Here is a 55,962-nt window from a genome sequence, read left to right on the forward strand (position 1 = left end):
ATTGTACATTGTATTTTTCAAAATGTGTATGAATATATTTTTGAAAAACATTTGATCAACAATAAAAAAGGACTTGGTCAGGATCTAGACTCAGTGTGTAGTTAATTAATTAATCAATGCTCTCTACATTAGGAAAACACATACCAGTGTACCAGAGGGAGTCACACACAGCTGTGCCTATATAACCAAACAAATTGACAAGATAACCAAAACCCTTGAATCTACACACAGCAAATAAACTCAAATGACACAACGAGATGTAAAAGGAGATCACACATACAGTATAGTCAATATAAAACTGGCCGCTTCAATCTGAAGAGCAACTAAAACAAAACACGGGAGTGTACCTTGTTCTTGTGAACACTAATGTTATCCACAGCATACACAGAGACCACGAAGTTCTTAAGGAGAAAACTAATTACTAAAACAAAACACGTTAGTGTACCTTGTTCTTGTGAACACTAATGTAATCCACAGCATACACAGAGACCATGAAGTTCTTAAGGAGAAAACTAGTTCCTGAAACAAAACACGTTAGTGTACCTTGTTAGCTAATGTTAGCTAGCCTAGCTGACATTAACGTTACACATTGCACTCATATTACTCACCGAAACCTTGTAAAGCCGGTCCCGCTGCTCTTACAGAACCGACTAACTCCCCTTTTGTGTATGTACAGCTCTCAACGTGTCCAGACTTGTAGTGATGTTCACCTCGTTTTATACTTTTATTCTCATTCTGAAAGAAACAGGTGAAATTTGCTCACGTGACGGCCGTCTTTGTGATGGTGACGCGTATTGTGCGAGACTAGAGACCTGTAGTTCACTGAGCGGTTTCACACAAAAAAATGTGTAACTTCACAGTTTTACGACACATTTTTATTTTTTTGACTTGCAAAATATTCTTTTAAATTGACAAACATCATATGTGTCATTCGTGGCACAATTCAAACGGGATCAAAAGATAACCTTTCTCTCTCCATTGACTTCAATGTATAATACGCTTCCGGGGTCCCATGGAGGCTCCCGGAAAGGGAGGGACTTCGCCTCTCTATGCTTTGTCCCACTTTTGTTACTATGCAAAAAGCAGACGGCGCTTCGCTCAACACACACACAGATTCAAAACCATGGACACACTGGCACATAAATTACATAAACAATGTATAGGCCTAAATTGCATAAACAACAGTATTGCAACTAAGCAGACCTCTCTCTCTCAATCTATTTAAAAGAAACTCATAACAAACAAACTAAATTCCCAAAGTTGTCCTGAAATTAATTTATTAAATAAAATATAGCCTATTTATACACACAACTGAATCTGGATTTGAAATTAATCTGATTAGGCCTAGCCTACATTGCAAATAAGCAGACAGCGTGTTGTGTCTCGTCAGATCTGTTAGTATTATTTCTCTGTGAGTCTATATTGTCAAGTCCGTGTCTGCCATTTCCTGTTTTACTTTGTCATTTCCCTTCTCATTTCAGGTAGTTCGATTCCTACCTTGCCTGTTTGTCCACGGACCTGATTACCTGCCCCGCCCTTATTGTTTGCACCTGTGGAGTCCCTTGCTTTTGTATATATTCTGTGTGTTCCCTGTGCCAAGTGCCAGATCGTTTTGAACCTTGTGAATGGATTACCTTGTTTCGTCATCACAGTAAAACCTTTTTTTGAATCATCTTTTGTCTAGAGTCGTGCATTTGGGTCCTATCAGTTTTTGTGTGCTCCAGTCGTAACATTACGATCTGGCCAACAAATGGACTCAGCCAACTCTCAAACCCTGAGGGCAGCGCTCTGCTCTCAGGCTCAACGTCTTCGGCAGCAGGAGGAAGAAATGAAGGACATAAACCAGGGAGTAATGACCCTGACTAGCAGCCAGAGTGAGTTTCGTGGCGTAGTTACAACACAAATTAATCACCTGGCTGAACAGCTCCATAATGTACTCACACGGTTGGATAGTGTGCCTGCCGCTCCTTCCAACGTGGCTGCCCCAGCCCCAGAGCCTACAGCTGTTTTTTCCATGCCAGCTTCCATGATTCGTCTTGCTCCTCCAGCGAAGTTTTCGGGCGAGTCCGGTAACTGCAGTCCATTCCTAACGCAGTGTGACCTACCTACCTGCCAGCCTGCTGCTTTCCCCAGTGATCTAGCCAAGGTGGCATTTGTTGTGTCCCACCTCACGGGAAGAGCGGAAGCCTGGGCTACGGAGGAGTGGGCACGGGAGTCTCCGGTGTGTAAATCTGACTACGCCATTGATTTTCGTACGTTAGCCACGGACAGTGGTTGGAATGAAGACGCACTGTACGATATGTTTCTCAGCGGACTCAGTGACTCTGTGCGGGATCTTCTTGTTCCTCTTGATCTTCCGCCGGATTTGGACAGTATGATCGCCTTGGCTATACGCACAGACACTCGGCTGCAAGAGCGACGGAGGGAGAAAGCCAGGAAAGCGCCACCTCCTGCACGATCTCCACTACGACCCGGATTTCGGACCCACAATTCCTCTACTACCGTGAAACCTGCTTCGGGGAACACAGAAGAGGAACCCATGCAGCTCGGAAGGGCCAGGCTGTCTCCAGAGGAAAAGCAGCGGCGTCTCCGGGAGCGTTTATGTTTATACTGTGGGAAGCAGGGACACTTCCTGGGAGCCTGCCCGTTAAAAGACGGGGCTTACCAGTAAGACGGAGGGTGCTGGTGAGCCGATTGACAACCGCAGATTTCCCTTCACGATCCATGACCCAGGTTGAGGTTAGTAATAATGAGCACAGCATAGCTTTGAAAGTACTTGTTGATTCAGGGGCTGACGCTAATCTTATGGACTGGGGGTTAGCTAAACGTTTGAAAATTGCCTCCGTGCCATTGACTCAGACACTTGAAGCTAGCGCTCTGGACGGTACTCTCATGTGCAAAGTGACTCATAGAACCATGCCTCTTAAAATAACCATTGATCATGAACACTCAGAGTATATGACTTTTCATCTGTTTAATTCTGCACAGCATGCAGTAATTCTGGGCTATCCCTGGTTGTGCAAACATAACCCTCACATTGATTGGCGGACTGGTAAGGTTTTGGGGTGGGGAAGCGAATGCTCTCATTCGTGTTTCAGGGACAAGACTGCTGAAATTGTCAGAGAGCCCATTATACACAATGATAGGGAACATGAAGATAATCAAGACTCAGACTTCCCTGACCTTTCGAACGTACCCAGCTGCTACCGAGATCTCAAGGAGGTGTTCAATAAAACTAAAGCGACATCCCTTCCTCCTCATCGCACCTATGACTGCGCCATCGATCTCCTGCCTGGGTCCCCCTTGCCCAAGGGAAGACTGTACTCTCTCTCTCAGCTCCAGAGAGAGAGTCTATGAGAGAGTACATAGACGGCTCTCTCAAAACGGGTCTTATCCGTCCCTCGTCATCTCCCGCCGGAGCTGGTTTTTTCTTCGTTGAGAAGAAAGATGGATCCCTAAGACCTTGCATCGACTACAGCCCCCTAAACGACATAACCATCAAGAACAGGTACCCCCTCCCGCTTATGACCTCAGCGTTTGAACTGTTGAAAGGAGCTAGAGTGTTTTCAAAACTTGACCTGCGTAACGCTTACCACTTGGTGAGGATACGGGAGGGGGACGAGTGGAAGACTGGTTTCAACACTCCAAGCGGACATTATGAGTGTCTGGTAATGCCTTTTGGTCTAACAAATGCACCTGCCGTTTTTCAGGCTCTCATAAATGATGTGTTGAGGGAATTTTTGAATCATTTTGTTTTTGTCTATCTTGATGATATCCTGATTTTTTTTCCCGTGATGAAGGTTCACATGTTTCGCATGTTCGTCAGGTATTAAGAAAGTTGTTGGACAATCAACTTTATGTTAAGGCTGAAAAATGTGAGTTCCACGTCAGTTCCACTTCATTTCTGGGTTTCATCCTCGGTCCTGACCAGATAATGATGGATCCTGCTAAAGTGAGCGCTGTGGCTGAATGGCCCACACCCTCTTCCAGGAAAAAAGTCCAACAATTCCTTGGATTTGCTAACTTCTACAGGAAGTTTGTTAGGAATTTTAGTTCTATTGCCGCTCCTATGCATGTACTCACCTCTCCTTCTGTTCAGTTTGTGTGGACCCCACAGGCAGACCAGGCCTTCCAGAAGTTAAAAAAAGTTTTCACTACAGCTCCAATACTTACCATCCCGGATTCCCAACGGCAGTTCACGGTGGAGGTGGATGCCTCCAACGAGGGCATCGGGGCGGTCCTCTCACAGAGGGCAGAGAAAGACAGTAAGCTCCATCCATGTGCCTACCTTTCCCGTAAGTTGACTGCGGCTGAACGGAACTACGATGTAGGCAATAGAGAGTTATTAGCCGTGAAGGTAGCACTGGATGAGTGGAGGCACTGGCTAGAAGGGGCAAAACAGCCATTTATTGTGTGGACAGACCACAACAATGTGGAGTACATACGCAAGGCTAAGAGGTTAAACTCCAGACAGGCACGATGGACCTTGTTTTTCAATAGGTTTAACTTCACTCTCTCCTACCGTCCTGGCTCACAGAACGCCAAACCAGACGCATTATCCAGGCTTTTTGACCCAGAGGCTCTTTCCAAGGAGACAGAGTCCATTTTACCACCCACTCAGGTGATAGGAGGGGTGACATGGCCAATTGAGGCTAAGGTAAATCAAGCTTTAGAGGGAAAAACCGTACCCAGTGGTGGCCCCCCTAACCGTCTCTTTGTTCCCCCATTTGTCCGCTCTGATGTGATTCACTGGGCTCACACATCTGTGTTAACATGTCATCCAGGTATCAGACGAACTATGTACATGATAAAGCAAAGGTTTTGGTGGCCTAAAATGGAGAAGGAGGTTACTGAGTATGTGGCAGCCTGCACTACCTGTGCTTGGAATAAGACCTCTACCCAGTCTCCTATGGGTCTACTGCAACCTTTGTCCATTCCAAGCCGCCCATGGTCTGACATCTCGCTGGATTTTGTCACTGGACTGCCGCCCTCTGCAGGTAACACCACCATTTGCACTGTTGTTGACAGATTCACCAAAATGACTCACTTCATCCCCATGCCCAAATCTCCCTCTGCTAAAGAGACAGCAGAAGCGCTCTTATCTCATGTTTTCAGGCTGCATGGATTTCCTCGAGATGTGGTGTCAGACCGTGGGCCGCAGTTCGTTTCCCAGTTTTGGAAGGAATTCTGCAGCCTGATAGGAGCCACTCCCAGCCTCACATCTGGTTACCACCCACAGGCTAATGGTCAATCAGAGAGGATCAACCAGGAACTGGAGACGTGTTTACGGTGTCTGGTGTCCCAGAATCCCACAACTTGGAGCAAGCAGCTGATATGGGTGGAGTATGCCCACAACACCCAACCTACATCTGCCACGATACTCTCCCCTTTTCACTGCGCCTATGGTTACCAACCTCCTCTGTTTCCAGAAGTAGAGAAGGAAGTGACTGTACCGTCAGCACATGCCCTGGTGAGGCGGTGTCACAGAGTCTGGGCAGGAGCTCGCCAGGTTCTCCTGAAGAGTGCTGCTCGCATGAAAAAGACAGCAGATCGACATCGTCGTCCGGCACCTGCCTACAAACCCGGGCAGAAGGTTTGGCTATCTACAAGAGATCTGCCCCTGTGTGTGGCCTCCAGGAAGCTGGCTCCGAGGTTTGTGGGTCCGTTTCCCATAACGAAAGTTGTTAACCCGGTGGCTGTTCGCCTGCGCCTGCCCAGGTCCTTGAGAGTCCATCCGACCTTTCATGTTGCCAAAGTCAAACCGGTTCGGGAGAGTCGTTTGGTTCCTCCATCCAAGCCTCCTCCTCCCCCCCGGATGTTAGACGGCGGTCTGATATATGACGTCAAGAAACTGCTAGTAGTCAGGAAGAGAGGACGCGGCCGACAGTTCCTTGTAGACTGGAAAGGATACGGTCCAGAACATCGGTCGTGGGTACCAGCAAGTTTTGTTGTGGATCAGAAACTGATAAAGGACTTTTTCAGACTTAATCCACAGGACTCTGGGCCGTCCGGAGTCGGCCGTAGAGGAGGGGGTACTGTTGTGTCTCGTCAGATCTGTTAGTATTATTTCTCTGTGAGTCTATATTGTCAAGTCCGTGTCTGCCATTTCCTGTTTTACTTTGTCATTTCCCTTCTCATTTCAGGTAGTTCGATTCCTACCTTGCCTGTTTGTCCACGGACCTGATTACCTGCCCGCCCTTATTGTTTGCACCTGTGGAGTCCCTTGCTTTTGTATATATTCTGTGTGTTCCCTGTGCCAAGTGCCAGATCGTTTTGAACCTTGTGAATGGATTACCTTGTTTCGTCATCACAGTAAAACCTTTTTTTGAATCATCTTTTGTCTAGAGTCGTGCATTTGGGTCCTATCAATCAATCAATCAATGTTTATTTATATAGCCCAATATCACAAATGTTACATTTGTCTCAGTGGTCTTCACAGTGTGTACAGAATATCAGTATGACAATACGATCCTATCAGTTTTTGTGTGCTCCAGTCGTAACACAGCGCTGCTTCACACACACACACACACACACACACACACACACACACACACACACACACACACACACACACACACACACACACACACACCTTGTGTTTTGAAGACTGATAAATCCGAAATGGATGAACAATCTTTGCAGCCCAGTTTCCCAGCTTTGCAGATATATCCACGGGTAGGCCTATGCCTCTTGTTTTCTCCGCCACATCTCCTCCGTCCATGCATCTGGGAAAGGTGAGTTTGAGCTAGCTAGGGGAACGTTGCTATAGCTAACGTTAGTGCTAGCATTATCCACGTCTTTAGGCAGCTCTTCTGATGATGTAGTACTAGTAGCAGCTTCACTTGTAGCTTCGGTGCTGCTAGCCTCTTTCTTCTTGTGAATTATATTCTTTTTAGAAAAGAAGTCAAGTAAAAAATGTTTGCCTGCCATTATAGAGCTTTTTCTTTAGCGTTCTTGAGGGAAAGAGCTGCCGCAAAATCGGCGGGCGGCGAGCTGGCTCTCCCCAGTGGGTGTGTCACTGACACACCCCCAGCTCTCGGTAGGGTCACGAGCGTGATGACAAATAATAATTATTTAAGGAAATCGTTTTTTTTGGTATTATAATTACTGTGAAATGTTATGTTATTATGTTGTCATTATTACAACAAATACACACTTGCAACTGATAACACTGGCAATGATTTTATATTTATTAGACTATTAAAAAAAAGATCATGCTCCAAATAAGTGGGGGTACGGGGTACACCCGCGTCCAATGCCCACTACACCACTGGTCATCAGGGAGGGACTCGGAGTTGAGCCGCTCCTCCTTCGCGTCGAAAGGAGCCAGTTGAGGTGGTTCGGGCACCTAGTTAGGATGCCACCTGGGCGCCTCCCTAGGGAGGTGTTCCAGGCACGTCCAGCTGGGAAGAGACCAAGGGGTAGACCCAGAGCCGTATAATATAAGAGTTACGACAACGGAAGTCCAAAAACGGTTATCGTCACGTGGTTCATGTAGACGAGGATCGTTCCCCGGAAGTTCATGGCGGGCAATGTGAATGCATTGATAACAGGAGATAGAACTACGATTTTTGGTAATTATTAGTGAATAAAGGTTTTGATTTGCAATATGTATACAACAAATCGATATGTGTATGTATTTACATCAATATGTTTCAAAAAATAAAATAGAATTTGCTAATATTAAGTGATAATATTAGGATTAGTGTGAACAACTAGTTTACATGTTACTAACAGTGCCTTGGTTAAAGAGCCTGTTTTTAGCTTTGAATTCTTTAGAACCAATATTATCTTCTTAAACTTGTATGGTAGTCAGGAGCATCACTTTATAATGTTTATTGATATATTTAGCGGGAGGGGATCTAAAGTAATGCTTTAAAATTCAGATTAGATTAATTTCTACCATTTTCTTAAATTCATGGTAGTTTCAGTAATCCCCTGGTAATTGAGGACACAAGTTATCTAAATGACTAATGTCATCTTTATGGCTTTCAGAAAGGACAGGAGACCGACAGGTGACTATCATGGAGCGTCCACACTACAGCTTCAAAAAAAGCTTGGAGCTGGGCGTGTCTGTAGCTTGGGGATTTTATTCAAGCAATGCGACCAACAACCAATCACATGAATCTCCCGCCCCCGACATACAAAGCAAAAACCCCCGGGAATTTTATGGGAGCAATATATATATAAACTCCCCAAACAGGCGAAAACCTAACAGTTTCACCCACTGTCTCTGCCACCTCCCTCCATGCCTGGTTCCTCCGGTTTGTATCCCGGTAGGTGAAGAGGGTCTGGTCATACAAAACCGGGTGATTTGCTACGGCGATAATTAGTTTCTCCTCCAACTTTTTTTGAAATATAGAAATGAACGGCGGGATATCTCTCCCAGCTTAGACGCGGTTTGATTGGCTACGGCTTGAGCTGTCAGATTTTCCGAAACGGGATTTGATTGGCTGGCGCTGGCTCAACTTCTGACGCCGGAGACGGCGGAGACGGACCGCTCTGCTACCCACAATTCAGTTCGGCGAAAAAGCGAGGCAACGTGACGTCACCCCATTCAAAGTGAATGGGTAAATTGGAGTTGTCGACGCTTCCGACGCTGTAGTGTGGATGGGCCATCAAAGGCTAGCAGCAGCAGCAGCAGCATGATGATGATGTTAAATGTATGTGTTTTAGGAACATCCATTGCAAATACATGGAATTCAATAAACATTGAATAGCATATCATGCAGTTTGTCTGTGCCTTTTCCTCCGTGTTGTCCTGGTTTGCTGTGCTGCCTCCTCGTCGCCACCATGGTTTGCTGTGCTGCCTGGGGATGCTCCAATCGCTCAGAGAAAGGAGTACGAATGTACGGCTTCCCCACTGACACAGAGCGGAGGAAGCAGGAGCAATTTCACGACCAACACCAAAAAAATATGTAATTTATATACAAACACTGCATTTGCACTTTTTCACAAAACGAAAACCACACCATTGGGAAAGCTTAAAGGTCACATGTCATAGCAATTTCCACTGATCATAATTCCATTGTTGAGGTCTACTAGAATAGATGTATACTGTGCAATTTTCCAAACTCACATTGGTTTCGCATACAGCATCTCTGTAAAGTATGTGTATTCACTCTCTCCACTAAACGGCTCGCTGCAGCTCTTGCCCCCCCCCCCCCCTCCCTGTGAGCCCAGTTTGCTCCGATTGGTCGGGACCAGTCAGGACGTTGTGAATCGCGCTAAGCTCCGTGGAGGTGTGATTTCCTTGTTTAGCGATACACAGCCAAACACAGCCAAACTCACCCTGAGCACACACAAAGTCACAGCCGAAGTAAAAACAATAAGTGTGGCTTGATATTGAGTAAGAAAAAGGTTGATAAACGCTGTGAGAATGGGTCTGCAGAGAGAATTTCGCCGCGATCCCAACTGTCTGTTATCAGCCTGCAGCCAGGGAGGAGAAATCAGCTGAGCTGCATGCACCGAGTGTGTGAGGAAGTCCGTGGATTGGTCAATTTGGACCAATCAGCGGGGGCTTAACGTAACGGCTGCGCAGACGTAACGTAACGGCTCCACGGATTGGTCCATTTCGTTCCGGGGACGACATGACTGTTATGATTCTGTTTAGTTGTATTTTTGTTGTGTGCTTTTGTGTGCTATTTCCTGTCTCACCCCTCTCTTCTCTGTTTTCCTCTGCAGGGCTGGTGTGTGACAGGGAGTTGGCTGGCTCCTCCCAGTAGCAGACGAGGCACACCTGTTTCCACTCACCTCTTCACCTGTAGAGATAAAAGCCCGGTCCTCATGCCACTTCCCTGCCAGATAATTCCTCTGTGTTTCGACCCTCCGGTGTGTCTCGCTGCTCTCCTCGTTGTTTGGATTATTGTTTGGATTTTTGCCAGCCAACTTCCTGACTCCACTGCCGTATTTTTTTGTTCTCTGCTTGAATAAAGCTTTTTGTTTATCGACCATCTCTCTCCAGTCTTTTGCTTTGGGGTCCAAAATCCTATAGGCCGTAACAATGACATCATGATGTACCCGGAAGAATCAAATGGACAATGACGTATCTCCAACGAGGCGTTTTGGGGAGATATTTTCTGTTTTAGAGTTTTACTCCCGACATGGTGTACTTTGAGGGTTTTGACTCTGCACACCGTTTACATGCATAAAAACCTTCATAACACACAAGGGGACAGGTAATAACCGGAAAAGCATGACATGTCACCTTTAATGTTTTGTTTAATACAAAGAAAAACAGGGAAAGGCTTGAAAAACACAGAGTTGAGACTCAGGGTGCAGGGTGAGGGTCTCAGTGCAGGTATTCAGGCTCCATTGAATCCCCCTCTGGTGCTTGTGCTGAAAGAGGGATAAACAGACCGGAGAAAGGGTTATACACACCTATATAGCACACCTATTGGATGGGAAATTGCCTTGGGGAGATAAGGTGTGGTCTCTGTTCCCAACTGAAGTTATGGAACTTTATTATTTGTGAGTTTAACAAAGTATGATAAATGGCATCAGTAACAGATGTGATATGAATTTCTATAAAGTTGTCTCACATTCTTGGTCATATTTTATATACAGTATGTAATGAGTATAACATGTCCAGTAAGTATAAAGTGTTTCATAATACTGTGTATTCAACCACTATGGAATATGTATGTGGGCAGACAAAACGGAGTTGTTCTGTGTGTGAAGTAACCTCAAGTCACTCGTTTGTCGAGACAAAAAAGGGAAAGACTAGGCTGAGAGCAGAGGCTATACCCACCATCTTCGTGCATCGCCCTGTGGTCAAAAAGAGAAGGGCCCCTGTATCTACAAAGCCCATAGCTCATGATCACAGCGATAGTGTGAAAGGTGACACAGGTATAATAAGTATGAACTCTTAGTAACAAAAGTAATATTTCTATAGTGGTATAATATTTTAAATGTTCGAAAATTTACAGTGCCATGTCTTCTACTTACATTGGTCTCAAAGATTGAGGGAAGAAGGGAAGGGATCACTGCCCTCCACCTGCCAGCACCCAGCCAGAGGAGCGCAAACAACAAAAACAAGCAAGGTGTACCGTCATGTACCTGGAAGTTTGGGTTGACAAAATGGAGTAAGAGAGGGACTTGAAAAACCTTGGTGGCTCTCTCTACTCATGTTGTTACAGTTGTCTTGGTTACAGCTCTCAAGTTTTTTTTTTTTGCCATTTCCACATCTTTAGAAAATATGAAATAAAAAATTGAAGTGAAATCAACCTCTTCTCTGGAGAACAAACTTTGATTTCTCTGTTTTGTGAGTTTGCAGTCTTGCAGTTTTGCTCCTCCACCTGTAACGGAGCGTCCACACAACAGCTTCAAAAAAAGCTTGGAGCTGGGCGTGTCTGTAGCTTGGGGATTTTATTCAAGCAACGCGACAAACAACCAATCTCATGAATCTCCCGCCCCCGACATACAAAGCAAAAACCCCCGGGGATTTTATGGGAGCAATATATATATAAACTCCCCAAACAGGCGAAAACCTACCAGTTTCACCCACTGTCTCCAACTTTTTTTGAAATATAGAAATGAACGGCGGGATATCTCTCCCAGCTTAGACGCGGTTTGATTGGCTACGGCTTGAGCTGTCAGATTTTCCGAAACGGGATTTGATTGGCTGGCGCTGGCTACCCACAATTCAGTTCGGCGAAAAAGCGAGGCAACGTGACGTCACCCCATTCAAAGTGAATGGTCAGATTGAAGCTGTCGACGCTGTCGACGCTGTCGACGCTGTAGTGTGGACGGGCCGTAACATCACTGCCCTTCCACCTGCCATACAGTAGGTTACTAACAAGATTACTTCTATAATACAGTGATAGAATACATGTTTAGTATGCTTACTTATATAAAACAGTAGTATTAAACTTACCTTGTGTTGTCACTCTCACTTAAAGAGCATGTGACACCATCCCAACAACTGTTGTGCAATGAAATATTGGTCTACTAGTAATCTCGAACCGTCAGTTTAAAAAAGAAAAAGCGATACCGTTCCGTTAAATATCAATAATTTCGAACATCGCGGGGAAATTCCTTCACTCATTTTGAAGTTTTGGGGGAAGCCGGAAGTGACGTCAATGCGGGAACGCTTCGAGAGCCAAACACGGACAAAGTGTGTTGTCATGCGTAGAAATGGTGAATTACTGAGATTAGGCACGTTAATAACGTTTTAATGAAGTTGACTACAGTATATTCATATTTGTCAGTGCTTTCATGTCAATTCGGCGACATTCGGCGACATTTCCTCCCGTCGGATGTGATATAAAAACAAATCGATTATTTTTGTGGTTGTAAACTCAAGTGGATGAAACTACATTTATTAGTGCTTTCATGTCAATTCGGCGAACATATGATACATTAAATGATCGTGAGGATGATGATTAAAAATCGTTTGTTTGAGCCGGTCTGCATTTCCTGATGAGAAAACAAACCGATGCTTTTTGTAGTTGTAGTACACCAACAACATGGATTAAACGTGTGTTTTTTTTACCACAATGTTGGGGAAATTAATGGATAAAATGCACGGATTATTATTATTATTCCCACTCCGATCGGGACACTAGGTCCACCGTTTCCCCGCAGCGAGGCTCCCCCCGTTGACAGTTTACATGGGCTGGGTGCAGTGGCGGCCTGGCCATCGGGACGAATCCCGATGGGCCGGTACCGAAGTGGGCCGGTCGGATAAGTCACCAGCACATCCCCCATAGGCGGCGCGTGAGGCTCAGGTTTGATAAGGCTAAATAACTTCTTTTACCTGACGCTGCCCGCCTCCGGCGTCTATAGAAAAGAGATTAACTCAGTGTGCGGAGTTTAAATCTCTCAAGTCATATTACAGGATAAAGGAAATACAGTTTAAACTGCCGTATGCAGAGAAGACGCCGACGTGTCGCACTTATCATTCATATTACATCATCAATCAGATCATCGATCATATAATATCATATATTTCCTTATCTGAGTCAGCTTCTCCAGCCTCATCTGGCCGTGCAACACTCACAGTGTCACAGACTGTATGCAGAAGTATTATTTAACACATTATGTTGACGAAACACTCGAGACAAATGTAATTAAAGTCAGATCCACGCGTGTCTTAGACGTGAACGCGCTCTCAGCTGGAGAGAGAAACCTTGGCTTGATTTACCGAGTTGATAACCAGCGTCGTAGGACCGCTTAGCGAGATCTCATTTGTTAGTTTGTTGTTGTTAGTTTGTTTGTTACTCAAACATATCCAGGGTCTGTTGAACTGGCTTCGTAGCACAGGGCACAGGTGGCTCGCAGCGCTGAGGTCAAAGACACAGACATTATACATTATATTTGTATTTTACCAGGATGCAGTGACACAAATATTTACATATTTACATTTACTATATACAGCACCTGCCGCCCCTGACATCCCCACTCCCCCCGTTGACAATTTACTAGCGGTACCGAAGTGGGCCGGTCGAGAGTCCCGGGATGATTTGTAGTCCCATTCCACCACTGGCTACATGACCATATGATCGCCCATATTGACGCACCTCATTCCTAAACTTCTAACAGATACAACATAAACCGATCCTTCAGCCTCATATGAGCTCTCAGACACGTTCAACATTAACCTGTCATCGCTGTCTGAGCTTGCTGCTGTGTGCGCCATCGTGCGTTTACATGCAGATGCTGGGATCCTGGACGGTGCAGCTGGAGCGCTGTGCCCGCAATGACGTCACCCATCATTTGGCGGGACTTGAAGAATCCGCGAGAAGATCCAGAAAATTGTCAACATTGAAGGCAGATTAATGGTTATCAAAGTACAAATATCCAAAATCAGTTCAGTAACGGTTTTCAAGGGGACAATATTTACTCAAATTGATGGGTTTGGATGATGGGGGAAAACCGTGTCACAGGCTCTTTAAGTCCCTCTCCCTTTGCCATCAATCCAAAATCAGCTGAGCTGCAACATTATACAGACAGGTAATAATCAACATAATCACAAGGACACAATATGGCTCTGCTAAAAACACTCACTCTTACACGCACCAAAGTTATATTTATCTAATATTTAACTCCCTCCACCCCCGCATACAATCCCGTTTCGAAACCCCTCTTCTCTAATTCAACAACGTTGAACGAAATGATATTAAGAGAACGGAATTTACAATTAAAAGGCTGTTCAACGTGTGTTGCTATCTTGATCCGGTATCCTAGCTTAATCTGTTATCTGTAAACGTTCCCTAAATCTACTAATTTAGGGATAATCCACTGACATCCTTTAATACACATGTTAATTTGAATCAGATGTACTGATAATATCCGCAATATAAATCTTTAAACTTCTTCTTACCTTTAAAAGTCCGTCACGAACGGTCTATTATGCTACAACTCTACAGCTCTGCTAGCCTTGGCGCTAACTTCCGGGAAACGATTGAGAGGCTCCACGATCTGCCATTGCTGTAAAAAAGTGGTCCATTGGAGTGAACGGAGATGACGTAACTCTCAGTCTATATGGCGCTGGTACGCAGGTTATGTGCGTAATATGAAATGCTATACAAACGTTCATACTGGGTAGTTTATTTACTTGAAAAGAAATTATCCAACGATTTACAGACCACTCTTTCCCAATGTAAGTCAATGGGAAAAAGTGTTTCCCGGCCCAGCAACCTAACGGAAGTGTAGTAACGCCGTTTGGCCACAACGAATATTCTCATCAGAGTCCGGCACACTTCATGGGGGCTTGAGTCCAGCGGGCTGCTTGTGTTTCTGTTCCTCAGGACATCATATGACCAGCAGATCCTGTGTGAACGTTCTACGTTAGTCAGTGGACGTCCGACAACATGCACACTAACTTATATTGCAGCTATAGGCTATACTTTGGTTTAAATTGCGTGAATAAATTAGCTAGAGAGCTAAAGCTAATTACATTCATCCAATGTCAGAAGGATTACCTTTTAACAAACGTTGTAATATTTTTCTTTCATTTCAATTTGAGTAAAACATTGAAGATATAACATTGTATTGTTTTCTTTTTACACTGACTCAGCTATAATGAAAAGACCACGTCGGTCGAAGCTCAGCTTTGGTAAAGAAGAGACAGGACATGGCAGAGAGAGAGAGAGAGAGAGAGAGAGAGAGGTCAGGGAGGAACTGCAGGTACAGTCACTCACAAAATAATGTAGGCTTAATAACCCCATCTATCTATCCATCTATAACTTAGTCTTCATTTACAATATAGACCAGGGGTGGGGAACCTTTTTCCTCTCAAGGGCCATTTCAATGTTTTCAACATCCTCCGAGGGCCGTACAAATGATTGACCTCTGCTTAAAAATACTAAAATCACAGCCCATTCATTCGGCCTTACTTTCATGCTGTGCAAAGAAAAAGCAACCTCTTAAAGGTGGGGTAGGTACGTTTCAGAAACCGGCTCGAGATACACTTTTTGTTATATTCCATGGAATGCTCTTAACATCCCGATAGCAATGAATATCTTAAGTGCTTTGACAAAAAACCCATACAAAAATGTCATCTGTAGAAGCCGTAATACTGTAAAAAGTACAACGGCCTACCTGCCTGTCAGCCTGGCCTACCTGCCTGTCAGCCTTCCATCGGGGCACAAACTTATCTCGTGCCCTCATTGGTCATGTGCGCGTTTGTGTGTGTTGGAGAAGGGGCTCTATAAGGAAGTGGCAGATTTTCTCCGGTTGTTTATTTTCCAATTCTAGCGATCTCGAGCCGGTTTCTCAAATTTACCAACCCCACCTTTAATCCAGATATTTTACCATGACTCATGCATGCACGTGCACGGTTGTGGCATGACCACCCAAACAGAAATATATGGACACAAGATGTGTGCAAATGTATTTAGTTTCCTATCCATGTGAACATGATTTAAGTGGGGGGGCCTAACCTCCTCTAGGGGGGTGTTCTCCCCCGGGAAGATTTTTTTTTAAATGTTGAAGTTAAAAGCATCAATCTGGTGCACTTTGAGAGCAACATTAAGAGATCTATGGATACATCTCTCAACACCCATGAAACAGAACTGTAAGCAGATTTTCATTTTCTTTATGGATATTTTACAAATCACTCCCCTTTCAAACTGTATTCTTGTTTATTAATAACAACTTTTTTTACTGTTATATAGTATTTTATACCCGTTTACTTTATTCTCTTATTTTTTTATAACTATAATGATCATATAAAGATGTGCCTTTACCTCACTGGTTGTAGAAAAAGCTTCTTATATTCGGCAGCATAGCTAGCTAACCAGATGCTAATGACTGTATGATCAGTATGATAGATGAACAGATCGCCACTGGGCTTTCAACTAAAGACACAGCCATGCAAAAACTGCGGCATGTGTACGGCTCCTTATGGGTACTGCAATTTGTGGAAGTGGCGGAGCGGCGTTCTGGTGCTCTCCGTCAGAACTGCATCCCTGTCAGACGAGACATATACCACGTGATGACACGTTAGGCTCGTGATGTGTTCAAGGGCCCTGACCTTGGACAGGGAAAACAGGCACTCGCTTGTTTAATTTTTTTGCGGTCTAGATTTCTTTAATTTTGTTTATAAATTACCTCGAGGGCCGTAGCTAAAGGTCTCGCGGGCCTATATAGGCAATAGGCATCATTTTTAAACAACATACATCTATTGCAGTTATGATGTCATAATAACATTGTATAACACACAATTTGCTTACATCTTTGTTCTCTTTTGAGAATCAAACAAAACAGATTTAAAACATTTTTAAATGCAAACAAGTGAAATTAACTAAATTGCTGAATTGCTTTTAATTCACTGGCAGGAGCGACAAGTGAGGAGGAGCAAAAAGTGAACAACGAGGGAGAGATTGAACAAAGAGAAAGAGTAGAGGATAGAGAGAGTAATGAGCAGGAAGAAGACAGAGAGACTAAAGAAGATGGAAGAGAGGGTGCCGGTTATGGAAAGGAGAGAGACATGGAAAATGAATGTTGACAATGTTTTGTGATCATTTTTGCCTCTTCTGCATGTCCAGATCATAACAATCAACTGATTCCATGCATTACACTTTCAAAAATAATTGATGCTGCAGCCCACTGACATGGTTTGAAATCAATATATTATCCCATTTGTGACCCCCCACAGGACTTAAAAAGCACCTAACTAGATCATGAAAATCCCCCAAATCTCAGGGGGGTATACCCCTGAACACCCCTGGCATGTTTGGGCCTCGGTATTTAGGAAATCTTGTATACGGCCCTGCATGGGTTTACTTGGTTTGCAACATTTCTTTCTTTTAAAAGAAATGTGATTTAGTTACAAAAATATGATTAATGCAGTTAGCCTTAATCATCCTGTGGTTGGCTGTTTAATGTAGGCTACTTATTTTTGACGGGTGCTGTAGAGCTGCAAGGAGTACTAATTTGTGTTGCTCTAATTCTGTTAAAAATACACAACGGTTTAATATAACAATTAAACAATAACGTTTACCTTTACCCAACCATTCAGGTCAACTCCTCTCAATGATTACACATCTTTGTGGCCTCTTTGTTTTGCTCAGTGTTAATCACTTTAGAAGTGACGTTTTGGGAAATGCAGAACAGGAGAATTCCACAGTTCTGTGAGGTCTAATGTTTGTTTCCACATGGCGGCATTGTTCTGCATGTTACCTGCAGCCTCTGGAGCCAGTCGACAACATCTTGTTTTATAAAATCTCTTTCTGCGTGAACAATTTAAAACAAACTATATGAAAATATAACACAAGTCAGGGGCATTGCAAACTGTACGTAGGTCAACGATTATATTTACATTTCTAAATGAAATTGTAAATAATAATAAAAGAAGTGCTAAACTCCCATCATGCCTTGCGTCACGTTACCATCTAACAGACCACATAAAGCACACACAGTGAAAACACGAGATATTTTCCAGCAGACCCAATCGCAGTAAATCATCATCAACTCTGCTATGTGTCTATTGTATGACGACTACATAAATGTATCCATTAACTCTGTTGTTAATTAGAATAGGTTTTCCTAGTGTCCCTTAAACACATCAGTAACCGTCAGTTAGCGTAACTGTGCGGAGAATCACTCTATTATCGCGGAACGTATTCAAGTATCGCTTCTCGGCCTTTTGGCTAAGATCAAGTGTAGTATCTGTTCTTATCAGTTTAATATCTGATACGTCCCCTACCCGGGGACCATATATTAAATTGATTTTTGGAATAGGGAGATGGAATAGGGGCTTGCTCCGTCCACTCCACGCATCGACCTGGTATTGCAGTACCTCCAGGAACGGTGCACCCCCTCTGAATGTAAAAAAGAAAGAACCCATCACACTAAGTAACGAATATTTCTTAGTATACAATTAATTTGCATATTCGAAATAACTCTGTAAGACGAAGTAGATAGTAATACAAAAGCTCAGAGTAACTATATGTAACCGACCATACCTAACAATGTTTGCGCAGTGTGGTTATCTTTTGAAACACTAACACTATTTTCTGTCAATCCTGTTAAACCCATCATTATATCACAGATACGTGTGTGTGTGTGTGTGTGTGTGTGTGTGTGTGTGTGTGTGTGTGTGTGTGTGTGTGTGTGTGTGTGTGTGTGTGTGTGTGTGTGTGTGTGTGTGTGTGTGTGTGTGTGTGTGTGTGTGTGTGTGTGTGTGTGTGTGTGTGTGCGTGTGTGTGGCCTGAAATCCCATCATGCATTGCGATATAACATAAAGGTCTAACTAATGCAATAATGGGGGTTCTTTAACATTGAAAGTCTACAATGCATAAGGTCTATACTATATGTCCAACACACGTGCGTGCGTGCGTGTGTGTGTGCGTGTGTGCGTGTGTGTGTGTGTGTGTGTGTGTGTGTGTGTGTGTGTGTGTGTGTGTGTGTGTGTGTGTGTGTGTGTGTGTGTGTGCGCGTGTGTAGTGTGAATCGGCGGCTGTTTCCAAACTTAACCCGAAATCCCATCATGCATTGCGACATGGCATAAGAGTCTAACTAATGCCAAATACATGTGGGTTTCTTTTAAATTGAAAACCCAAGGTAATTGTGTTTCTCAGATGTTCTTTATTCATTCATTATGTGGATTATATTTCTACAAAAGCTGACTTCACAATACGACACCAGCACTTAAAGTAGTTTCCTCGTGAATATAGTCACTGTCAAACTGTTCACCCGGTAGATCGCTCTTGGTTCTCTTCAGATCGCATAAATCTTTCGCCTTTTACTAAAGATTTCCGTGGAGAGGACCAATAAGAGTTATAACTAATTTTTTGATGCTCTGCTTTATGCGGGGCTTTCCAACATTGTCAAAAGAAAAATATCAGTCAACTTCATCTTAGAGATGACTGCTTCTTCCATAGCTATTACCTATCATTTATTTGAAATTGCTATATCGTGAAATGGTTCTAGTTAGTCTATGCCTATGGTATGTGAACATATTTATGTCATTTGAATCCTATTTGCAACCAAACATGCTCTCATTTACAACCTACACTTTATCATTTTGTCCTAGATTTAAATGAATTCAAATACTTAAATGAAGTGACCGTCAATAGTACATTTTGCTGATAATACATGAAATATTATGATATAGTATGGGATGTCATGCTATGTTATTTGCCTTAAGTGTATGATATTTAAGAATGCGGTGTTGGGACCGTAACGTATAATACCCTATACAGTCTATGGTAATACCCCATTATTCTTCAAGGGAATATATTAGATGTATTTACATTATATTTACGTTTAAATGTCCTGCAAAACCGACATGCAAACACACACAGTGTTGCCCATTGGGACATGATGAGCGTCCAGGCTATTAACAGATGCAGTAAGCCCTCTCGATGATTCCCTGCCCTTCGTCCCACAGCTCCTCCCGGTTAAAACGTGACACACATCAGTTGTGTGACGGGTCACGTGACGAGCCGTAGCATTGATCCGGAAGGAGGGAGGTTGGAGGGGGGAAAAGGGGGGAGGCTGATGTTGCTGAGGAACTGCGTCAGGTCAGCCAGAGTCAGTCTGATTCATACCGGAAGCTGGGCGACTGAGCTTCAAAATAAAGCAAACACATTGTGGCTGCGATGCAGACATTGTTCTAACATGGCAGCCGTTTTTTTTTCTTAAAAGTTTAGAAAATTAACTTTCACCTTTATTTATTGTGTTCATGCTTGAATTGGTATGACTTTCTCCTTTAAAAATGCTTGATTTTAACATTATTTAGTGTTTCATAAAGATAATCTCCCACTTAGAATGAAATGGTTAATCCACAGCTCAAGAGTGGTCAAATGATTGTGACAACACTATTTATATGCCTTCTTCCACATACGCAACATCCCCAGACTGCGCCCATCCCTTTCTCAATCAAACACTGAAGTCCTGGTCAATGCATTTGTCACGTCCCGCATCCACTACTGTAACGCCATCCTCTCAGGCATACCCACCAAGCTCATCAATAAACTACAAATCATACAGAACTCTGCAGCCCGCATCATCACCGGCACCAAGGCTTCAGAACACGTCACCCGCATCCTCATCCAACTCCACTGGCTCCCCGTTCAATCCCGTATCAACTTCAAAAACCTACTGCTCACTTACAAAGCCCTACATAAGGCCCCCCCTCCTGCCTACTCACTGTAGTGCTCCCCATTATATGTTTCGTTTGTGTCCACTTGACTGTCTCCAAATCCATGATTTCCTGTTTGTGGTTTTATCATGTTCTGTTGCCTTTTAGCGTTTTCTTTCTTATTTTAACAAATTGTACGGTGTCCTTGGGTGTCATGAAAGGCGCCTAAAACTAAAATGTATTATTATTATTATATACTTATTGTATTTTTATCCCCCTATCACTATTATTGTAGTCACAGAACACATAGACAATTTCCTTGAACTTTTCTGATTTTTATACTATGACAGAAATATGGTTACAATCAGGATGAACAAAGTATTATCAATGTAAAAAATAAATGGGAAAATTAACTATCCTGCAATAAACCAATAGCAGATTGGGAACACATTTGCAAAAACACTCATAATACAACCGATTCAAACTGGAAAGCATATACATGAAATATTTTAATTTGTTACTTCAAGACACCCCAAATTCAAAGTAAATATAAACAGAATGTCACTTCAAAATGCTGGAGAGAATGCAGTGAGCAGAAGGCCAACCATGATCATATATGTTGGTCCTGTAATGTTTTGTACGCTTCTGGGAAATAGTTATTAGAGAAATGTCAAAAATATTTGACATTTCTGTCAAAAATATTTGACAGACAAAAACAAGAACCCTCTATAACTTGGGAAAGCACCATAGGCAATTACAAATTCTACCTATTTTTAGTATTAAGAATAGCAATCATTAAACACATTACAAGGAATTGGCTGAAGAAGATGACGGGGGTTACGTATTGTAACTAGTTATATAAGCTCAGGCGGAACCCTCTACTGGACTCTATGGGTACTACTCTCAACCAAGCCATGCGAGCATTCACTTACTCAGTTGCTTAAACGTAGCCGGCCAATCGGGGCGAGCCTACCTGAATGCACGCGCAGGCCCACAGTATATAAGGCGGCTCCGCCTCCTGACTCTCATCCTACACCCTCTTCAGCAAGCACCATAGGAAAGACAGGCCTCCTAAGTAGAGGGCTCCGCCTGTGCTTATATAACTAGGGTTACAAACAATACGTTTTAAACCCCCCGTTATATATCACACAGGCTCCGCCCTCTACTGGACTCTATGGGTACAGTGAGTGGAGCCCTGATGGATAAACGTCCTGTCGTCCAACAACATCGACCCATCACACTGCCCCTGACCGGCCTTTGGTAAACAGCCACCGCACCCCACAACCCTGTCTCCTAAAAATTACGTTCCCACAGAACTAAACTGCATTCTGAATTACGTTTAGCTAGAAACGTTTTTACTCCCACGTTACGTTCGTTATGAACATATCTCAAATACGTTTATTTTCTACATATCTTCTAGAAACATGTTTTCTCCCAGGTTACGTTCCTTATGAACGTATCTTAAAAACGTTTATTTTCTACATATCTTTGCCATTTATTGTCTTGCTTATAATAATGATAATAGTCATTTATAAATATCATTTTAGAGCACACCTTTGAAATCGACAATCGGGCTCGATATATGGTTAAATTAAAATCAGTAGGCGAGGCTGTAATTTCGCCAGCTGTTACTCTCATGAGCGAGGCAGAACATAATAGTTTTAACATGACAAAAAGCTGCTGTGTCGTTTATTGCACCTCAAACATTAAAACAAATCCAGAGTTACGTGTTTCTGTACTTCCTCTAAGAAGAAAGGACAGTAACAGAAGAGCTCTGTGGCTTCAGGCTTGATCGCCGTTCAAATGACAGCCTTGGTTTCCCCAAAAGTGGGCGGGGCTGTAAAGTGAAGTAGATTTTACTCTCATCTATTATTCAAAACCATTCTATTTATTCTAACGTATTACATGCCAGTGTTTTATCTTTTTATTTATTTGTTTTTATTTTAATAATAAATAATAATTTTAATATAATTTCGGACTTTTTTTGTCGTCTTTGAGGAAAAGAAATGGGGTTTAGAGATTCAAAATACTGAAATCTGTATTTTTTAAAATCTCTTCCTTCTAATTTGTTATTCTTTTCTAAATAACACACTGTTATTTACTCAACAATAACACACAATTATCCTTGTTTTTATTTATTCGTTTAATTCTATAATCTTGGGCTTTTTAGCATGCTTTTTAGCCGTAAATAAAGTCACCAGAAACAGACGGGACATTTCGAGATTTAGGATGGCCGAAGACACTACATACCCATAATCCCCAGCTATCGTTTGGGACTACAGTCCCGTTGACAAACCCCGTGATGTTGCGCCAAGGTTACGCCGAGCGTCAAGCTTTTTGAAATGGAACGAAACCACGGCAGACTATTCAAAACTGGACTCGAACGCCCCACCAGAACTACACATGCTGGCTATTGTGTTTCGCAACATGTTCTCTATGGCACGTCTCTACTGGGAATTGTAGTTTTAAAAGACGTTTTTCCCAAATGTAGAAGTTGACAGTATTAAACTGTGTACAGCCCTGGAGGTTTAGGCGATAGGAAACACATTGGTGTGTACACATTTAAAACATGTAATTACTAAATGGGTGAACATCGCTTGTATCCATAATGGGCAGCACTATATATACCCACACGACAGCTCATTGTTACTTTGTAATTCTACTCCACTACAATTCAGACGTTAACCTGGTATTTTTACTTCACTACATTTAGTTTAGTTACTTTGCAGATTCTGATTAATGATGTGGAATATAAACAACCCTTAAAGCAGACTTTAGTTACACCTGAGTAAAATTCAGGGAAGGTGATTGTCAAGTGCCAACAATCAGGAGAGATATTTGATAGTTGGTGCTTGAGAAGACTAAACATTTATCTGCAGATCTTTATAAAGTATATTCATTACTCGTTATTCTCTACTAATAGTTAATTAAAAACTGTATAATGGATATTTTGCACATCCCTTTCAAGATTTCAAGATTTTCTAAGGTGTATTGATCTTATACACAACTTGGGTCGCAGGTTCCTCAACAGCGCATTACAAGACATCTATCAATATGTGTGTACTGTATACCTCCACCATTAAACTGTCATATTCTGCACATTTATTATACTATCTACATACATAAGAGTATAATTAATGTGTATAATATCAGTTAAAATAAGTGCTTCAACATAGTTAACATTGCAGGAAAGCAATATTTTAGACGTTAAGTACTTTGTCAGGCTTAATATTCATCTGTAGATAGATACCCCCAAAGCTTTTTTCTTGTTTAAAAGAAGACCTTAATCTAAAGTATTCTTTAATGTGTTAATAAAGGTTAATTAGTTTTTCTGTTTTGCACATCCTCCTATTAATATCTGTGTACATCCGGCACTAAACTGTTTTATTGTAGAGATCACTTAGTATCTTCTTGACTTTTTATATTCTATATTTCTATCATTGACCTTCTACTTTCCCCCTATGAAAGTATGTACTCTTAAAGGAGGGGTAGGTAAGTTTCAGAAACCGGCTCGAGATACACTTTTTGTTCTATCCATCTATAACTTAGTCTTCATTTGCAATATAGACCAGGGGTGGGGAACCTTTTTCCTCTCAAGGGCCATTTCAATGTTTTCAACATCCTCCGAGGGCCGTACAAATGATTGACCTCTGCTTAAAAATACTAAAATCACAGCCCATTCATTCGGCCTTTCTTTCATGCTGTGCAAAGAAAAAGCAACCTCTTAAAGGTGGGGTAGGTACGTTTCAGAAACCGGCTCGAGATACACTTTTTGTTATATTCCATGGAATGCTCTTAACATCCCGATAGCAATGAATATCTTAAGTGCTTTGACAAAAAATCCATAAAAACATTTCATCTGTAGAAGCCGTAATACTGTAAAAAGTACAACCAATCCGTTTAGCCGGGCCGGCTAAAGGTAAGTTTCAGAAACCGGCTCGAGATACACTTTTTGTTATATTCCATGGAATGCTCTTAACATCCCGATAGCAATGAATATCTTAAGTGCTTTGACAACAAATCCATTAAAAAATGTCATCTGTAGAAGCCGTAATACTGTAAAAAGTACAACCAAAGTTCAACCAATCCGTTTAGCCGGGCCGGCTAAACGGATTGGATGGCCTACCTGCCTGTCAGCCTTCCATCGGGGCACAAACTTATCTCGTGCCCTCATTGGTCATGTGCGCGTTCGTGTGTGTTGGAGGAGGGGCTCTATAAGGAAGTGGCAGATTTTCTCCGGTTGTGTATTTTCAAATTCTAGCGATCTCGAGCCGGTTTCTCAAACTTACCTACCCCACCTTTAATATTGTTTTAATCAAATAAGATTATTCAACAAAAATAATTCAATAACATGCTTTAACCACTAGGCGGTGCACACAAGGTGCACACAGCATACTAATAATAACTTTGTATTATTAGTGTAGACACTTATGTATAACATCTGAAGATGTGTAGTTTTATTCATGTTTTTACATAATTTTACAGGATATTGCTGTACTATTTCTCTTGTTTTACTTCTACACATTAATATCTGATTTGTAAAACATCACAGACAGAAAGGCATAGGCTATCCGTCATTTAATGGTAAGCTATTGAAATTGTGATTCCATAGATGTGTCTCCCATCACCCAAATCCCCTGACTATTCTCTCAACTCAGTATTTACATTCTGATATTCAAAGAAAATCAGTAATATCTTTAAAAACTACAAGTCCTTTTCTATCAGCTGTGCACCGTTATGGTGTAAATATAACCTACATACCAATTGGATCAAATATAAAAGTCAGCCGAATTACTATTGATACTGCAAGGAGACGTATTTTGTGAAAAGAAATTGAAGATGTTGTTTAATTGTTGATATATTTATGATCCACGTCAAGTATTCAGTTTTGGCAGCAGTTCTCCTGTTTGTCTCTCTCTATAAATAAAGAATTACGGCAGATGTGTAATATTTAATGCAGCCGAACCGTGTATTACAATGCCGTTATGTGATGACTTCCAAAGAGAAAAGCAAGCACACTCTGAATTAGGTATTATTTTATTTTTCGTTGTCGGATATCATATCTTATTAACACCATATCCCATCGTGCATTGCGGCTAAAACATCCAATCAACAAGCTTCAAGCTGAGGATCTTGGGTAATCAGTTTGGTGGGTTTGTGGTGTTTTGTTTTTTGTTTTTTTTTAATAAATGTTTTATTGAACATTTTTAAAACATAAAAAAGCTCGGTGAGGATATCATCAACTTATCAACATAAGTGCAAGACATTCATTAACAATAAGACAAAAATACATCCAATAAGAGCCAGGGGGAGAGAAAAAAGCATAAAGGCACAAAAACATTTGAGAGGCATTAAGCTTACTTAAAATAATAACCATTTGGAAATGTCATTGCAAATCTTTATAGACATGTTACAAGATTGTATTTTCCTAAGGGACAGAAAAAAGGACTTGAACTCATTTATGAAACAGGGAAAGGAGGGCTTGCCTCCTCTCCATTTACTACAATGTAAATGATATTTACCCAAAATAATAATTATATTTACCAAATCAGATATGGGAGAATCCAAATTATCAATATAATATAAATGTAAATATGAATGTTTGTTAATTTAAGTAACAACCAATCTCTCACATTCGACCAAAACAATTTAGAAAAAGGGCATGAGAAAAATAAATGTTCCAACGATTCATCAGATAAATTACAAAAGGAACATGGTTCCACTTCAAATTTAAATCTTGAATTTAAAAAAGTAGAAACCAGGTAGATTTTATGAACAATTTTAAAATGAGTTTCTTTTGCTTTAGGAGAAATAGGCCATTTTATAAAATAAGATAGAGCTTTTTCCATTACAGATAAAGTGTCTAAATCGGTCCCTTGTGGAAATAAGCCTCTGTTCAAATTGTGAAAAAAGTGGGATTTCAAAGAACAATTAATAGATTTGTTATTCTTAAGAGTATCGCCAATAAATTCCAAACTAGGTAAAACTGATACAACATTTGAGTACAGTAAAGTATTATGAATCATTTCAATAAGTGGTAGAGGAATTGCTTTACAGATTTTGTTATAATCTTTAGCAGTACACGTTATATTGTATTTCGTTGAAAAAGCCAAAACATCTAGCAGTTTACCATTGCAATCTAGTAAATAACTAACAAACAAAATACCCCTCTCATACCAATCACTCCTAAACAAGGATTTTCTGTTTATAATAATCACTCTATTGTTCCATAAAGTAGATCCACGAGGAGAAAAATTGTGGGTAAATATCATTTTCCAATAATGAAGTATCTGCTTATGAAAATGTGACAATTTGGTCGGAATCTTATTAACCTCAAAATCACATTTTAAAAGAAAATCAAACCCTCCTAGACGTTTAAATATGGCCTTTGGAATATGGAACCACATGGATTCTGGCTGGGACAAAAAAGCTTTCAACCATTTTATTTTAATTGTTCCAATCATCGATTCAAAGTCTAAAGCTTTAATTCCGCCTTTATCATATTCTTTAACAAGCTGTGACTTTTTAATGTAGTGAGTTTTATTTCTCCACAAGAATTGGAAAATAATTGAGTTTTTTTTTTTAATATTGGCCGAAGAGACAAAACATGAGTGGCATGGATAAATAAGTTTAGATATAGAGAACCGCAGTGACGCGTCCTAAAACCCGGATGTAAACTTCTTCCGGTTCCTTTGTCAAAAACGCAATGCAATTTCTCCATAGGATTTTGGAAAATAGCTCGAAATAAGGTCTGTGGTTGACACACATTTAAGAGAGGGATCACGTTTTGTTCAGCCGGATAATCTCCACATGTCTCCCCTACTTTTATAATTTTTGAATCATAAATCTAGTCGCCAAAAGCGAAATGCTAACGTTATGCTATAAACGAACTACAAGCCAGTACAGCAGCGTCGCACGACTTCAACGTCACGCCAACTTAAGATCGTTTCAACTGACTTGCACTGAAACTGCACTTTGAACACTTTAAATATATTAACATTTCAAACTGTATACCCCGTTTATCTAGGCCCTTTTTGTTTTGTTTTATGTATACATGTCACACTGTGGGAAACGATATTTCTGGATGTATAACACATGTAGAATTTTTTTACAATATAGCTGACTTTGACTTCCGCATGCTCGCATATTTTAACAAAGCTTTTCATTTGAGCCACACTGAATTTAACTCGAAGTCATGGCTGTGTCAATTACCAGTCTGATATCGTTTTACAAAGATGACAAGAAGAATGGAGATAGAGGAGAGAACCACTACAAGTCAGGACACGTACAACAGTGCAGCCTAGATGAAGGTGTGCTTACCGGTGTTGTCAGGGCTAGCATGAGGGACAAGGTTTATAGAGTGTCGGTGAGTAGTTATAGCAAGAGTACCGTTAACCTAGAGTTAATTTATTCACATTAATTCCCATCAACAAATCCATTTTATGTGTCACATGAAATCTTTATTAGGCAAGGCAAGTTTATTTATATAGCACTTTTCAACACATGGCAATTCAAAGTGCTTTACAAAAAATGAAAGACATTAAGAAATGGCATTTAAAACCAGTCATTAAAAAGAAAAGCTAACAAAATAAACATTAAAAGAAAAAATACATGGATACAAGTTACAGTGCAGTTTAAGATGTGAATAGTTCAATTAAAAGCAGCGGCAAAAAGAAAAGTCTTCAGTCTGGATTTAAAAGTAGTCAGAGTTGCAGCGGACCTGCAGGTTTCTGGGAGTTTGTTCCAGATGTTTGGAGCATAATAACTGAACGCTGCTTCTCCAGGTTTAGTTCTGACTCTGGGGACAGAAAGCTGACCAGTCCCTGAAGACCTGAGAGATCTGGATGGTTCATCATTTAGCAGGAGGTCAGAAATGTAATTTGGGCCAAAACCATTCAGTGCTTTATAAACCAGCAGCAGTATTTAGAAATCTATTCTTTGACACACAGGAAGCCAGTGTAAAGACTTCAGAACAGGAGTGATGTGATCCACTTTCTTAGTGTTAGTGAGGATTCGAGCAGCGGCGTTCTGAATTAGCTGTAGCTTTCTAATAGATTTTTTAGTGAGACCTGTGAAGACACCATTGCAGTAGTCGAGTCTACTGAAGATGAAAGCATGGACACGTTTTTCCAAATCCTGCTGTGACATTAGTCTTTTAATCCTAGATATGTTCTTTAGGTGATAGTAGGCTGATTTAGTAACTGTTTTAATGTGACTGTTGAAACTCAGGTCAGAGTCCATGACTACACCTAGATTTATGGCTTTATCTGTTGGTTTGAACATTGCAGACTGAAGCTCAGCGCTAACTTTTATACGTTCTGCCTTGGCTCCAAAACCATTACCTCAGTTTTATCTTTGTTTAATTGGAGAAAGTTCTGACACATCCAGTCATTGATTTGTTCAATGCACTTACTCAGTGTTTGAATTGGAGCATAGTCTCCTGGTGAAATGGTTACGTAAATGTGTGTGTCATCCGCATAGCTATGGTAACTTATTTTGTTGTTCTTCATTATCTGAGCCAGTGGTAGCATGTAGCTGTTAAAGAGAAGAGGCCCCAAGATTACAAATATTACACACCAGACAACACAGAAATATCCATGAAATAAACATACAGTAGGCTATAAACAATTAAAGGGATAATTGGGAAGGCATTACAAATGTAAATATATTTTAAATAATAAAACAATCCCACCACCACAGGTATCTACAGGAGAAGAGGGAATTCTCTCCACAAAATGTGAATGCCCATGTGGAATGGAATGCAGTCATGCGGCTGCATTAGCCATCTTTGCCATCCACACTTTCAGCTGCACTGACACCCCCTGTCAGTGGAAGAAGCCAAAGGCAGCTAAACGTACGCATTCAGTGGAGGAGCTGTTTCCTCCAACCAATAAGTAATTCAACCCGCTGACAAGAGAGCCCACCTCCGAAGATCGTGACTGGCTGAGGGACAGACTCGGGGGCAGGTTCTCAGGAATGTCTTGGCTTCTCTCCCCCGAGCCAGAATAGGAACACTACAGCTTGGAAACACTTACTGTTCCTGAAATTCTCAAATCTGTTGGGCATCAGGATGGGCAATTGTGGCAAGCATGGCATTGTCTGAGGAGCCTTGGGGGGCCTTTAGAGATAATAACATTCTCTGAGGCCCACAACCACAGGTTCTCTGCTGCGCTAAACAAGGCGGCGGAGCTGACTCCGTCCTGCCTGTTTATGTAAGCCACTGTGGTGCAGTTATCGCTCCTCACCAGCACATGTTTGCCCTGTAGTAAGGGTTTGCAGTGCTGTAGGAGCAGTACTACTGCCCGTAGCTCTAGAAGGTTGATGTGCCGAGTTTCTGTCAGAGGCCAGCCACCACCTATAGCTCTCTCTAGGCAGGTCCCCCCCATCCTGTCACGGGTGCATCTGTGAACACCGTGATGTAGGAGGTCACCCGCCCCAGTGGGGTTCTCCTCCGCAGATGCTTTGGGTACCCCCAGTATCAGGGGTTGCCCTCCACTTAGGGGGGTGATGGTCACCAGACGTTGTTTGTGCCTCTTAGGATCTAAACGAAGGCCGGCAAACCACCTGTGCAAGCGACGCATATGCAGTACCCCAGCGGTACCACGAGGTGAGCATCTGCCATGAGACCCAGAGTCTGCATGATGATCAAAGCTGTCACCGTTGACCCCTGTCGCAGTCTGCAAACTGCCTGAAACAGGGATGCCTGTCTGCTCTCTGACAGGGTGGCACGTAGTCTGCCTGCATGAGCAGAATCCCCAGATACTCCACCTGCTGGAGTATCAGGGGCAAACGGAGCCATCTGCCCCGCTGGAATGGCGAACTTTAATGGCACCGCCTCTGCCATATCCTGGTCCCCCAAGCACTCGAACAGAGCCGGCCCGACCCATTAAGCAACATAAGCGGCCGCTTAGGGCCCTGCAGCCACTAAGGGGCCCCCTAGCAAAAAAATAAATAAATGAAAATCTCAGTACACCGTCGCCGTGATAAGTATGTTTAATTAATTGTGTTAATATGCCTAGATTGCCTACTCTCAAAGTCATGTATTATATTATTGAGTCAATAATATAATACATTAACCGTGCTTTACCTGAACCTCATCATGACACTAGAGAGGACGGCAGGATTGTAATTTCCCGTGTTCAGTGAATGGAACAGAGGCAAGACACCAGACCAACCTGAGAGTTGAATGGAAATAAACATGTCTTATTGGATGACAGGTACCTATCCTGTGAACTGTGACAATGTTTAAAATAAACTGTCAGTCGGACTCAGAGTTTTTGAAGATGGACATAAGAAAATGTTTTCTTAAAAAAGACGAAAATTCAGTCAGGTAAACAAGGTATGTAAATGTCAGTAAACTTCCAAGTTATGCGAACATGTAAGCAAAGCATAAATTACAGCTACGTTGACGTTACTTTGAATTGCGGGGGTAAGCTAAACCGTTAGCAAGTAGCTATAGCTAGCCAGAGATATTAAATAAACACTTTGTCATAAAATCTAAATGTAATGTTTTTTAGCGTTACCTGGTGATTTCAAAGAAAGCTCTCTGGGAAATGTTGACTTACTGTTCGACATGAAGCTAGAAGCTACCTTACAGCAAGGGCGCCGGAAGCGGGGGGGCCAGGGGAACAGGGGGCCATTGGCCCCACCACTTTTCAGCCCTGCCCCACATTTTCGTAGCAGCAGATGCCACGGAACACTGTACAAATCCTGTTTCAATAATTCCCCTCTACTCTAAAGTCACATCTAAAACGCGATCTGATCTAGCTGTGTATATTTTGTTATTTTTGATTGTTATATTCAATCTCACTAGCTACAGGCATTTTTTAAGCTTGTAAAGGGAAGATGACAGCTCGCCTCTCACTCGCCACTCTGCTGTTCCTCAGCGCGGCTCCCCCTCCCTCCCGCTGAAATTATGAATGTAAGGTGTATAGTAATCATAGATAACACGGCAGGGTCCGTTACAGTTTGTTTTTATCTGATTTAAAATAAACAAAGTCTTGGCTTTCAGAATATTAAACTTGTTTCGGCAAATTACAAGCAGAGAACGAAGTAACTTTACGTCACTGCTTCTCGTGAGAGATGCTGATTTCAAACCGTTACATACAGTTACGGCATTTCCTGTTTCTGCCGGAGAGAGGGGAGTTTGTCCCAAAGCTTGCCGCTGTATTTACTCCCTCCATCTGACAGGAGGGAGCCTCATGTGTCACTCCACGGAGTTCACTCCGTCACGGAGGGGGAGTGTGTAGGGGTAGGGTGTAGGGCGTGGTTTTAGATTGGGCCATACACACGCACTTCTAAAATGAATCCGGCGCGCCTGCCTTACAGTACACAGTTGATCCTGAGTCCTGTCAGTTAAAGTGTTTCATAGTTAGCTTAGCTAAGCATCAACCTAGCACAGCACTGAAATATATGGATGTTATGTGACAGTATTTCTGAGAAAAATTCAGCTGAAATGGTGGCATGTTTGTTATAAGTTTTAAATAGAGAGAGAGAGAGAGAGAGAGAGAGAGAGAGAGAGAGAGAGAGAGAGAGAGAGAGAGAGAGACAGAGAGAGAGAGAGAGAGAGAGAGAGACAGAGACAGAGACAGAGACAGAGAGAGAGAGAGAGAGAGAGAGAGAGAGAGAGCTTAGTTGCAATACTGTAGCTTATGCAATTTAGGCCTATAAATTGTTTATGTAACTTATGTGCCAGTGTGTCCATGGTTTTGAGTCTGTGTGTGTGTTGAGCGCCTAAGGACTAAGCATACCGGTAGTTTCTGTGGACCTGTCTGCCCGTTTTGTGAGTGCACTGCACGCATGCGCACTTGTGTGGCATTGTTTGGGATTACCTAATTAAAATAGCGTCCCCCCAGTAAAAAAATCTCCACTACACCACTGCCCCAAGCCAAAGCTCGCTTAGGGCCCCCAAAAGTCTAGGGCCGGCCCTGCACTCGAAGCAGAGGTGGTGGGGATCTGCCCCCGCTATTAAGCCAGGGCACGAAGGATAGGCCCGGGTCTCTAGAAGTGGCGACTCCAAGGTATGATAACTTCTTTCTTCTTCTTTCAAACGTTTTACTTTCCTCTGTCAGGTGTGCTTGCTGAAGAAAAAAGGATGGCAGCCAGGAGGCGTAGCCGCCTTATACTGTGGGCCTGCGCGCGCATTCAGGTAGGCTCGCCCCGATTGGCCGGCTACGTTTATGCAACTCAGTAGGTGAATGCTCGCATAGCATGGTTGAGAGTAGTACCGATAGAGTCCAGTAGAGGGCGGAGCCTGTGTGAGATATAGGATATAACCTAATCAACTCTCAATGGAAGAACCTAGTAAATGAATGTATGGAATGGAGAAAATTACTTTTAGATTAAATAACCAGTTTCATATTTTTGATGAAAGATGGAAAATTGGTTATTGTATAGAACACAAAACATTTATAACGAACATGAGGTAAGAACTTACAACTAATGTAAACCTGAGTATTCATAATGAATCCATTGTTTTTTCAGTTATGAATGTATTATTATTTGTAGTTGTTCCTGATTTGTCGATAGCTATGTAGATAATTGATGTATCTAGCTGTGTTTAGATTTTTGTGTGGTTCTTAAAATGCACCGAAAAAAAGACAAACAGAAAATATGAACCCTCAGTCCTCGGGGAAATGTCTCCCTGCTCAAGACTGGCTTTCCACTAAAAAACACATTCTACGGTGGCCCTGAAGTGCAAGACACCACAGCATTTCAGAAAACGCCACAGCATTTCACAAAACACTACAGCATTTCACAAAACACCACAGCATTTCACAAAACACCACAGCATTTCAGAAAACACCACAGCATTTCACAAAACACTACAGCATTTCACAAAACACCACAGCATTTCAGAAAACACCACAGCATTTCAGAAAACGCCACAGCATTTCACAAAACACTACAGCATTTCACAAAACACCACAGCATTTCAGAAAACACCACAGCATTTCAGAAAACGCCACAGCATTTCACAAAACACTACAGCATTTCACAAAACACCACAGCATTTCAGAAAACACCACAGCATTTCAGAAAACACCACAGCATTTCACATTGGACGGAAAGGGTATTCCTTTAGGGAGAACACTCCTTGTTTGTGATTGGACAGAGCCACAGAGAAGCACTGCTGTGATTGGTTGTTTTTGCTGCCAGTCAAGAAATGACGCTTCGTGATTAGCCCAACACATCAGTTAGCTATTAGCACACACTCAGAGCTCACAGCTCCTCATATCTGTTCAGAAACTGGACAAAAGTTAAACATGTACAAACCACAGACTGTCTATGTCATGGTGAATACAGTCGCTGCTTTATTTATGTCTGTATGACGTTGTTGTGAGTGTGGACGGAGCAGCTACAGGTTAGTTTAGCCTGATGGATCCGATTCCGATAGGATTTACATGGAGATAAGGCCCGCCCCCTCTCCAGGGTCTTGTTTGAATGACAGGAGTAAATACAGAATTAATGCTTTATTAACTCATGGTTTTTAAGGGGCTTATCTCCATGTAAATACTATGGTAGACCACCCAATATTCGCATCGCTCTAATCGCTCGAGTTTCACCGCGGCTGTCAGCTGTGTTTGCTCCTGTCAATGCTGTCATTCAAACAAGAGGCGCTGGAGAGGGGACGGGGCGTATCTCCATGTAAATCCTACAACAAAATGAACATATTTGACCGTGATTTAATTGTAATACACGTTTCAAAGTGGTGCCGAAGTAACTACATACTGATAACAGTTAGTAAAAACCATGAATTAACGCTTTGACAAGTCTGCAGACAAGACGGCAGGCGAAAAGCTTTTAAAATGCGTGTTTTCTGAATCGGATTCATCAGGCTAAACTAACCTGTAGCTGCTCAGTCCACACTCACAACAACATCATACAGACATAAATAAAGCAGCGACTGTATTCGCCATGACATAGACCAGGGGTGGGGAACCTCCGGCCTCCGGTCCGTATACGGCCCGCGAGACAATTTGGTACGGCCCTCGAGGTAATTTATAAACACACGCAAAAAATAAAAAAAATGAAAGAAATCTAGACCGCAAACAAATTAAACAAGCGAGTGCCTGTTTTTCCTGGCCAAGGTCAGGGTCCTTGAACACAACACGAGCCTAACGTGTCATCACGTGGTATATGTCTCGACTGACAGGGGTGCAGTTCTGACGGAGAGCACCAGAACGCCACTCCAGCACTTCAGAAATTGCAGTACCGATAAGTCCATACACATGCCGCAGTTTCTGCGTGTCTGTGTCTTTAGTTGAAAGCCCAGTGGCGATCTGCTCATCTGTCATACAGTCAATAACTTTGTTGTTATAATTAGCATCTGGTTAGCTAGCTATGATAACGAATATAAGAAGCTTTTTCTACAACCAGTGAGGTAAAGGCACATCTTTATATGATCATTATAGTTATAAAAAAAATAAGAGAATAAAGTAAACAGGTATAAAATACTATATGACAGTTATTAATAAAGAAGAATACAGTTTGAAAGGGGAGTGATTTGTCAAATATCCATAAATTAAAAGAAAATCTGCTTACAGTTGTGTTTGGGTGTTGAGAGATGTGTCCATAGATCTCCTAATGTTGCTCTCAAAGTGCACCAGATTGATGCTTTTAACTTCAACATTTAAAAAAAATCTTCCCAGGGGAGCACGCCACACCCTGCACGTGCATGCATACGCGAGTCATAGTGAGATATCTGGATTAAGAGGTTGCTTTTTCTTTGCACAGAATGAAATGAATGGGCTGTGATTTTAGTTTTTTTAAGCAGAGGTCAATAACTTGTACGGCCCTCTGAGGATATTGTAAAAATTGAAATGGCCCTTGAGAGGAAAAAGGTTCCCCACCCCTGACATAGACAGTCTGTGGTTTGTACATGTTTAACTTTTGTCCAGTTTCTGAACAGATATGAGGAGCTGTGAGATCTGAGTGTGTGCTAACGGCTGTTGTGTTGGGACCATACGTTGTGGGACCATGGTTGGGACATATTTCGCTGTCGGGTGTTGACCAATCACGAAGCGTCATTTCTTGACTGGCAGCAAAAACAACCAATCACAGCAGTGCTTCTCTGGCTGGCTCTGTCCAATCACAAACAATAAGTGTTCTCCCTAAAGGAATACCCTTTCTGTCCAATGTGAAATGCTGTGGTGTTTTCTGAAATGCTGTGGTGTTTTCTGAAATGCTGTGGTGTCTTGCACTTCAGGGCCACCGTATTTTTCATTTACAAGTTCTTTTGAATTAAAAAAAAATCAGACTCAAGGAACTTGCTATGAAACCAAAGCCTGTGTAAAGACTTAGAAAGTATCCTTTTTATACACGTTTAGAGCTAAAACGCCGTTTTACTTTGAAAATCCTCACCGGAAGCGTCTTGTTCTATTGATTTATTGTCGCTGGTTTGAGTCCAGTACAGCTCGCCTGCATTCCTCCTCTTTCTAAAGCCTGACCGATAGAGACAGAGAAAGAAAGGGGGGAGAAAACACCGATTATTATTCTCAACCGTGTTAGATTCTCTGGAACCACGGAGTCGACACACACCGGACACACCGACCAGACCGGGTCACGCAAAATACCCACAGCAAGCTTGCTCCGTTTGGACCTAGCTTAACGACGAAAAGGCGTGTTTTTATTGAATAATGACCCGCTAATGTGCCTGTGTAGGTCAGCTAGCGAAAAGCAGCTTTGGTGAAACAGCCTCTCCACGGCGGATATCTCCTTTTTTTTGTTGAAATGAGGATTTGCAAGATGGCTGATGACAGCTACCCCTAACAAGGACAGAAACGCGACGGGCCCTTTAAAATTAGGAGGGTATATTTTTGTATTTTCTATTAGTTAAATATATCAAATAGGGCTGCTTTAAAAAAAATAATGACCATAGCTTATATCGACCTTGTATCTTTGTTGCTAGTGTTTATCTGTACCTGTGCTATGGTGAGGTGACGTCTGAGGCAATTTACACGATTTAATCCAGATAAGGAAGTAGGAAAATTATGTTGTTGGCTAAAGGCTGAGATTGTTGAATCAGGTGAGAGCAACGTGAACAGATACAATAATAATATAGATATCGGTGTGAGGAGATTTGTGATAGATGTGTCGGAGGGGGGAACCAAAAGGCTTCTGCAACAGCACCCAACATTCCTGCGGATCCTTAAAACCCTTTGTTTTGTGCGCAGGAGCTGGACTCGACTATTAAAACGATTAACTATGCAGTAAACAGGCTCGAAATGATGGCCCGGGTATGATTTTCAGTTTAATGAGATTATAAGGCCTTTGTTGTCGACAGAAACCTGGTAAAAAAAAAGCCGAGGCCTTGTGTACAGATATGCGAGCGGTGCCACATAGCAGGCGGTGTTCATCAAATAGAAATGTCGCTTTTATGTTAAATTGAAGGGCTGGAGGTAGCTGTGTTGTCCATCTGACTTTGGGAAACACTATTTCTTTCTACTGACAAACCGTTGCTGTGTGTATGTCTAATTAAGTTGCAGGTGGAGGCTCCTTTGGATACTTATTTATGATTCAGCGGACAAAAGCATTGCGCTGCGTTGTGGTTATTGACGGATTCAAGCGTCCTTGAGGTTTAGATCAAAACAGATTCAGGTTTTTTTAAAAGCCCTTTTTTGTGTGGTTAATAATCAGGTTGTGGACTGGTCTGTAGCAGTCCCTTTCCGTGGTTTTCATGATTCGATTGTTGGTCTGAATTTGTCCACAGTCAATCATAATCCGACGTTAACGTAAAGGGAGCTCAAGGTAAGGGCCTGAGCAGGCAGCAGAAAAAAAGGATCAAGTGTCTTTTCATGTGCTACATAAAGATTGATTCACCTCATGATCATATGAGTAGTTGTGATGTTTAATAATTAGATATTTAGTGCTCTGTGCCTTGTTTGCTTTTTTACCTGTAGCTGACAGGCTTTTTAGCTTCCTGTAGGCCTATAAACAGACTCAGAAGCTGTAAAGGCAGGCCTCTATGTTTGTGTGTGATTTAGAGGAAAGGAAAGCACCGTTTACTGTAATCTGTGTAACGTCAGCCACTGCTGTGTGTGTTGAAATCACCAAGGTGTCATCCTTTGCCTGAAGCCTTCTCTGGTCAATTATTCTGGAATTTGCCTTCATGCTGCAGCAATAAGCAATACTCGTCACCTGTCAGGGAGTTTAATTTGGTCACAAGGGTTGAAATATACAGACTGATTTCAGGGCGGCATATTTTTGTATCCTAATTTTTTCTCAAGTCTGGTTTTTTAGAGGTTTTTCTGCGAGGACAGAAAGGCCTAGAGGTCTTATACGAGTGGGAACATATAGTGTATGCCTGTCTGCACCATGATGTCCTCTGACATGGCTGAGACGTGGAGGAACTGTTTTGAGGAGGAGCTCATCTGCCCCATCTGCCTGCACGTGTTCTCAGATCCCATCCAGCTGCCCTGCAAGCACAACTTCTGCCGGGGCTGCATCAGCGAGGCCTGGGCCAAAGACTCCACGCTGGCCCGCTGCCCCGAGTGCAATCATGCTTACACTCAGAAGCCCAGCCTGGAGAAGAACCACAAACTGTCCAACATAGTGGAGAAGTACAACGCCCTGAGCGTGGAGAAGGCCGCCACGCCTGCGCTGCAGTGCATCCTGTGTCGTCGAGGCCCGCCACTCCCCGCAGTGAAGGTGTGCCTGCGCTGCAACGCCCCCTGCTGCCAGTCCCACGTCCAGACTCACCTGCAGCAGCCGTGCTCAGCACTCGGGCACCTGCTGGTGGAGGCGGAGGCGGTGAAGGCCTGGACCTGCCTGCAGCACGACGAGTACAGACTGTACCACTGCGAGGCCGAGCAGACGGCCGTGTGCCAGTACTGCTGCTTTGCCCGCTGCCACCCCAGCCACGGCCACGCCGTCACTGACGTGGAGCTGCGACGCAATGACATCAGAGTAAGACACATATTTATATCATACACATACCTTAAACAAAAACAAACCTTAGGGCTGCTAAGTATTGGAGAAAGAAACTGACATATATCGCAATATACGAAACAATAAAGGATTTGTCACCAAATGGTGACATTGAACCAATTTCTGGTCAACACCGTCCTTCTGTAGACATAACAACTGAATTTGCAACCAACTTTTCTGTGTTTTTCTCTTGTTCCTCGTTCATTTTCAGGTTGTTAACGACGGCTAGCAGGTTCCATAGGTTGATCAACAATGATGGTGATCATTGGAACTCTGTTGTCCAATTTCTACCAACAAAGTCTGTGTATCCAACGACCACTAGAATCGGAATAAATGATGTCATATCAGACAGTATTCATGGGGGAAAAAACAGACCAGTTTTAGTTTCGGTCATCAGAAAAAACATTGTATGTGTTTATTTGCCTTACTAGACACTGCACACCCATGCATTGGGTCTAATGCGTATGCACTCGTCACAATGTCGATGCTGAACCGATGTATCGTGCAGCCCTAACATACTTGTTTGTTCACCCCAGGATGATGTCACACTCTGACATTTTTACCAAAACAAAACTTCACTTGCTCGTCTCGTAAGCGGATGTCAGACAGTTGGCAAGAAAAAGTGAAAATATTGATCCTTAGTTAATTAGTCAAAATCAAATGAAGACTAACAGTTTTGATTGAAGTGTATGCTAAAATGGAAACTAAACCATTAGTTCCATCTTCTATCTATCAATTCTGATAGTGTACCGGATGTCTTCTGTTGGTCAAACAAAATACATTTTATGAATTTACAATATCAAATAATCTGCTGATTGTTTTTTGAAAATAGTGAAATGTTCATCCCAGTTTCCCAAAGTCCAAGGTGAATTCCTAAACGGGTCTTGTTGTGTAAGTCCTAAACCCAAAGGTATTTAATTTGATATGGTACAAAACAGAGAAACAATTTAAAATATCCATATTTGAGAAACTGAAAACAGTATTTCCAGCAATGTTTTAAAGAAATATGACTAACAATTTATCAATCATCAAAATAATAAGCCTTTCCTTTTTCTGTTTATCCGCAGATTGATAGGTGAGTTTATCGTTGCAGCTCTAGTTTTACGCTCTGTTCGCAAGAAGATAACCGTTCGTAGCAAGAGCTATCATTTCTTCGGTGATCAATAAGGGCCTGCTAACATCCTTACATTTTGCTTTAAACAAACCAGTGAGGTCATTCTTAATTCACCAGATCAAAGAGCATATTTTTATGTAATTTTTAGCCAAATAAAAAACAAAAAGTGCTGTTTTCTGGGTACAGAGTTCTCAATTGTTCATGTTTTTACCAAATCACTTGACTCAATCAAAAACAGAACTTCCTATTTTACGACACAATTGCATTTTGAGTGTTTTTTAGCGCCCGTGTGAGTGCATTCTTCTGTCGTGATCCACTCCAGCCTCCATTCTCATCTGTTGGAATGACAAACAATGCAGTGGAGGGTGGAACAATAAGGGGCCCTCAGAGAGCCTTATCTCCCCAGCACAGGTGCATCCTAACTCAGGGATCGCCAGTTGTGAGAGAGGGGTGGGGGGCGCTTGAGACAAGGGGAAGGGGATTAAGTGATTCGTCACTTGATTTGCGGTCTACTTGGGGCTTTTTTTATTAACCTCTTCCCTTCCTGGGGGTTTGGTGCTCTCTGTCTTCGGTCCCGGCAGAGGTCGGGTTGGTTTTCCTCCCCCTTTCTGTTTTTTTGATGGGGCAGCTTAGTCAGATGGAGAACCATGAAGGCCTCAAAGCTGACTGACTCATGTTGTGCACCCAACACCCTGTTTAGGTGTCAACCGTGTCATGCTCGTGTGTATTTCCTGTTGGTAATGCTATGACTCAGCTTCTTGTATAGTTAATCTGTCGCTTGGGGCACAGGAAGGGCCATCGGGTGGGACCTGGTCTGAATTTAAAAGCTGTATTTCCAAATTCCTTCACAATTACATGTTTTTCCTACATATAGTCAGGATGGGGAAATCGATTTAAACAGGGCTCTGCTAACATGCTCCCAATAGACCTTTTATTAACTGCAGACATTTAGACGAGTCATGGTAAGAAAATCACAAGAGGAATTGATAACGATGGCTCAGTTCCATTACGTTTCCAAGTGAGGTAGCACTCACCATTCCAAGACCTCCACTAAATGGAATGCGGGCATAATGAATGGTATTAATTAAATACACAAGTCAAAATGTCTGCTATGAAAAAGGTGTTTGCTTCATTCACAGGCTCCACGGATGGTCCAATTCCCTGGGTTTGGAATTTATTTTCAGCCTTGGCGTGTTCATTAGTTTAAGGTCGTAGCTTGGAAACAACATGGATGCTAATAGATAAGTTGTATTTAATTACTCTGAGCATTTAAACCTCACTTAAATAGCTCTTAAGATTATGCTATTCTTGGTTATAGCAGCGATTTCAGTTAATACTAATGAATATCTCTTCTAAATAATTGAAATAGACAGGAACTAATGGTTAAAACTGTAACTAATCCCATATTACAAATTATTATGCGAATCAGTATATGCAATAGGTGAATAAAACACATTATACTATGGAGCAGAAACATGGCAAGTTGTGTACCAACCGAGTTGTTGTTCCAGTTGTACTGTTTAATAGACAAAGTAAACATGTGATTTTTCAGAGGTACAGAACTTGGGATACAGAATAATCTAAAAGCATCAAAGAGCAGTATCTGATGAAAAGCAAAACGCACATCATCTACAAAGGGTTCCTATTGGAATTTAGGTATAGTATTTTATATCAAATTGAATGCTCCAATAATATAATAAGTCGTTTTATAATCTGAATTAGACTATATGATAATTATCTGTTTTTTATGTCCCTTAATTTCAAATTGTATTTTCTTGTTGGACATACTAGTACAAACATGGTGAATTCCAGAAATCCATAGAAAAAAGAGCAAATATAAGAAGAGATTGTTTCTTATATCTGTTCCGGAATAAGGCCCAATCATTTCCTTGGGGAACTCCGTTTTGGAAAACTGAAAAAAAATCTTGATCACATTGATTTTTGCCATATTTATGCTACTGAAACATCCTCCATGTTGAATGCAATCATGGAATGCTGAGTGGAGTGGACCCCTCTCCTCACACAGCGAGCCCCACACCCCCTCTGCTCTTTACATCCGTCGCCCACCCTCTCACACGAGCCACTCCAGGCGAGGGCCGACCTTCCCGCTGGCTCTGATCTCCTGCTCTGGTGGCTTTGATTGAAAAGACACTGTGATGAAATGACAGCTAAAGAGCACCCTCCCCTCTTTACCCCCCCCCCCTGTCTCTGTCTCCCTCCCTCCCCCAAAGGTATCCCATACATTTAGTTGCTACCCCCCTCTGGGAAGCTTCGGCTCCTTCGACCCTGTTTTTTCCCTGGCTTCTGCTCAGAGCCTCAATCAATCAGCACAACCAGGTCACAGGTGTGTGTGTGTGTGTGTGTGTGTGTGTGTGTGTGTGTGTGTGTGTGTGTGTGTGTGTGTGTGTGTGTGTGTGTGTGTGTGTGTGTGTGTGTGTGTGTGTGGTGTGTGTGTGTGTGTGTGTGTGTGTGTGTGTGTGTGTGTGTGTGTGTGTGTGTGTGTGTGTGTGTGTGTTCGTTCTAGGGCAGTGGTTCCCGACCATGTGCCACTGAGGCCTAAGACTATGAAGGTTTTCATTCCTATTGAGCTCTCCAGCAGCTGATCATGAATGTTGAATCAGCTGCTGTTAAATTGAAGTGATGATGAGGATGGCATATTAGCAGACCTTCACCCTTTTGAAAAACAACTGATTATGAACATTTGGTCTCAACAGAAATATCTCAGACGAATTTGCACAGACATTCTTTAAAGATAAATTGTACTGACTTTGGTGATCCTTTTAAATGTTCTAGTGTCATCTGTCTGGAGAGAAAAATGTTATTTTCAAATGCACATATCCTCCATAAATATTCCACGATTTCCAAATGGTGTTTATACTTTATTAAACCAACCAATACACACATTCTTTCAATTACATCATTTTGAGACGTTATTTTTGCAGTCAACACATTAAAACACATTGGTAAACATGGATTATTTGCTAATCTGGGTTTGTTTATCTAGGAGCTTATTTTTAATCTCTAAACATCTAGTTTTATAGCTGCAACAATCAATAGTTATAAGGCATCAATATTTTAATAATCAACTCATAATTTAAGGCAATTTTAAATCCAAAATGTTCTGGTTTAGCTTCCCAATAGTGAGAATGTCCGTGTATGATGAGAAATCAAATGTATTTAGGTGTTAGATTGCTGGTTAGATGTCACCCTGGAAAAAGGCTTTTTTTTCACTATTTGTTATTTTAAAGAAAAAAATAGATCAAACTAATCTATTCATGAAGAAAATAATTGCTCTTCTTTGTATTTGGGTGCTCATTAGCAAACACTAGTGAGCTAAAGCTTGGATAGGTAACATTAGACAAGCAAGCAAACGTTCTAAAGATGATCAAACTACAAAAACAAGCCCAATGTTGCCAACTCCTCTCCAATGAATGTAGCTAACGGCACTAGCTGCAAGAGTCGCTAAATCTAGCGAGAAAGTTGGAAAAATGGACAGCCCGTCTCTTCAGGCCTAGGAGAGCAACTACCCCATAGTTATCATAATGAACGATACGACCAACATGGCTTTTATTGGTACTCACAGCTGCTTCAATGACCACAGCCACAGATACAGGATTTCTTTTTCAAAAAGTATTTATTTTATTGATCTGTATTTCAAAAGATGTGACAAAAAAAAGAAATACTTTACCCACCCTAGTTTAACACGCTGAGATGGTGAATCCATGCTTAGCATAATCACATGAGTATTGTCATCTTTAGCATGTTAGCATAGCATGCAGACATTAGCATGAAGTACTTTTTCCCAAAGACCGTAGACTCTGGTTGTTTTGACTCTGGATCCTGCTGGTGCCATTATTTCTCTCTGTACCATCTTATCAGTATGCTTCTCTATCATTAAATGTTGATTGAGGATTATTCATATCTCACATTAAATATTAATAACATGAAGGATTGGCAAATCTGTGTCAATGACATTCCTACTCTCAGACTAGCACAATGTAGGGAGTGACATAAAGGACTGTTGATCTCATATGGAGCCATTCATTATGTTTTTTTAAATGTATTTTAGCCTCAAGCTGAGCCAGATGGGCATCTCAGTTTTGCCTGGGCAACCGTCTGCTGTTGTTCCCATGCCGCCGCCGTCCTAGAAATAACAAGTGTTGTTGCCACAACATTGCCATAAGAGTACAGAGGAGGCGCTCTGACAAGGAGCTGCCTCTTTACGCCCGTTTAGCTATCTCTGCTCGCTGCCCCCAGCTCCCCCAACATTAGTCCTCACTCACTAATGCAAACACAAAATAGCTGTTGGTTACTATGACAGCACTCCTTTTCCCTCCTCCCCCGCTGGGATTGTGTGTTGACTGGAGACTAAATTAGCCGGCTTGCGGGTCCTAATATCTCAGGCTTGGGGAGGGGATGCTCCTTGCTAGCTGAGGTCATAACTTCCAAAAAGCTCAAGACTTTCTTTCTTTCTTTCTCCCATCATAGCAAAGCCTGCTCAGACAGCAGGAGCGTGTGGAGGAGCGAGTGCAGGAGATCGAAGAGCAGCTCTGCAAACTCGACTCTGACAAGATTGTGGTGGAGGTATGCTTTTTACACCCTAGATCTTGGCGCAGCAACGCACATTTTTCCATGGCGAAGAAATATTTGAGAGGACTGATGTTTGTGTTTGTCTCTACAGGACAGGGTGTGTGAGCTGAAGGAGGAGGTGCGTCTGCAGTACCAGCGGATGCACCAGCTCCTGGAGGAGGATCTCGGTCGGACACTGGAGGCCCTGGACCGGGCTCAGGCTCGGTTCTGCCAGGAGAACGCTGCCCAGGTGTTAGCTCTGGGCGAGCAGCGCCACGAGGCCCAGAAGCTGCTGAGCTCCATCCACACGGCCTTCAGCAAGGCGGAGGAACTGAGCTTCATGAAAAACACTAAGCCTGTTAAAATCCTCACAGACAGGTGAGGGAGACCTTGGATTTTACTGTTTTCCTGCAGGAATGACTCAAGCGCGGAAATGATTTAGCATTTTAGCACTTATGGTTCCCATGTCTCAAGTCTATGGGTTTCTAAAATGTTTTTTATTTAGATGCCTAAAATAAGGCTTTGAAGTTTTATTCCAAGACTTAAAATGAGCCAGGAAATACCCCACATCCGAACTGCTTCTCTTTTTAGCTTTTACATTGTGTCCTAAAAAATGCGGTTGCTACAAGTTTTTAAAAAGGGCTACAGAAGTTGTTGGCTATTTTTTACATCATCACTTGCCATCCTTGAAAGCCTTATGTTATTATTAGAACTCAAACTAACTATTTTATGTTCTGATTGTACTTTGTTCTGTTAAATTGTCATTGTTACACGTAGAAAGCTAAGCGGTGTAGCAGGCTTACGTTAGCTTTTATTTTCCATTTGCTTTTTGACAAGGAAACCAGGGTGGTGCTAACTTCTGTGTTAGCCTACAAAAAAGCATCCTCCCTTCAGCGATTTATAATACACAGATGTTTTTCTCAGAGCTGACGTCTTATCTTGATTTGTGCAGGTCTCAGTCATGTGTGGGCAGCAGCCTCCCTCCTTACAAAGTGGGGAATGTAAACTCTAAACTCTTCCTCTCTGAAATCGCAAAAAGAGAAAAGAGCCTGAAGAGAACGCTGGAAGGTAGGATCTCAAACGCATTTAAATCCTGCTCATTGCGGCCATGAAAGTCTTTTTTTTATCACCACTCATCTCCCCTTCTCTTCTTCTCTCAGCTCCCCTCACCCCTCCCTCCACCTTCCTGCAGACTGTTCCTGCTTACCCCAGCGGTCAGAGCTCGGGCTCTGGAGCGGAGAAACGGAAACATTCCACCGCCTTCCCAGAGGGAAACGGGAACGTCGGAAAAAGTGCCGCTCCAGGTTTCAAGGACTCCTCTTCCTCCTCTTCTTCCTCATCGTTAGCCAAGCAGCCCTACCTGGGCTCCGGCTCTGCCTCCGGAGAGGGTCAGTCCACCAATCAGCAGCTGCTCGGCCCCTGCGGACCTCCTCACATCAACGAGGGCGGCGGGACAGGAAGTGCAAGCGGCTCTCTGACCAACCATCATTCAGGCTCTGTGTTTAGCTCCTCCCACTTCCCCCCCGGAGGCAGCAGCTCCTCCCACTCCTCCCAGCAGGCCGTGCTGCCTCAATATGGCGGCCGTAAGATCCTGGTGTGCACGATGGATAACTGCTACTGCTCCGGAGTGCCCTCGGTGTCAGGCCATCGCAGCCATCCCCCGTACCCCCGCTCTGGCTCCTTCCCCTGGGTCAGTGCCCAGGACTACCCCCCTCCCCCCGGCCTGGCCTCCGGGGGCCCGTCCATGCAGGGCCTGGCAGTGAGGGACTGGATAGACGCCTCGCAGACGCACAGACATGCAGATTTTTATGGGCTGTATGGGCAGCCCACTACAAAGCACTATGTCACAAGTTAACAGAGTAGACGTACACACACACTTGGATATAAAGACAGGCACCAAATAGCACACCTACCGTCTTATTAACCGGAAGAAAAAAAACAAGTCATACTATACACACTCTTAAATATTAAGATTTATATCCACACACACACACACACACGCACGCACACACACACACACACATATAGAACATGTACACACATTCGGGGGCAGGGTTGATCTCTTTTTGTGTTTTTATTTTCCTCTTTGATTTCAGTCAGTGTTTCATGTAGTGTATTATACGTAACAGCCAACACGCTCACTCTGGCACAACTTAGCATTCTACACATAGACGAGAAACAAAGACAGGCCTAAGAGGAGAGTGACACATGCATCTTTTTTTAATTTATAGAACAGAAGACGGATTGATAGAAAATGAACTTTTATTAGGAAAACGCTTCTTTGTGGAGGAGATAAAACCATGCAGTGTTGAGCTTTTCCAGTTTAGCGCCTCATGTTTCTCTAATATAATCACCCCTCTAGTTGTACTGAGGTCAAATGCCTTATGTTATTAGCATCATCTGTTTTTCTGACCAGCTCACTTTGTTGGATATGTCCTTAAAGAGGAAATGCCCTTCATGTCTTCATATTTCCATCGTCATGGCACCTCTTCCTTTCTTTGCTGAGTTCAGGGATGGATCGTACGGCTTGAACACAAAACGCTCTTCCATGGAACACCCACAATGCACTTGTGGATGCCTTGTTATGCCTGGACTACAGATGCAGGGAGCTGCATCTGAATGGCCGGTTGACCCTGGCCCAAAACGTTTTGGGAACTTATTCCTATAGCACTCCCTTCCTGCTATCTGGCTTCTCACAGGACAGAACATGTTCTTCTGACAAAGACTGTTTCCATTTAGTAATTACTATGACTTTGTGTTAATTGGTACATCTGTAGGCGTCATGCTTGTCTAGAGAGACTCTTTAATTTTAGAGAAAAAAAGGCAAGACTGGACAGACCAAACCAATCAAGCATCTGGAGGATCTGATGATGCTGTAATTGTACTTCCTGCAGGGCAAAGATGTCACTTCCTCTCAATAAGCACACGAGCTCTTGGCTTCCTGTTTGCAGCTGAAAGCATGCAAGGAAGAGTTTTTTAAAGCACTCAAAAGAAGAACAATGGGGGGGGAAATGTATGCAGTTTTAAAATGAGTGTTCGGACGAAAAAAAGAAGGGTGGGAGGACTTTTTTTCATGAACCTTTTCTAGAAGAATAAGACTGGACTGGACGAAATGTAAGCAATTCTCATCATCCTTAAAAGGAGCTGTTACAACAGACAAGATTAAGAAAGAAAAAAACAACATAAAAGTATCTTTTTTTGTAAATATTTTGTGAAATGGAAAAATTACAGACGTGATTTGGAGAAGGGTTCCAAATAAACGAACACATTTAAACCGGTCTCTGCTGTCAACTCTGTATGTGCTAATCTTGTTTTCCCATGTTTGTTTAAAGGGCACAATGATATCATTTAGGACCCCTTATGCAATTGAGATACATTTACATCTGTCGACTAAAGTCAAATATAAATATTACGAGACTGATGTAACATTTCTCACATTTGTATGAACATAAAATCTCAGTTTCTTTTTCACTGTAATTTTCCAATTCATACGTCATCTGCTTTCTCTCCATATGACTTTCAAAAGAAACAACCTCCTCCCACTTATACCCAAAACATCGCACATCCTCTGCTCTTCTTTCCTTACCATGCAAACAATCTAAATTGGGGGATGAAACCCTCTATAATTGTCACACATACACGCACACATCACACACAGTGAAATTTGACCTCTGCATTTAACCAATCCTACTAGGAGCAGTCTTAATCTTACCGGCCATTAGTGCATTTATTCAACTTCAAAGATGCGTTAACAGAAGGCCACCTAATGAAAACTTTGAATATCTCTGCGTCCATACAGTACATACAGTGCTCATAAGTATATGTGGGTAGATGACCACAGAGAGAACACAGGATGGAGAGAACAAGTCTAGAGATCAGTCAACAGTTGTTGTTTGTTCCCCTCAGCCTGATTAGATGTTGCATTAAAGCTTTCCCCCTACCAGCACTTTGAGCCTCTCACATTCACCCACCATGGATGATCCACCTATGTGTTTATAGGCCAACAGGAAATGGAAATAAAAAAACAGGTTCTCTGAGAGGTTAATGTGTGTGGACAAAGACTTAATCACGTTTTTGAGTCAGATGAAAGAATGATACCACTTTTGAGTCTGTACGATAAATATGTTTGGATACTTAGCGTAGAGTAGCTTAGCATAAAGATTGGCATTTGTTTGACTCGCTTGTTTGTGCTCCCTGTTTCATGCAGAGTTGAAAATATGCAAAATTCAAACCACTGTAGCTTTTTTCTAAATGGTGAAGTGTCCAGTTAAACCAGTGTTCCCCCCAGGGGGAGACCAGGAGGAAAAAATATTTAAAAAAAAAAATCATTTGAAAAAGGATTGATTTGAAAATAATGTGATACAGTACAGTACAATTACGTCTGGGTCTCTGTGTTTCATTCAAGCTCGGTTCTGTGTGTGTGTGGAACGAGCCATTTTGTGAGAGAGAGAGAGAGAGAGAGAGAGAGAGAGAGAGAGAGAGAGAGAGAGAGAGAGAGAGAGAGAGAGAGAGAGAGAGAGAGAGAGAGAGAGAGAGAGAGAGAGAGCACCGGTACCAGAGATCATTATTGTTAGCTTCTGGTGCTAGCGCCTAGCGAGCTACGCTAACAGATATAAGGAGCTTTTTCAAAAACAAGGTGGAGGAGAGTCCTCTCCTGTCAGACTGAGAGATAGTTAACTTCTAAGTTATCTCAGTGGGTCTCAAACGGTTTGGTCACCATTAATGTAAACAATTATTTCTGTGGCACACGTTTATATGATCATTATAGTTATAAAAAAATAAGAGAATAAATGAAAAACAGGTAAATCTGTTTACAGGTCTTTTTCATATGGGTGTTGAGAGATGTATCCATAGATCTCTTCATTTTGATCTCAAAACGCACCAGATTGATGCTTGTAACTTCAATATTAAAAAAAAATCTCCCTGGGGAGCATGCCCAGGGAGATGTGAGGTCCACACACCACCTATAAAAATACCACTTTACCCCTGCTTACACCTATATGCCGTGAGCTGATAATCGAGCCTTCATTGTAACTGTCGCCGGTACACTGTGTATTTGCGTGGGGATTGTTGCAGTAGAAAATTCCACTGTAGCCCGGTACATTAATGGGAAACCCTAAATGTTTGAGCACCCTCTATGAAATGTCAAGCTACCCCACAGCACCCCCAAAATAAATCTCTGGTGCCGCCACTGAGCCTGCAACCCCGTTTTGAAGAAATGTGCAGTGCAAAACAGGCTCATTGCAGCCACTAATGCTGTGATAAGACACACTGTTTTGCCAAATATCAGCATTTTCTTTGCAAAGTGGCAAAGTATTATAACTTATTGTTCTAGAAAAGGGATTGCACAATTGTATTATGTATTTATTTTTTGGAGCACACAGACTTATGGAGCATTGTTTTATTATCACTGTTCTAGCAAAGTGCTTTTTTTTTTTTTAAAGGAATGCTCACGTTCATATTGATGTATTTTAATAAATGTTAACTTTTTTTTTCTCCAAAGTATTCAGAGAATACCCTGGAACACTCAGATAAAACAAACAAAAAAAATCGATTTAATTATAGAAATAAAATGTATATAAAATGAATATATGAGAATCGTATCTGTGTTGTTGATCTGTAATATTACAGTGGTACGTTGATTTGTTTGTCCTTCGCGGACCATGCACTACGCATTTCATTGGTTTTGTGTTAGAAAAGAAAGCAACCAATCAGATCTTGTTCTAGGGCTCTGGGTAGAACATCCTTCAACCAAGGTATTCTACATCCTTGATCGAATGCCCTGGCCGTTACAATCATAGACATATGGTTACAATGGGCCCTTCTCACTTCTCTTATTTTTCATTTCCTCGCTCCTCGGTCTCGGTCTCACCGGAAGTTGATTTGTCTGCGCCATCTTGAGCGTCCCAATGGCCTTATTTTTGCCGGAGGACCGAGGAGCGAGGAGCGATAATGGAGGAGCTATAATCGAGGAACCACCAGACCATCCTTCGATGAAATCCTCAGACACTCGCCCCGCCCCCTTACTGTGTATCGCTCACTGATTGGACGATGCAGCGCATGCATGATCTGATGCTTCTTGACATGAAAGCAGTTTCCCAGCGGAGTGAAGAAAACACATGAGTCCCTCCTCAGTTTATACCGTGTTTTGTTTCAATTCATGTATCATTTAGTTACACATATGTGATATATCTGAACAACAAAGTGGTCAAAAATAATTGTATTCATTTTTTGGAAACATTTTTATGATCGCTTTTTTCGTTTTACATTTTCATTTAAGTGCTATTACAATGTTAATGTGCTACATATCCAAACAAACAAACAAAGTGTGCAATCCAATGAATGTTAATCTAACTGGGTTTTGATAGATAACATATCTCTTTTTCTTCTCTCAATTATTTTATTTCTATTGTGCACTCTAATCAATATTAATCTAACTATTGTTCGTTTATACATTTTAAGAATGGCGTTTATCTTTTTTGAGAATGAGTTCTTATTTGATTTAATGTATTTGGGTCTACAACAGATAATACACATGTTTGTGTCAGTAAATGTGTACTAACAGAGGCGGGGGTGTTTGTGAACACAACGGGGACAGAGCTGGGCTGAAGTCGAATAGTCCATTTAGCTTAGGAACCTTCCTAAAGGAGTGAAATGACCCGGAAGTCCCTCAGTGGCAACCATGATAAGTGCCGTTCGAATTCTCTAGAATGATGAGAATGATAGGAAAGGAGGTTTCAAACTTCCTTTATAACCTCCTTTAGCTTAGGAACCACTGGACCTCCCTAACCGACAGGAGAAGCGAAAATGCTGCCCCACAATGCCTTGCAGCCGCAGCATTTGCCATCACTCAACAGTCGGCCGTTCACGGAAACAACCGATTATGACCGAGAAATGATAGCATGAAAGTTACGGTGCTTATTAAGCATTTTAAAACATAGGTGGTAAGTTGCCAAAGTGCTTTGTTTTGAACGTTCATCAGTATTATAATCAAAAAGAGAAATATGAACGTTAGTTTTCACTGAAATTATCAAATAAAGTCAACATTTCAGTCTTTACTGAGCTGTGTGGGGTTTGTTCAACTTTTAAAAGACGTTTGAATGGTGATATACACAGTGATAGATGTTAAGGACTAACGTTTATAATAAATACATCTGTATTGATTTTAAGATCTTTAGTTCATACAATCATACGTATTGGGATCATTTGTATTAATGTGGACTGGAGGGAGAGGGGGACGAGCAGAGGTTTCACTTTCCTTTTGTATTTCAATTCCAACTTTGGTCCTGAACAGTGGCGAGCCGTGACTTTTATACCTAGGCCCTCTGACCCCCCCCTTCCCTCTAAAAAAAAGGAGATATTACGTCTCAACTATACTTCAGCGGAATATCAAAACAGCGGTCTGGGGTGAAACGCATCAATGACAGCGACCCTCTACCACACAAAATAACATCATTTATACCTACACCTATCATGACAGGGCACACACAGCAGTAGCAATTACAAATGAATTAAGTCGGCACGGCGGCCCGCATTGAAAATGACTTAGGCCTACCTTTGATGATCAAATCACTGAAACACAAAGTCCATCCTCCTGTTCTTTTGGATGAAGCACTTCATGGCGGGGTCATTCAGCTGATCCTTTGCCACTCCAATTTATCATTGTAACTCAATCTTTAAAATGACTCGGTTAATAATTTCGCAAAGATGTCCTCACTATCACTGAAGTGAGCCATCAAGAACGAACTTATGCTAATTAGAAATCTATCGATCATAAATCTATCGATTAGATTTATGATTCGAAAATAATAAAAGTAGGGTAGACATGTGGATATTATCCGGCTGAACAAAACGTGCATTTATCTAACAAGTTCGTTTTCCACAGACCTTATTTCGAGCTATTTTCCAAAACCTTATGGAGAAATCCCACTGCTTTCTGTCGAGGGAATCCGAGCGAAGCTTACTTGCGGGTTTTAGGACGCGTCACTGGACCACTTGCATAGACCTCACAGCGGGCGGAACCTGTCATAAAGTCCGCGAAAATAAAGCCCGCCCATTTAGAGGGAAGATATGATTGGTCAATTGTACTGTCATTTGACATTACTCTCTCATTGAGTTACTATGGCGGGCCCTCTGTGAATCTACAGAGGGACCAACAAGCCCTCCGGTCTTCACATAACTCGCAGACGGCATTTAACCCTTCACATTCCAACAGAAACTGAACAGGCAGTTTCGAAGGATTTATTTCTTTGGAAATATTATTTTAAATACAATTAAATCAAGTTATTTTGGTAAAACTAATGAAAAATGTAACAACAAAAAAATATAAAAAATAATATTTAAAAAAAAAACGTTTTTTTTAATGTTTTCAAATATTATTTTTTAGAATATCTTAGGCCCTCACAGAGGGCCTAGAGGGCCCTGACGGTTCGCCACTGGTCCTGAAGAATATGTTTCTCTGTTGTCCACGTTCATAAAGCAAAGCAGCAGCATGAGAGCACGTGCAGAGTCTCTAGATGAGTTCACAGTAGTCCCTCGTTCTTATTAAACATCCATGTTGTAGTCCGCTGTATAGAAAACTGTGGTTTCCATGGTTTCCCCACAGCAGCAGACGCACACAATGACGTCCGCTGGCGCATCATAAACACGTCGAATAGTGAAAGTGCATTCGGATTTTCTAAAGTACCGCAGTCTCTTCTCCTAAGTCCTTTTGAATTCTCCTATCCACTATCCCTTAACCCCGTGACGTTTCACTCAGAGGTCAAGGAATAGACGATAGGGTTAGAATTTAGGAGCTGATTTTTAAACTATCCGACTGCAGCCCTGCTGTCAGACGATCAGCTGTGCGGCGTCATCACAAACGGACGTCGCTTCACGTGACGCCCCGGAGGAAAGGACGTCCCATTGCTCTTAAAACTCATTTCCCTGCTTCTCGTAGTTTCCTTGCGTCTCTCCATGCTTCCCTGGTGGGAGGGACGAGTGGCAGGGAAATGACGCAAATGAGGGACGCAAGGAATCCATTTAACCGAAGTGAGAAGGACCCAGAGTCTAGAAGGCGCGCTAGTTAACTGGCTCGAGACAGAGGATCTAGATAAATGCGACGAAGCAATTCATGCCGTTTTATTGTTTTTAACATTAAAATGACAAGTGCAACAGGTGAAGATGAAGTTGTTGCGGAATTGTTGTGAGTACCCTTTTCAAGACGACAATTCAGTGAAAAGACGGACATTATAATGCCGCGGAGGAGGGGGGGGGGGTGTGTACATACTTGCCAACCTTGACATGGGAGCCTGCCTGCAGACCTCCACTCTCAGGACAGTTCCGGTGCAGACCTCCACTCTCAGGACACCTCCACTGTCAGTACAGGAAGTGAAGATTCTGACGCGTTTTTTTCCCGCCCACCGAAGGACTCGTTTGATGGAAGTTTTCAAATCACAATGGAGACTCATCACGGAGGTGATGAGTCCGCCCACCGTGCACTTTGGGTCGGCCTTGGTCAAGCCCTTTTGACCCGCCCGCTCAAATGACACCATGGAGGAATGTAACGGGAGTTGACAGGGGACTCTGCCCGCCTCACGAGTACCTATTTTCGGACACTTTTTCACTTTTCCCCGGTTTTATTATTTATTTATTTTTTGGCTATTTCACCCGGTTTCTACCGGGGGACATATATTTATAAATAAATTAATATATATATATATATAAGTGTCAGTACGATTTTATTTTGTATTTGCGTGCATTTCCTGTTCGGAAAGTGGCGCTGCGGCTGTACTGATAGTAACAACAATACAAGGTGTCCGTATATATATATAATAAGTGTCACGATCCGATTTTATTTTGTATTTGCGTGCATTTCTTGTTTGGAAAGTTGCACTGTACTGATAGTGGTGATTTTATTTTGGAATTCTTAGCGTGCACTTCCTGTCCTGAGAGTGGAGGTGTCCTGAGAGTGGAGGTCTGCACCGTAGAGATGGCAAATCCGGATCATTTTATGGACTCGGAGTCTTCTGAGTCAATCATTGAAGAGATCCGGATCATACGAGTCATTTGAGTCATATGAGTCAGCATGACCAAGACCGTAGAAATCCTACCGGTGAAACCGAAAAGTTGTTGCATTTAACCAGCATATTAAACTAACGTTACATTAACCTCCGCTACACAGTGTCTTTTGCTTTAATAAAACGTGTGTGTGTGTGTGTGTGTGTGTGTGTGTGTGTGTGTGTGTGTGTGTGTGTGTGTGTGTGTGTGTGTGTGTGTGTGTGTGTGTGTGTGTGTGTGTGTGTGTGTGTGTGTGTGTGTGTGTGTGTGTGTGTGTGTGTGTGTGTGTGTGTGTGTGTGTGTGTGTGTGTGTGTTTAAAAAAATAAGTGTTTTGCATTATATGTATATAGTTATTTTAATATGTTCCTGTACTTAAGCTAATTTTGCACAATTGTGTTTTCATTTAATAATAATAATAATAATAATAATAATTGTATAATTACATTTTATATATTCTAACTGTTTTGCAATTTTCTATCATTTGTTTCTTTTTGTGTGCCATGTTCAAAATAAACGAGTTTCCAAGTAAGATCCTTATTGGAAATGCAGATATTATTACAGGAGACTGTTGCACAACATGACCATTTTGTTAGAAGTCTACACTGAAACTTAATTTAGAGCCGGAAAAATCGCGGGATCCGTGAATCCAGGTCAATGATCGAGAGAGACCAGTAGCCTACGAGGACTCAGAGCCGTAACATATAGCAGGCAGCAGATCCAGAGATCCAGCAGACTCGTCCCCATGCACGAATCTACAGCAGACTCAGCCCCTCCTCCGGCTCGCACGGCTCCCGCGAGTCCCACGGCTCCCGCGAGTCCCACGGCTCCCTCGACGAGTCGCAGCAGACTCAGAGATTTGCGGACTCACGGCTCACTCACGGCTCCCGCGAGTCCAACGACTCACGGCTCACGGGACTCTCGCGGGAGCCGGAGGAGGGGCTGAATTTGCTGTTGATTCGTGCATGGCGACGAGTCTGCTGGATCTCTGGATACAACAACGTTGTAATGTGATTGTACACGTTATAAAGAGAGTAAAGAGTGACGCAATTTATAGTTTTAATTGTTACGTCACATCAGGTGTAGGACTCAAAGGACTCGGGTTAATCGAGAGGGAGACTCGTCACGACCGGCTCATTACTAGGATCCGGGTTAATGATCCGGATGAATCATGACTCGCCCATCTCTACTGCACCGGAACTGTCCTGAGAGTGGAGGTTTGCAGGCAGACCCCTCTCCGAAAATCGGGAGGGTTGGCAATTATGGTGTGTCGACAGAAGGTCCAGTTGTGATAGACACGGATCGCCACTGTTAAACACACACTACTGCTGCACTTTGTACTGAATTAGTAAGTGTAGGTACTAAAGAAAATAAGAGACACAAAGCTATTGAAATTCAGTGCCCGGCTAGCTGTTATCAGTATTTGTGCTAAGCTAGGCTAACAGTCTATTAGCCTTGCGAGGACACACATGTTTTGTTAGTTACGGTTTTCAAAGGTATCAATTTCCTTTCAATCTTTAACTTGGAACTAACATGGATGCAAAGACATAATGTGCTTATGAAATAGAAATCTACTCTTTTGTTCTAATTCAATCATTTGATTTAACTGATGCTCTTTAAACAGTTGCTAAATGGACTTATTATGCTGTTTCCAAGGTCAAAAATGTACTTCCAAGAGTTGAACATTAATTCAAAAATGTCATTTTCAGTTTCTGAACGCCTTTGAGTGGTTAATGTACACGTAAAAAACAAAGCTTCCTCTTGCTCCACCATAGTTGTCCTCCC

General features: G+C 42.2%; 1 protein-coding gene and 2 non-coding genes across 3 annotated transcripts; all 3 read left to right on the forward strand.

The window, feature by feature from the left end:
* The first annotated feature begins 18,075 nt into the window (after positions 1-18,075).
* Positions 18,076-18,266, forward strand: LOC117465262 (U2 spliceosomal RNA). The gene has a single exon (XR_004554171.1). It is a non-coding gene; the product is annotated as a U2 spliceosomal RNA (small nuclear RNA).
* Positions 18,267-19,149: 883 nt separating this feature from the next.
* Positions 19,150-19,263, forward strand: LOC117465269 (U5 spliceosomal RNA). Its single transcript, XR_004554174.1, has one exon. It is a non-coding gene; the product is annotated as a U5 spliceosomal RNA (small nuclear RNA).
* Positions 19,264-35,917: 16,654 nt separating this feature from the next.
* Positions 35,918-47,415, forward strand: trim8b (tripartite motif containing 8b). The gene is made up of 5 exons (XM_034107103.2): positions 35,918-38,437; positions 44,061-44,156; positions 44,254-44,519; positions 45,094-45,209; positions 45,302-47,415. The coding sequence occupies exons 1-5, from the start codon at positions 37,832-37,834 to the stop codon at positions 45,994-45,996; spliced, it is 1,779 nt and encodes a 592-aa protein (XP_033962994.1). The 5' UTR covers positions 35,918-37,831; the 3' UTR covers positions 45,997-47,415.
* The last annotated feature ends 8,547 nt before the right edge of the window (positions 47,416-55,962 follow it).

Source organism: Pseudochaenichthys georgianus, chromosome 19 (genome assembly GCF_902827115.2).
Source record: "Pseudochaenichthys georgianus chromosome 19, fPseGeo1.2, whole genome shotgun sequence".
NCBI classification, from domain to species: domain Eukaryota; kingdom Metazoa; phylum Chordata; class Actinopteri; order Perciformes; family Channichthyidae; genus Pseudochaenichthys; species Pseudochaenichthys georgianus.

Excerpts from the sequence above, each read along its gene's own strand:
- trim8b (XM_034107103.2), top strand. The coding sequence starts at position 37,832 with ATGCCTGTCTGCACCATGATGTCCTCTGACATGGCTGAGACGTGGAGG. Across the intron at positions 44,157-44,253 it reads CTGACAAGATTGTGGTGGAG|GACAGGGTGTGTGAGCTGAA; the intron begins GTATGCTTTTTA and ends TTGTCTCTACAG. Across the intron at positions 45,210-45,301 it reads CCTGAAGAGAACGCTGGAAG|CTCCCCTCACCCCTCCCTCC; the intron begins GTAGGATCTCAA and ends TTCTTCTCTCAG.